Below are 72089 nucleotides of genomic sequence, written 5' to 3' on the forward strand. Positions count from 1 at the left end.
TAGGCCACCAGGACCGAGGATGGCCTGGGACGAATGTGTGTGGGACCAGAAGTCCCCTCCCCACCAGCTTCAGAAAAGGAACAGTCGCAGGATCTTGCCCAAACTTCCTGGGTCTTGCTGCCTTGGGGCTGCTCTCTCTCAGACCCTCCAGGAGCAGGGACTGCAGAGGGACCCCAACAGATGTTCAGAAGTCACCATTCCCACTCCCATAGGTCCCTGGTCAGTTGTACATGCAGTACAAGCAACGGTCTCATCTGGGCCCCAGCTGGGCGATAGAAGGGGAGAAACAGCCTCGGGAACATGCACATACCCATCCCTGACATTCATCCAAACACAGGTGAGTTGCTGCTGGAAAGGGTTTTGCAGACAGGATTCCAGTCCCAAGCTCGTTGACTTAAAGATGATGAAAAGGGAGATTCTCCTGGATGGGCCTCACTCCATCATCTGGAAGCCCTTTCAAAGGGGCTAAATCATTCCTGAGCCAGACTCTAACAGCCACTGGGTCTTTTTTCCTGACCAACTGCCCTGTGGACTTCTCACTTGCTCAGCCAGTCCCCCAACTGTGTGAGCTGTGCAATAAATCCACATACACGCACATGCACATGATCACCTACTGGCTCTGATGCTCTGGTCAAGCCCTAACTGACACACCTGTACCATCTTCTAAAGCCAGAAAGTCTGCCTCTCCCATCTAACCCTAAATCCACAGCGTTGTTTCCCGCTGCTATGGCTCAGTGGCTGAGCGGCGACCCATGCACCCAGAGGTCACCGGTTCAATTTCTAGTCAGGGCACATGCCCAGGTTGTGGACCTCATCCCCAGTGGGGGGGGCATGCACGAGGCAGCCAATTGATGTTCTCTCTCCTTCTCTTTTCCTCTCTCTCTAAAATCAATAAAGAAAAAAATTGTTTTTAATAAATCTACAGAGGGGTGTGTGTGGGGGGGGTGTGTGTGGTGTGACATGGGGTCTGCTTGTTCTTTCTGTCTAGACACTCAGTAACCCCAGCACTGTTTGTTTAAAAGCCCTCTCCTTCCCACAATGCTGCCAGTTTGGTCGGCATCAGGAATGCCTCTATTCTGGGTCTGAGTTTTCTAAGCTCTGCTTCGGCCACCAAGAAATCAGGTTTCGAAACTTGTTGCCCACTTGCAATAATTGTGCCGGACTTTATGACATGATTTCCGCTACCAGCTGAGCACAGCTTTACCTATAAATCCAGCCCTTAGTGGCCTCCCCGCCCCCCACCAGGCACACAGTGAAGTCAGGCCTGCCATGCCACGCAGCTGCCCAGGTGTCTTCCGCCCAGCCACTGCAAGGTTGGGGGCTGGGGCGTGGTTCAAATCAGGAAGAATCTCTACTTCTGCTCTGTCCCTCTCTGGGCCCTGCTGCAGCCAGGAAGGAGCAGGCTCCGGGAGAGCGCACAGCTGCCTGGTGAGTACCTGTGGAGCTGGCTGAGAGCCAAGGGTGGGCTCAAGAAACAGAGCCTCGTGGAGTGTGGGTCGGGCCTGGGGAGTCCGAGAGTGGGCATGTGCATGGGTGAGTGTGTGTGTCTGGGCACACGTGAATGTGTACAGCAGGCCGGTGCACGTCAGTGGGGTGTCCGCCTGCAGGGCCAGCCCCAGGGCTTGCAGGGTGGGAGGGGCCAGAGGCAGCGGTGACCCACCCTGACTGCAATTCCTGCGTTACCATTTGCGGGCTGGATCTCAGAGAGATGCGTCAGCCCTTTAGCTTTGCTTGCTTGATCAACAACGAAGGCAGCAGTGGAGACCCAGGAAATAAGGTGTGAAGGGCCCTTTACGCTTTGTCAACGCAGGTACTCAACAAACGCAACCTTGTCCCTGGCACCCCTGCCAAGGGCTGCTGTTGTCAGCCCCAGACCCCACTTCATCAAAGAGCTGGGGGGGGGGTGCTCCTGGGGACCCTACTCTGACAAGGAAGGGGACCTTGACATGGGGTCAAGGGCAATCCAAATACATGGCAGGTTCATGTCAAGATATTCTTGGGAGAAACAAAGACAGAAAATGCCAAGACAAGAGGCAGTCACTCCATGGCCACAGCTCCTAGGGTAGGGGCTTCTTGTTTCCAGCTGTGACTCTGGACTCGAGTGTGCAGCTTTCTCCACAGGCCCGCGGAGACCAGCACTGTGGCCCAGGGCCCAGGGCAGGCCTGGCAGGGAGCAGCACTGGGGTAGAGGACAGTGGTCCTGCTGACTGCCTCTGGATTTCCCAGACCCCTGCCCATTATTGGGCATCTGTGCTGAGCCCAGGGAAGCCCAACCCTTTGAGAGGGGTCCCTCCCAACCCCAGCAATCCGGAGACCTGCCCCTCATCTTCCTGGCAGTCTCTGGAGCAGGTCCGACCCCTGGCCAGATTCACTGCTCCAACTCTCTCTCCTCCCAGCCTCGGATATGGAAATGCAGAAACCTCCCAGCATGCAGGCCCTGCTCTGAGAAACAGCAGCTCTATGGGAGAAAAGGCCCCGTGGGCACTGAGTGCAGAGCCCTGCCCCTCAGGGCACCAGTGTGCCAGCCTTTCTGTCTGGGCCTCCTGATCACCCTGCTCCACGCAACAGACCAGCAGGGGATGGGAGGGTAGTACATGTCCCTTGCCCTGTCACCTTCCGCCCCTTCCCTGCTGGACCATTGCACCTCAGCAGCACCCTGGGTGCCCCTCCCCAGATGCCCTGTGATCTTCTATGACTGCTCACCAAGTTTGAAGTTGCCCAGAGGACTCCGACCAGCGCAGCAGACCTCGCCCCTGACCGCCCACCTGCCTGCCCACCTGCCCGCCCACCTGTCTGCCCACCTGTCCATTGTGCCATCTGAGCATGAGGCTCTGTCACCGCTGTAAGCCGGGACTGGTATCTGGAAGTCAGTGTCAGAGGTTAGATGCGTCTGCATTTGCCTCCACTCTGTCCCTCACCCAGCAGAGTTCCCAGATCTGACCACATCCCACCCCGCACCACCAGCACCCTCCCATTTTCCATCAGGGACACAGCAGACCAGCCACAGCTTCTTCCTGGTCACCCTTCCTCCCCCGTCTAATCTCCACACATAGCCAGAGAGACCGTTTTCATTTTTAAAAATATATATTCTAATTGATTTTTTTAGAGAGAGAGAAAAACATCAATGAAAGAGAAACATCGATCAGCTGCATCCTGCATGACCCCCACGGGGGATCGAGCCTGAAACCCAGGTATGTGCACTGACCAGGAATCAAACCAGGACCTCTCAGTCCATGGGACTGAGCTCAGTTCGCTGAGCCACACCAGCTGGGCCAGAAGGACCTTCTTCAAAGAGAAAGAAAAAAGGACAAAATTAAAGAGAGGAGAGAGGAGGGGGGAAGGAAAAGGGGAGTGGAGCGGAGGAGTCGTTCCTTTGTTTAAACTCTCTCATGGTTTCCCCTCACTTGGAATAAACCCAAACTACTTAAATGGTCCCCAAGGAAGTCAGAGGCATCTTCGACTCCTCCGGTGAAGAGCCTGGCTCTGCTGCGCACCCTGCTCAGCCCCAGCAGCCTCCTCTTGTGGGGCAGATGGTGCTCTCATGGATGGACGCCAGTGTCCAGGACAAGGACCGGTACTCCCGCAGCTGGAGCCTGGGCACTGCCCCAGGGAGAATGCAGTGTGGGCTTCATCCAGACCAGACCCCACGGGTCTCAGCACATGCTGACCCCACAGCACAACAGCTTTCATCATGTGGCCCTCGGTCGAGAAGTCACCACTGTAATCCTCTTTCTCACCTAAAGAACACATGGATGGAGACTTCCGGTCAGGATGGTGGCATAGATAAACCCAGTATCGCGTCCTCCCACAACCACATCAAAGTTACAACTAAACTACAGACCAACCATCATTCAGAACCACCTGAAATCGAGCTGAATGGAAGGCCTACAACTATGGAATTAAAGCAGCAGCCACATCCAGACTGGTGTAGGAGGGATGGAGGCGGACGGGCTGGTCCCACACCCACGTGTGGCGGATAAAAATCAGGAGGACACCTCGGCTGGGAAGGTCCTCCCTAAGGACTGAGGGGTCCCCGTCCCACACCAGACGCCTTGCTCAGGGTTCCAGTGCCAGGAAGAGAATCCCCATAACTTCGGCTGGAAAAACCAGCGGGAACTGAGGCTGAGGGAGGCTGAGGTGGCTGGAGCCCCAGGCAGCTCCTCTTAAAGGGCCCGCACACGGACTTATCAGACTCACTCCCTCTAAGCTTGGAGGGGAGCAGCTCGAGGCGCACCAGAGACACACAGGGAAGAACTGAGCTGCTTGGCACTGGAGCGAGGGCTGGAGAGGGGGCTTTCTCCGGGACAGACGTGCTGTCAGAGGCCTTTGTTCCTTTGGTGAGCCCTTCCCTGGGGCAGCAGACAGCCACCCACTCCAGCAACCTGGCTCACACTGGTAGCCCCACCCTGGTGATTCCCTGAGGCCCCGCCCACCCAACTTTCAGGCCCACCCAAGCTGTTGCCACTTGCTTAACCATAGGATTGGCCTGTCTTGGATCCTGCTTCAGGTTTTCCTAAATTCTTTAAAACAAGCAGCATCTGGTCTCAGCTGGCCCCATACCTCTCGTTAAGTAATACACAGAAACAAACACAGGGAGGCAGCCAAAATGAGGAGACAAAGAAACAGGTCTTAAATGAAAAGACAGAACAAGACCCCAGAAAAAGAAATAAGTGAAATGAAGATAAGCAACCTAACAGAAGCTGAGTTCAAAACACTGCTTATAAGGATGCTCAATAGACTTAGTGAGAACCTCAGCGAACTTAGTGAGGGCCTCAAGAGCATAAAAAAGAATCAGTCAGAAATGAAGGAGGCACTAACTGAAATAAAGCATAATTTACACAGATTTAATAGTAGAGTAGGTAAAGCCAAGAAGCAAACCATTGATTTGGAATATAAGGAAGCAAAACACACCCAATCAGAACAGGAAGAAAAAGAGGAAGCCAAAAAAATGAGGATAGTGTAAGGAGCCTCTGGGACAACTTCAAGCGTGCCAACATTCGCATCTTGGGGGTGCCAGAAGGAGAAGAGCGAGAACAAGAAATCGAAAACCTATTTGAAACAATAATGGCAGAAAACTGTCCTAACTTGGTGAAGGAAACAGACATACAAGTCCAGGAAGCACAGAGAGTCCCAAACAAGATGAACCCCAAGAGGCCCACAACAAGACACATCATCATCAAAATGCAAAAGGTTCAAGACAAAGAGAGAATCTTAAAAGAAGCAAGAGAAAAGCAGTTAGTTACCTACAAGGGAGTTCCCTTAAGGCTGTCAGCTGATTTCTCAAAAGAAACTTTGCAGGCCAGAAGGGAGTGGCAAGAAATATTCAGAGTGATGAAAAGCAAGAACCTACAACCAAGGTTACTCTATCCTGCAAAGCTGTCATTTAGAATCGATGGCCATATAAAGAGTTTCCCAGACAAGGAAAAGCTAAAGGAGTTCATCACCACCAAACCATTATTATATGAAATGTTGAAGGGTCTTCTTGAAGAAAAAGATAAAAATATGAACAAACAAAATGGCAATGAATACATATCTATCGACAATGGAATCTACAAACGAAATGAACAAGTAGAACAGAAACATTCTCATAGATACAGAGAACATTTTGTTGGTTGCTAGATGGGAGGGGGTTGGGGGAATGGGTGAAAAAGGTAAAGGGATTAAAAGGAACAAATTGGTTGCTAGACTGACAAACCTCAAAGGGAAGAGGGGTTGGGGGGTGAGAACCAAAGAACTTATATGCATAACCAATGGACACAGACAAGTGTGGGGGATGGCAGGAGGGGGGCAGGAGTGGGGAGGAGGGTGTCAATGGGGGAAAAATGAGGAACATCTGTAATACAGTCAACAATAAATATAAAAAATAAAATAGCAATTTGGAACTTTAAAAAAAAAAAAAAAAGAATACATGGATGGCTGCCAAGTAGGGTAGCACTGGCTTCTCTGGAAGGAGCCCCTCCTCACTGTTGATTCCCAGCTGACTCCAGGTCCCCAAGCCACCATTGTCCCAGCCAAAGCCAGCCACTGAGCCTGTGTACAAACACTTACAGGCTGAAGACTGAAGGGGGCCTGGAGCAGGGTGGGGCCAGGCCCAGGAGGAAAACAAGGTGGAGGGGCCGTCCTGGTGCCCTGGAGGAGGAGAAATGACCTGCACATGTCACACACCTTGCTACTGAGAGAACTCATCTGGCAACCAAGTGGTCACAGGCAAGGACCCCAGCACCCACAGGTTTCCTTCTGGAGCGAGCAAAGTGAAGCCAAGGAACACTGCCCCCAATCCACTGGCCATGCTACCCACTCCCACCACTCTGCTCTTCTCACGTGACACTCAAGTGGGCCGAACAGCCCTCCATTCGGGACAGCTAGGGCTTCCTTTGTCCTCCTCGAGGACTTGCCAGACTCGGAACAGAGCCGTGATTATTCCTGGAAAGGTAAGCCCTGGGTCCAGTTGGCAAGCTCCTTCCTGCCCTGGAGTGGGCGAGACTGTCTCCCACTGAATTTTGTACCAATGCTGAAAGTATCGGCTGAAGTTGGAGCTCTGTTTCTTAAAAGCGTTAGACTCACTGATTAAGATACATCTTCTAAAAGATCAACCTCGCCCTGGCCAGTTTGGCTCAGCGGTTAGAGCGTCGGCCTGCGGTCCGGAGAGACCCGGGTTCGGTTCCCGCTGAGGGCACGTACTTCGGTTGCAGTTTGTCCCCGGCCCTGGTTGGTTGTGCGAGTGGCAGCCACTCGATGTGTCCCTTCACGTCGATGTTTCTCACTCTCTCTCCCTTCCTCTCTCTCCCTCCCACTCTATCTGTACAAAAAATGGAAAAATATCCCCGGGTGAGGATAAAATAAATAAATAAATAAAAATAAAAATAAAATAATAATAAATAATAAAATAAAAGATCAACCTGTTAGATGCATCATGAGCACTTTTTTTTTTTTATCCTCACCCAAGGACATTTTTCCATTTTTTGTTCAGGTAGAGTGGGAGGGAGAGAGAGAGAGAGAGAAACATCGACATGAAAAGGACACATCGAGCCCTGGCTGGTTTGGCTCAGCGGTTAGAGCGTCGGCCTGCGGTCCAGAGAGACCCGGATTCGGTTCCCGCTAAGGGCACATACCTCAGTTGCAGTTTGTCCCTGGCCCTGGCTGGTTGTGCGGGTGGCAGCCACTTGATGTGTCCCTTTCACATCGATGTTTCTCTCTCTCTTCCTCTTTCTCCCTTCCACTCTATCTTAACAAAAAGTGGGAAAATGTCCTTGGGTGAGGATAAAAAAAAAAAGAAAGAAAAGGATACATCAAGTGGCTGCCACCCGCGTGACCAACCAGAGCCGGGGACAAATTGCAACCGAGTTACGTGCCCTTAGCAGGAACCGAACCTGGGTCTCTCTGGACCGCAGGCCAACACTCTAACCACTGAGCCAAACCAGCCAGGGCATGAGCACTTTTTTTTAACAATTTACATTTTCTAGAGTGCTTTTAGCTTTTAAAATACTTTCACACTTAGATTACATTAATACCACTGCCCAATTAATAATTCCATAATACAAATGAGAAAACCAAAGATACACAAGTAAATAACTGGTGTGAGTGAGCAAAGAGAATATAGTTATTTGTTTAGTGACCACACATGCCAGGCACCAGTGACCTTGTCTGACTTTGTCCTCACAGAACCCCTGGGGATGGAAATGGCCGTGATGGCACATTTCAAAACTGAGGAAAATGAGACCTAGACAAGGTGTTTGCTCAGCTCACAGAGACTTGGGGTTTAAACCCCCAGCTTCTCAGAGGGAACCAAACTGAACCACAGTTTGGTCTGTGGCATAACTGAGCCCTTTATTCCCCTTTTGACTGTGAAAGGTCTCAATCTTTCTCCTGGGGAAATTTTGGCCCCTGTGGTAAGAACAACGAGGACCTCATTTTCAGAGTGAATGGAAACCACTATAAGAAGGAAGGAACAAGATGGAGGGCCCTTCTCACGATGAATGATTCACTAAGACAGTCTAAACTCGGGGACCCTAGAACTTGGGCATTGGTCCCATGACACACCACCTTTCTGCCCAGGTTCCTTTAGAAAGTCTACTAACCATTCTAACCTATAATGGAATAAACACCATCATGTGTTATGAGGGTTAGTGTAGATGACCATGGTAGTTATTAGCAACTTTGCCTGAATAGCCTAGTTTTCCTTTCCAGGCATTTGGTAGAAAGCCATACCCTGGCCTCTTGGAGTTAGGTATGGCCATGTGACTTACTTGGCCACTGAGCAGAAGTGACCTGTGCCACCACCAGGAGGAAGTTTTAAAAGCCAGCCCATAATGGTCTCAGAGTCCCTTTTATTTTGCCTTGGCAGTAAAAGAGACAAAGAAATGCAGCCTAGGTCCTTAAGCAAAGAACATCAGTCCCCAGTGGATCCATGATGGCCATGTGCTGTTTTAGTTTCTGAGATTGGGGGATGTTTGTTATAGCAGCAAATTCTACCCTATCCTAATTGATACACTAATACATTAGAAAACAGCATACTTTCTAGATAGATGCTTTATTATAATATATATTTGCCTTGCTCTTTTTATCTATAAAATTAGGATGTTATAAGGTTATGAGGACTAAGGACTAAATTAATAATAGATATAAATGAATATATGTGTGTGTGTGTGTATGTATATATGCTTGGCATAGAGTATGCATTATATATGTTAACTATTATTATTAATGCTGCTGTTCTTACTCATTTCTCTTTTAATCATTTCTCCATAAGCCCTTATTCCTAAGCAGAACCAGCCAGCTGTAACCAGAGGTGCTGGAACTCATCACAGGCCATCCACTTTGGAGACGATCCAGTCCCAGCAGTCTCTACTTGATGGCAACTGCCCTATCCGCCACCTTTAAAACAAATTCTATAACAGCATATTCTCTAATTGCAAAACTTAGGAAACATATAAATGTGTGAACAAAAAAATACCTATGATCCCATTCCAAAATAACCTCCTCCCCGTCTCCTTCCCATGGCTCCTGTCACCATTTCCTTTTTACAAAGAGCACACACACCACACAGCAGGCAGTCTCTTGTTGCCTTTCTTGTTTTATTTTGTTTTGTTACTAAAAATATTTCAAAAACATTTTTTCACTTTACTCCACAAAATAATTTTAGTGCACTTTAATGAGGTACATTTGAACGACCAATTCCTAATTAAAAATTCAAGACAAGCCCTGGCCGGTTTGGCTCAGCAGTTAGAATGTTATAAGGTTATGTCGGCCTGTGGTCCAGAGAGACCCAGGTTTGGTTCCCGCTAAGGGCACATACCTTGGATGCAGTTTGTCCCTGGCCCTGGTTGGGTCGTGCAGGTGGCAACCACTCAATGTGTCCCTTTCACATCAGTGCTTCTCTCTCTCCCTCTCTCCCTCTCACTCTATCTGAACAAAAAATGGAAAAATGTCCTCAGGTGAGGATAAAAAATAAAATGAAATGAAATAAAATAAAATAAAACATAATATTATATTATATAATAAAAATTTGAGCCAAAAATAATTGAGCATTTACTATGTGTCATGCATGAAGCTGGTACCAGTGAAAGATCAGTTTCTAAAAAAAAATCACACCAAGGATCTAAAAAATGGCAATGGAGTGAATGGAAGCTACACAGACTATCTCTGAGAACAAAGCTGGAATTACAATATAGAAAGAATGGCGGCGGAGTGAACGGAAACTACAGAGACCGTCTCCCAGGACCAAACTGGAATTACAACTAAAACACAAACAAATCGAGGGGGAAAAGCAACAGAAAAGCAGCTTGCGAGGGTCATATAACCAAGGACACTGGCTCAATCCTGGTAGGATTGCAGAGGTGTGAGAGGGTGGCTGGAGCCCTGGCCAGTTTGGCTCAGCGGTTAGAGCGTTGGCCTACGGTCCGGAGAGGGTGGCTGGGAGCCCACAGACAGCAGCAGCCTTAGCTGTGAACAGCACCTGCAGGTTAAACTCCCAAGCAGCTCCACAGCGCAGATCTGGGACAGAAGCTAAAATAGCCACAGCCACTCACCTTGGGCTTCGGCAGAGGGAGGGCAGACTGGACTGGAACTGTGTGGGGACACTCAGGATTTGGAGGGGGCTCAGAGCTTTTCCTGAGTTGCAGCCACGCGGGACAGTGGCCATCTTGCTCCTTCCCAGGGCTCTGGAGAGAGACAGTGGCCCTTCCCTCAGAGATTCAACCCTACTCAGATGGACCATTGAAATGCAAATTAAGGCTCATTAACAACCAGCACCTGCCCCACCCTCAGAAAATCCCCTTACCTGAGCACCTGAGAGAGTTTCTCATTCAATTGACAACACAAAACTCTTCAAGTGACCACTACTGATAGCCTCCTGGCAAAAAGATAGAGGATAACTGTACCATTCCTGGTATAGAAACTCTAACCAAGAAAGTAAGACATGACAGTGGTGTGTAATGTGGGACCTCCCTGGCTCATCCACCCAGAAGAGGGAGCAACAAACAGCAGAACACCAACACCCACAGGAAAATTTGGCAGGCTCCAAAGCCCACTGTGATAGCCAAAATGGTGAAACACAGAAACAAAAGCCAAATGAAAGAACAAGACACGTCTACCGAACATGAGATAAACGAGGTGCAGTTAACCAAGTTAACAGAACTGGAATTCAGAGCCATGATCTTGAGAAAGCTCAACAGCATGTGTAAGGACATGAGCACCATGAGTAAAGACATAGAAATGTTGAAAATCAACCAGTTGGAAATGAAAAACCACCAAGAAGAAATAAAGAATGACATATCAGAAATGAAAAACACATTGGAAAGTCTAATGAGCAGAGTAGAGGAAGCTGAGGACTGGATCAGTGAATCAGAAGACTGGGTAGAAAAAAACCAACCAATCAGAAAACCAAAAGTAAAAAATTATTTAAAAACAGAAAAACAAATGGCCGCCATCAACAAATCATCAAACAACAAGTGTTGGCGAGGGTGTGGAGAAAAGGGTACTCTAATACACTGCTGGTGGGAATGCAGACTGGTGCAGCCGCTATGGAAAACGATATGGTGCTACCTCAAAAAATTAAAAATTGAACTTCCATTTGACCCAGTGATCCCACTGCTGGGAATATACCCTAAGAAGCCTGAAACACCAATCAGGAAGAATATATGTACCCCCATGTTCATAGCAACACTATTTACAATAGCTAAGATCTGGAAACAGCCCAAGTGTCCACCAGTAGACGAATGGATAAAAAAGCTGTGGTACATATACACAATGGAGTACTATGCAGCGGTAAGAAAGAAAGATCTCTTATCCTTTGAGACGACATGGAGGGACCTGGAAAGTATTATCCTAAGTGAAAGAAGCCAAGCAGAAAAAGACAAATACCACATGATCTCACTTATATACGGAATATAATGAACATAACAGTCTGAGGAATACAGTAGACCCAGACACATGGAAGTAGGGCACAGACTGACATCCCTCAGAAGAGGGGATGGGGGTGGGGGGGCGGGAAGAGACAAACCACAGAACTTATATGCATGTATGCATGACCAATGGACATGGACAACTAAGCTGGGGACAGGGTGGAGGGGAGGTGGGGTGGGGGGTGCCAATGGGGTAAAAAGGTAAAATATCTCTAACAAAAAAATAAATAAAAATTCATATAAAAAAAACAAACAGAAAAACAGCTTAAGAGAACTGTGGGACAACTGGAAACATACATTCGCATCATAGGAGTCTCCAAAGAAGAAGAAAATGAGCAAGGGTTAGAGAATATATTCAAAGAAATAGTGACAGAAAACTTTCTTAATTTGGTGAAGGAAGAAGGCATTCAAGTTCAAGAAGCACAGAGAGCCCCAAGTAAGAAGAACCCAAACAGGCCCACACCAAGACACATAGTAATCAAAGTGCCAAAAATTAAAGACAAAGAGAGAATCCTAAGGGCAGCAAGAGAGAAGCAACAGGTTACCTACTAAGGAAACCCCATAAGGCTCTCAGCTGACTTCTCACAATAAACACTACAGGCCAGAAGGGAATGGCATGAGGTATTTCAGAAGGTCATGAAAAATAAGGATCTGAATCCAAGACTACTCTACCCAGAAAAGCTATCATTCAAAATAGAAGGTCAAATAAAAAGCTTCGCAGACGAAAAAAAAAGACTAAGGGAATACATTAGCACCAAACCAGCCCTGCAAGAAATGTTAAAAGAACTGCTGTAATTAGCAGGAGAAATAGAAAGAAAAATAGAACCACACTAAACAAAAATGGCAATAAATAGGTACATATCAATAATCACCTTAAATGTAAATGGACTGAATGCTCCCATAAAAAGACACAGAGTAGCGGATTGGATAAGTAAGCATGACTAATCTATATGTTTTTTACAAGAGACACATCTCACAACAAAAGACTCACATAGGTTGAAAGTGAAGGAACGGAAAAAAATCTTCCAGGCAAACAGAAAAAAAAAAAAAAAGCTGGGGTAGCAATACTCATATCTGATAAAATAGATTTCAAAATGAAGGCCATAACTAGAGACAAAGAAGGCCACTACATTATATTGAAAGAATATATCCAACAAAAAGATACAACCTTGGTAAACATATATGCACCCAATATAGGAGCACCAAAATATATTAAAAATCTTCTGGAGGAATGCCAAGGAGAAATCGACAGCAATACAATCATAGCAGGGGACTTCAAAACCCCGCTGATATCACTGGATAGATCCTCTAGACAAAAAATTAGCAAGGAAACAGAGACTCTAAATGAGCACGAGACCAAATGGATTTAATAGATATCTACAGAGAATTACACCCCAGAACTACAGAATTCACATTCTTCTGAAGTGTGCATAGGACATTCTCAAAGATAGACGACATGTTAGTGCACAAACTAAGTCTCTACAAATTCAAGACTGAAATCATATCAAGCATCTTCTCAGATCACAGTGGCATGAAACTAGAAAACAACTGCAACAAGAACATGCAAAGACATTTGAACACATGGAAACTAAATAGCATGTTATTAAACAATGAATGGGTTAATGAGGAGATCAAGGAAAAAAAATTTAAAACTTCCTGGATACCAATGGAAATGAAGACACAACAACTCAAAATCTATGGGATGCAGCAAAAGCAGTTCTGAGAGGGAAGTTCATAGCACTACAGGCCGACCTCAAAAAACAAGAAAAATCTCTAATAGACTATCTATCCTCACAACTTAAAGAACTAGAGAGCAAACAAAAAGAAAACCACAGACCAAGTAGAAGGAACGAAATAGATAAGTTCAGAGCAGAAATAAACGACATAGAGTACAAAAAAACAACTCAAAGAATCAATGAAACAAAGAGCTGGTTTTTCAAAAAGATAAACAAGATTGATGGACCCTTAGCTAGATTCACCAAGAAACAAAGAGAGAGAACCCATATACACAAAATCAGTAATGAAAGAGGAGAAGTAACAACTGACACCACAGAAATACAAAACATTGTTAACTACTATGAACAATTATATGACAACAAATTAGACAATCTAAGCAAAATGGACAAATTTCGAGAAACACATAGTCTCCCAAAACTGAACCAGGAAGAGATAGAACACTTGAACAGACCAATAACAACAGACGAAATTGAAGATGTAATCAAGACTCTCCCAGCAAACAAAAACACAAGCCCGGATGGCTTCACAAGGTAGTTTTACCAAATATTCAAAAAACTAACACCCATTGTCCTCAAACTATTTCAAAAAATTCAAGAAGAAGGAAGACTTCCAAACTCGTTTTATGAAGCCAGCATAATTCTAATTCCAAAACCAGGAAAAGACACTACAAAGAAAGAAAACTACAGGCCAATATCCCTGATGAACATAGATGCCAAAATCCTGAACAAAATACTAGCAAATCGAATCCAGCAATACACCAGAAAAATTATCCACCATGACCAAGTGGGATTCATCCCAGGGATGCAAGGCTGGTACAATATTCACAAATCAATAAACGTGATAGACCACATAAATAAAATGAAGACTAAAAACCACATGATCATATCAATAGATGCCGAAAAAGCCTTCGACAAAATCCAGCATCCATTTCTGATAAAAAACGCTCAGTAATGTGGGAATAGAGGGATCATATCTAGACATAATAAAGGCCATATATGAAAGACCTACAGCCAACATCATACTCAATGGGCAAAAACTAAAAGCATTTCCCTTAAGAACAGAAAAAAGGCAATAATGCCCACTTTCGCCACTCTTATTTAACATAGTACTGGAAGTTTTAGCCACAGCAATCACACAGGAAGAAAAAATAAAAGGGATCCAAATTGGCAAGGAGGAAGTGAAACTGTCATTATTTGCAGATGACATGATACTATAGGTAGTAAACCCCAAAGACTCCATCAAAAATTTACTAGACTTAATAAATAAATTTGGCAAAGTAGCAGCATACAAAATTAACGTCAAGAAATTGATGGCATTCTTATACACCAATGATGAAATCACAGAAAGAGAAACTAAGAAAACAATCCCATTTACCATTGTGGAAAAAAAATTAAGATACCTAGGAATAAACTTAACCAAAGAAATAAAGGACCTATTCAGAGAAAACTACAGGTCATTAAAAAAAGAAATAGAGGAAGATATAAAAAAAGTGGAAGCACATACCCTGTTCATGGATTGGGAGAATTAACATCATTAAAATGTCCATACTACCCAAAGCAATCTATAGATTCAATGCAATCCCCATCAAAATACCAATGACATACTTCACAGAATTAGAACAAGTACTTCAAAAGTTTATATGGAACCAAAAAAGACCTCGAATAGCCACAGCAATCTTGAAAAAGAAGAAAAAAGTTGGAGGGATCACATTACCAGATTTCAGGTTATACCACAAAGCCACTGTAATCAAAACAGCCTGGTACTGGCACAAGAACAGGCATATAGACCAGTGGAACAGAACAGAGAACCCAGAAATGGACCCAAGGCAAGATGCTCAATTAATAGTTGACAAAGGTGACAAGAGCATACAGTGGAGTAAGAATAGCCTCTTTAATAAATGGTGTTGGGAAAATTGGACAACTACATGCAGAAAAATGAAACTAGACCATCAACTTACACCCTACACAAGAATAAACTCAAAATGGATAAAAGATTTAAATGTGACTCATGAATCCATAAAAATCCTAGAAGAAACTGTAGGCAACAAAATTTCAGACATCATACGCAGCAGAATTTTCACTGATACATCACCTAAGGCAATAGAAACAAAGGAGAAAATGAACACATGGGACTACATCAAACTCAAAAGCTTCTGCATAGCGAAAGATACAATCATCAGAATGGAAAGGCTACCCACTGTATGGGAGAGCATAATTGCCAATGATATATCAGATAAGGGGTTATTTTCCAATATATAGAGAGTGCTCATACAACTCCACAAAAGGAAGACAAAGAACCCAATTAAAAAATGGGCAGAGGAACTAAAAGACACCTCTCCCAACAGGACATACAAATGGCTAACAGACATATGAGGAAATGCTCAACATCACTAATCCTCAGAGAGATGCAAATTAAAACAACAATGAGGTATCACCTCACACCTGTCAGAACGGCCACCATCAACAAATCATCAAACAACAAGTATTGGCGAGGGTGTGGAGAAAAGGGGACTCTAGTACACTGCTGGTGGGAATGCAGACTGGTGCAGCCACAATGGAAATCAATATGGTGCTACCTCAAAAATTAAAAATTGAACTTCCATTTGACCCAGTGATCCCACTTCTAGGAATATACCCTAAGAAACCTGAAACACCAATCAGAAAGAATATATGTACCCTCATGTTTGTAGCAGCACTATTTACAATAGCTATCTGGAAACAGCCCAAGTGTCCATCAGAAGACGAATAAAAACGCTGTGGTACATATACACAATGGAGTACTATGCAGCTGTAAGAAAGAAAGATCTTTTATCCTTTGACACAACATGAAGGGACCTGGAAAGCATTATCCTAAGCGAAACAAGCCAAACAGAGAAAGATAAGAATCATATGATCTCACTTATTTGTGGGATATAATGAACATAACAGTTTGAGGAATGGGGTCATCCCAGAGACGTGGAAGTGGGGTACAGACTGACAATCCCTAGAAGAGGGGGTGGGTGGGGGAGAGATAAACCACAGAACTTATGTGCATGTGTGCATGAACAATGGACATGGACAACAAAGCTGGGGACAAGGTGGGGAAGGAGGGGAAGGAGGAATCAGTGGGGGGGGGAGGAGAAACATCTGGAACAAAATAAATTAATTAATTTTTAAAAAATCATTAAACAACAAGTGTTGGCAAGGGTGTGGAGAATAGGGGACTCTAGTACACTGCTGGTGGGAATGCAGACTGGTGCAGCCACTATGGAAATCAATATGGTGTTACCTCAAAAAAATAGAAATTGAACTTCCATTTGACCCACTGATCCCACTTTTAGGTATATATCCTAAGAAGCCTGAAACACCAATCAGAAAAAATATATGTATCCCCATGTTCATAGCAGCCCTATTTACAATAGCCTAGAACTGGAAACAGCCCAAGGGTACATCAGTAGACGAATGGATAAAAAAGCTGTGGTACATGTACACAATGGCGTACTACATAGCTGTAAGAAAGAAAGATTTCTTATCCTTTGAGAAGACATGGAGGGATCTGGAAAGTATTATCCTAAGCGAAACAGGTCAAGCAGAGAAAAACAAATATCACATGATCTCACTTATTTGTGGAATATAAGAAACATAACAGTCTGAGGAATTGGGTCGACCCAGAGACGTGGAAGTAGGGTACAGCCTGACAACCCTCAGAAGAGGGGGTGGTGGCGGGAGGGAAGAAATAAACTATAGAACTTATATGCATGTACGCATAACTGATGGACACGGACAACTAAGCCGGAAATGGGGTTTGGGGGATAGGGTGGAGGGTGTCAATGGGCAAAAAAAATGAGAAACATCTATAACAAAAATAAATTTAAAAATTTTTTAAATTAAAAATGGAACTGCCATTCCACCTAGTTATTCCACTTCTTGGAATGTATCTTAAGAAACCTGGAATACCGCCCTGGCCGGTTTGGCTCAGCGGTTAGAGCGTCCGCCTGCGGTCCGGAGAGACCCGGGTTCGGTTCCCGATAAGGGCATGTACCTCGGTTGCAGTTTGTCCCCGGTCCTCGTTGGTCGTGCGGGTGGCAGCCACTCGATGTGTCCCTTCACATCGATGTTTCCCTCACTCTCCCTCCCACTCTGTCTGTACAAAAAATGTCCTTGGATGAGGATTAAAAATAAATAAAGAAACCTGGAACACCAATCAGGAAGAATACATACATCCTTATGTTCAATGCAGTGCTATTAACAATAGCTAGGATCTGTAAACAGCCCAAGTACTCATCAGTAGATGAGTGGATAAAAAGCTGTGGTACATTTATACAATGGAATACTATGCACCTGTAAGAAAAAGAGATCTCGAATCCTTTGAGACAACATTGAGGGACCTGCAAAGTATTATGCTAAGCAAAATAAGCCAGTCAGAGACAGACAAGTAGCGCATGATCTCATTTATTTGTGGAACTAATGAACAAAATAAACTATTGAGCAAAATAGATCCAGAATCATGGAAGTAGGGAACAGACTGACAAACCTTAGAGGGATGGGGATGGGGGAAGGTGTGGGTGGGAAGAGATAAACCAACAAACTTATATGCATATATTAACAACCAATCCACAAGGACACTAGGCTGGGGAAGGCTGGGGAAGGGTGGGAGCCAGAAGGAGGGGTCAATGGGGATAAACAGGAACGTCTGTGATACATTCAACAATTTAAAAAAGGATAAATAAATAAATGTTCAGACCCAGTCCAGTACTCAGGAAGCTAACTTTTTATTATCTTTGATGGGAGACTTGGGTTCTTGCCCTTCAGGGAGGGGCCTGGAGAATATTCTTAAACCTAATTCTTTGTGCCCACCCTGCCTAAATTGTGATTCTGTTAGATGCAGGCTAAAATATAGTAAACATCTTATAAATGTATAGCTGATTCAAAAACAAATGGCATTAAATAGTAAGCACCCCAAATGGAAAAGACATGGAAACAAGAGGCATAAGCAGGCACTGTATTTCAGGCACCTGGCAGATTCAGGACGGGCAGTAGGGTCTGTTTATGATCCTGGGGCATGGATGCAGAGTTGTACATGTGCAGAAGAGAGGTCATGGTCCTGCACAGGGTGAGGGGCTGGGGCTGAGATTCCAGCACAAGGTGGCCCCTCAGGACTCTCTGTGTTTGGCCAAAGGCAGACCGTACCTTGTGAAGAGGGAACATAAGGATGCTTTTCTGTTTTATCTCCAAAGAGAGTATGGGGTGGGGGCTTGGATGGCCCTGAGATTTTATAAGCTCAACCTACACCTCGCATAGGTTTAGTGTTCAAATTTATTGTACCATATGGCCTGGGTACCACACAAACCAAGAAATTAACCTGAAAAGTATTCCTGAGGAATACCTGGCAGAAGTCAGTGCCAATCCTTTCAATTCAGGCAATAAAAAAGTCCCGCAGAAAAAGCCCTATTCTCTTGCCAAAATTACAAAGCAGTCAAGGAAGTTAGCCATAAGGAGCAAGAGTCTGAAGAAATAATAAATAGAGAATCAGGCCTCCAAATACTTTATATAACTGGAATAGCTGTAAGTATTATAAAATGTTTAATATTGTTAAACATGTGAAGGAAGAAATGGAAATTATAAGAAAAAATAGTGTTGGTAAGAAGAGGGCAGGTGCTCAGGTGAAGTGCCGAGTGCTTCCTGTGATGGCATCAGGCTCTTCCCCTCCCCCCAGGAGACCCCTCTGTCAGCAGCATTGTGTTTGACTGCAAGTGACAGAAAACCCAACTGAGCAGCAGTGACTGAAACAAACCAAAATGAGTTTTTTTTATGTAACCACAAATCACAGGAGGCCTTCTCTCGGCACTGGTTCAGTTGTTCAACTGTGCGTCTAGAGCCCAGGCTTCCGTCTCTCCAGCTGACCTCCTTGTAGTAAACCATTTTTATCCTCATCCTTTCTGCTTCATGGTTACAAGGTGACTGCTGCCACTCCAGAGATCATGTGACTAAAGAAGAAAGGGGAAAAAATAAAGATAAAGAGTTAAGAACCAGCTGCTTTGGCACTTTTTCTCTAGAGCCACCACCATTACCACCATCACATCCACCTCCACCATTGCCACCATCATTTCTGTCACTACCACCATCATCACTTCTATCACCACCACCTTCACCTCCACCACCATCATCTCCATCATTATACCATCACCACCATCACCACCACCATCATCATCACTACCATCACAGCATTGTCACCATCACCACCATCACAACCACTTCTGTCACCTCCACCACCACCACCATCATCACCACCATTACACCATCCCTACCACCATGATCACTTCTGGTCACCTCCACCACCACCACCATCATCACCACCATTACACCATCCCTACCACCATGATCACTTCTGGTCACCTCCACCACCACCACCATCACTTCTGGTCACCTCCACCACCACCACCATCATCACCACCATTACACCATCCCTACCACCACGATCACTTCTGGTCACCTCCACCACCACCACCATCACTTCTGGTCACCTCCACCAACACCACCATCATCACCACCATTACACCATCCCTACCACCACGATCACTTCTGGTCACCTCCACCACCACCACCATCACTTCTGGTCACCTCCACCACCACCACCATCATCACCACCATTACACCATCCCTACCACCACGATCACTTCTGGTCACCTCCACCACCACCACCATCATCACCACCATTACACCATCCCTACCACCATGATCACTTCTGGTCACCTCCACCACCACCACCATCATCACCACCATTACACCATCCCTACCACCACGATCACTTCTGGTCACCTCCACCACTACCACCCTCACTTCTGGTCACCTCCACCACCACTACCATCACTTCTGGTCACCTTCACCACCACCACCATTATCACCACCACAATCACTTCTGTCACCTACACCATCACACCATCACCACCACCACCCTCATCACACACACTACCACCACCACTTCTACAGAAGACTTAGTTTGTATCTCACTGGTGGGAACTATGACATGTTCACCACTAACCCCTAGAAAAGCTGGGAAAGAGAATGTGTCACCTGAAACTTGGCACATCACTGACCCAAACAAAATTCAGATACTTCTATCAAAGAAAAATGAAATGGAAGGATACTATTGAGTAGACAATTTACAGTGTCCCATAGGTCCCCAGTTCTGACCCCTAACACACAAATCTTAGCTTCTTCTGGTGATTTGGATGGAGGAGGAGGCATAGAGGCCATAACAGGCTTTCAGAAGGAATTTTTCAAACTAGTCTCCCCACCCCTGCACACCCAAGATTCCACCATGCACCCTAGGGTGTGTCTTCCAAGTCCAGTATCCTGAATGTTAAATCACTGTGATAGAGAATGTGTGGTTCCCTCTGATGTGTCAGAGCTGGCATAAAGTTCAAAGCTATACACTGGGACAACCATCACAGGAGGCCAAGGTCCAGTTCCCCTGGCTACCCATGCCATTCTCGGAAATCTCCCCACATGCTTCATTCTCTCTCACAGATACCCTTCTCCTCCCTCAGGGACATTTCCTTCTGGAAGACTCCAGTGTGGCAACAGGGGTTGGACAGAAAGTTTCTTGACTAAAAGTGAATTTAGGGGCCTGCTAAAGAAATTAAAAGCAAAATGGTGCTTCCCTGGTTGGTTTGGCTTAGTAGTTAGAGCATTGGCCTGAGGACAAAAGGATCACAGGTTCAATTTCCCAGTCAAGGGCATGTATCTGGGTAGCAGGTTTAATCCCCAGTCCTGGTCAGGGTCATGCAGGAGGCAGCCACCAGTCAATGTGTTTCTCTCACATCAATGTTTATCTCTCTCTCTCCCTCCCTCCCTCCCTTTCACTTTATCTAAAGGTCAATAGAAGAACATCCTCAGGTGAGGATTAACAACAACAAAAAAAGTACAACAGTGGGACGTAATGTTTAACCCACACAAGAAAGCATACTCTTCCATTCTGTCCACAATCACTATTAAAACACAAATCATATGTGACATCTCTTCACTTACCATAGAAAGGAGAACTTAAGATAACATTTCTAGTCAGAATTACACTGTTGGCTATTATTTGAAAGTAATAAAACATTTTAAATAGTTAATACTTTGGGCTTATCATAAATTCCACTAGAACTCGCTCCAAGTCACAATAGTACAAAGCCCCATGAGACGGTCCCAGAAGCTGGCCCACAAGTACCATGGGAGGTAAGAACGGCTTTCCACACTACCCCTGTATCCAGGCCATGGCCCTTGGTGAAATTTGACTATAAAGTCAAAGGCTGTTTTGAGATGTGTGGGAGCACAGAATTTAAAATGAACCATGGATCGTTAAATAGCAGTTTTTTTAACTTATTGTTGAAGTCCCTCATTTTCCCCAGTTTTATACCCCTCTACCCAGCCCCCACCCCAGGCCTTCCCCACACTTGTCTGTGTCCATGGGTTATGTATATATGAGTACATGTTTTTGATTAATCTCTGCCGGTTCCTCCACCACCCACCCTCTGAGGTCTGTCAGTCTGTTCCATGCACTCCTGCCTCTGGGTCTATTTTGTTCATCAGTTTACTTTATTCATTAGATTCCACATATAAGTAAGATCATGTGATATTTGCCTTTAACGGGTTTATTTCGCTTTTATAATAATCTCCAGATCCATCCATTTTGTCACAAAGGGTAAGAAATCCATCATTTTTATAGCTGCATAATATTCCATTGTGTAAATGTATCACTGCATTTTTATCCACTCATCTACTTATGGGCACAGACTGTTTCCAGATCTCAGCTATTGTAAATAGCCCTACTATGAACATGGGTGGGAGTGTATTTATTTTTTCTAACTGGTGTTTCAAGGTTCTTAACATATATTACCCAAAGTGGAATCACAGGGTCAAAGGCAGCTCCATTTTTAATTTTTTGAGAAAACTCTACACTGTTTTTCACAGTGGTTGCACCAGTCTGCATTTCCACCACCAGTATACTAGGGTTCCCTTTTCTCCACATCGTCACCAGCACTTGCTGTTTGATTTAATGATGGAAGCCATTCTGGCAGCAGTGAGGTGATACCTCGTTATAGTTTAAATTTACATCTCTCTGATTATTTGTGATATTGATTATTTTTTCATGTCTGTTGGCCATCTGGGTGTCCTCTTTGGAGAAGTGTCTATTCAGGTCCTTTGCCCATTTTTTTTTTAATTCTTCCACTTATTTTCAGATAGAGTAGGAGGGAGGGAGAAAGAGAGAGAGAGAAGGAGAGAGAGAGAGAGACATTGATATGCTTACACTTGTTTGTATCTTTCTCTATTTCTTTTTTCAATGTCCTATAGTTCCCCAAGTATAGGTCTTTTACCTACTTGGTTAAGTTTATTCCTAGATATCTGACTTTTTTAGTTGCAATGATAAATAGGATTGTTTTTTAGCTTCTCTTTTTTTTTTTTTTTTCCATTTTTTGTTCAGATAGAGTGGGAGGGAGAGAGAGGCAGAGAGAGAGAGAGAGAGAGAGAGAGAGAGAGAGAGAGAGAGAAACATCGATGTGAAAGGGACACATTGAGTGGCTGCCACCCGCACGACCAACCAGGGCCAGGGACAAACTGCAACCGAGGTACGTGCCCTTAGCGGGAACCGAACCCGGGTCTCTCTGGACCGCAGGCCGGCTTTTTTTTTTTTTTTTTATCCTCACCCGAGGATATTTTTCCATTTTTTGTACAGATAGAGTGGGAGGGAGAGAGAGGAAGGGAGAGCGAGAGAGAAACATCGACATGAAGGGACACATGGAGTGGCTGCCACCCGCACGACCAACCAGGGCCGGGGACAAACTGCAACCGAAGTACGTGCCCTTAGCGGGAACCGAACCCGGGTCTCTCCGGACCGCAGGCTGACGCTTTAACCGCTGAGCCAAACTGGCCAGGGCTTTTTAGCTTCTCTTTCTGAGAATTTATTATGGGTGTATAAAAATGCCATCACCCTGGCCAGTGTGGCTCGGTAATTGAGCATGAACTCATGCACCAAGAGGCCACTGGTTTGGTTCCTGGTCAGGACACATGCCTGGGTCACAGGCACAATCCCCAGCAGGGGACATGTAGGCAGCAGTTGATCAATACTGATGTTTCTCTTTCAACAATGTTTCTCTCTCTCTCTCCCTCTCTATTCTTCTTTCTCTACAATCAATTTTTTTTAAAATATTTTAAAAATACCATCAATTCAAATAGGAAAAATGGCGGCGGAGTGAATGGAGCTACACAGACCATCTCCCAGGATGAAACTGGATTTACAATGAAAATAAAAGGGAAATCTTCAGGAAGGGGCAACCGAAAGACACCTTGGAGGACCACATAACCAGGGACACGGACACAATCCTGGTAGGCTTGCAAGGACACGAGAGGGGGCTGGGAGCCCACGGTCCACAGCGGCCTGGGCGGAGAGCAGGGGACTCGGCAGGAAGTTGCTGCTACCACCTCCGCTGCGACACCGCCTGAGTCCTGCCAACTCTGCTGCTTGCTAAGCCCGCGGCTGGTGCCGCAGGGACTGGCACGGACTGGCTGGGACCAGGGGACTCGGCGGGACGCTGCTACCAAGGCTGAGTCCTGTGAACTCTGCGTGCTAAACCCTTGGCTGGTGCCGCATGGACTCCCTAGGACCAGGGGACTCTGCTGGAAGCTGCTGCCACCTCCTCAGTGTCCCGCTACTGCAGCTTAGTCCTGGGGCTTCTGCTGAGTGCAACGCCCTCGGCTGGTGCCACAGCCGCGGCCGCCCTTGGTTGGAAGCAGCGCCCTTGGGTTAAAAGTCCCAGGTGGCTCCACAATGCAGAGTCCGAACAGAGGCTAAATTGGCAGCAGCCACTCACTTTGGGCTCTGGCAGAGGGAAGGCAGACTGGACTGGAACTGTGTGGGGACACTCGGATTTTGGAGGGTGATAGGAGTTTTCACTGAGTACAACCATGCAGGACTGTGGTCATTTTACTCCTTCCCAGGGCCCTGGGGAGAGGCAGAGGCCCCTCCCTCAGAGATTCAACCCCACCTGGTGGCCATTGAAATGCTAATTGAGGCTCATTAACAACGAGCAGCTGCCCCACCCTCGGGAAATCCACTTACACTGAGCACCTGAGGGAGTTTTTCAGGCAACTCAGAAACCAAGGGTCTTCAGGTGACCTCTACTAATAGCCTCCAGGCAAAAAAAGCTAGAGGATAACTACCATTCCGTGGGCTAGCAACACTAACCAGAAAAGCTAAGACTTGAAGTGGTGTTTAAAGTGGGTCCTCCCTGCCCCATCCAAACCCAGGAGAGGGAACCACAAACAGCAGAACACCAACACCCACAGGAAAATTTGGCAGACTCCAAAGCCCACTGAGATAACCAAAATGGTGAAAAACAGAAACAAAAGCCAAATGAAAGAACAAGCAACCTCTACAGAAGAAGAGATAAATGAGGTGCAGTTAAGCAAGTTAACAGAATTAGAATTCAGAGCCATGATGTTGAGGAAGCTCAACAGCATGTGTAAGGACATGAGCACCATGAGTAAAGACACAGAAATGTTGAAAATCAACCAGTGGGAAATGAAAAACCACCAAGAAGAAATGAAGAATGACATATCAGAAATGAAAAACACATTGGAAGGTCTAAAAAAGCAGAGTAGGGGAAGCTGAGGACCAGATCAGTGAATTAGACGACAGGGTAGAAAAAAATCAACCAATCAGAAAACCAAAAGGAAAAAACTATTAAAAAACAGAACGACAGCTTAAGAGAACTGTGGGACAACTGGAAACGGAATAATATTCGAATCATAGGAGTCCCCAAAGAAGAGGAAAATGAGCAAGGGTTAGAGAATATATTCAAAGAAATAGTGACAGAAAACTTCCCCAATTTGGTGAAGGAAGAAGGCATTCAAGTTCAAGAAGCACAGAGAGCCCCAAGTAAAAAGAACCCAAACAGGCCCACACCAAGACACATAGTAATCAAAGTGCCAAAAATTAAAGACAAAGAGAGAATCCTAAAAGCAGCAAGGGATAAGCAACAGGTTACCTAAAAAGGAAACCCCATAAGGCTCTCAGCTGACTTCTCACAAGAAACACTACAGACCAGAAGGGAATGGCATGAAGTAATCAAGGTCCAAAGCCCATTGAAAAACAAGGATCTGAATCCAAGACTACTCTACCCAGAAAGGCTATCATTCAAAATAGAAGGTCAAATAAAGAGCTTCCCAGACAAAAAAAAAGGCTAAGGGAATACACTAGCACCAAACCAGCACTGCAAGAAATGTTAAAAAGACTACTGTAATTACCAGGAGAAATAGGAAGAAAAATAGAACCACACTAAACAAAAATGGCAATAAATAAGTACATATGAATAATCACCTTAAACGTAAATGGACTGAATGCTCCCATAAAAAGACACAGAGTTGCTGATTGAATAAGAAAGCATGACTCGTCTATATGTTGTTTACAAGAGGCCCACCTCACAACACAAGACTCACATAGATTGAAAGTGAAGGGATGGAAAAAAATCTTCCAAGCAAACGGAAAAGAAAAAACTGGGGTAGCAATACTCATATCTGATAAAAATAGATTTCAGAATGAAGGCCATAATTAGAGACAAAGAACGCCACTACATAATATTGAAAGGACCTATCCAACAGGAAGATATAACCTTGATAAAAATATATGCACCCAATATAGGAGCACCAAAATATATTTAAAAACTTCTGGAGGACTTCAAAGAAGAGATCGATAGCAATACAATCATACCAGGGGACGTCAACACCCCACTGACATCACTGGATAGATCCTCTAGACAAAAAATTAGCAAGGAAACAGAGACTCAAAATGAAGCACTAGACCAAATGGATTTAATAGATATCTACAGAAAATTACACCCCAAAACTACAGAATTCACATTCTTCTCAAGTGCACATGAGACATTCTCAAAGATAGACCACATGTTAGGGCACACACTAAGTCTCTGCAAGTTCAAGAACATTGAAATCATATCAAGCATCTTCTCAGATCACAATGGCATGAAACTAGAAGTCAACTGCAAGAAGAACATACAAAGACATTTCAACACATGGAAGCTAAAGAGTATGTTATTAAACAATGAATGGGTCACCGAGGAGATCAAGGAAGAAATCAAAAACTTCCTGGAAACCAATGAAAATGAAGACACAACAACACAAAATCTATTGGATGCAGCGAAAGCAGTTCTGAGAGGGAAGTTCATAGCACTACAGGCCTACCTCAAAAAAGAAGAAAAACCTCTAATAGATTATCTAACCTCACAACTTAAAGAACTAGAGAACAAACAAAAAGAAAACCACAAAGCAAGTAGAAGGAAGGAAATAGTAAAGACCAAAGCAGATATAAACAACATAGAAACCAAAATATAAAAAAACAATTCAAAGGATCAATGAAACAAAGAGCTGGTTTTTCGAAAAGATAAACAAGATTGATGGACCCTTAGCTAGACTCACCAAGAAACAAAGAGAGAGAACCCAAATACACAAAATCAGTAATGAAAGAGGAGAGGTAACAACTGACACCACAGAAATACAAAAGAATGTTAACAGCTACTATGAACAATTATATGGCAACAAATTCGACAATCTAAGCGAAATGGACAAATTTCTAGAAACACATAGTCTCCCAAAACTGGATCAGGAAGAGATAGTAAACTTGAACAGACCAATAACAACAGAAGAAATTGAAGATGTAATCAAGACTCTCCCAGCAAACAAAAGCCCAGGCCCTGATGGCTTCACGGGGGAGTTTTACAGAACATTCAATGAAGAACTAATACCCATTGTCCTCAAGCTATTTCAAAAAATTCAAGAAGAAGGAAGACTTCCAAACTCGTTTTATGAAGCCAGCATAATTCTAATTCCAAAACCAGAAAAAGACACAACAAAGAAAGCAAAATACAGGCCAATATCCCTGAACAAAATACTGACAAATCAGATCCAGCAATACACACAAAAAATTATCCACCATGACCAAGTGGGATTAATCCCAGGGATGCAAGGCTGGTACAATATTCGCAAATCCATAAATGTGATACACCACATAAATAAAATGAAGAATAAAAACCACATGATCATATCAGTAGATGCCTAAAAAGCCTTCAACAAATCCAGCATCCATTTCTGATAAAAACGCTCAGCAGTGTGGGAATAGAGGGATCATATCTAGACATAATAAAGGCCATATATGAAAGACCTACAGCCAACATCATACTCAATGGACAAAAACTAAAAGCATTTCCCTTAAGAACAGGAACAAGGCAAGGATGCCCACTTTTGCCACTCCTATTTAACATAGTACTGGAAGTCTTAGCCACAGCAAGTAGACAGGAAGAAAAAAATAAAAGGGATTCAAATTGGAAAGGTGGAAGTGAAATTGTCGTTATTTGCAGATGACATGATACTATACATAGAAAACCCCAAAGACTCCATCAAAAGTTTACTAGACTTAATAAATGAATTTGGCAAAGTAGCAGCATACAAAATTAACGTCACAAAATCTATGGCATTCTTATACACCAATGATGAACTCACAGAAAGAGAAACTAAGAAAACAATCCCATTTACCATTGCGACAAATAAATTAAGATACCTAGAAATAAACTTAACCAAAGAAATAAAGGACCTATTCACAGAAAACTACAGGTCATTGAAAAAAGAAATAGAGGAAGATATAAAAAAGTGGAAGCACATACCCTGTTCATGAACTGGGAGAATTAACATCATTAAACTGTCCATCCAAAGTAATCTATAGATTCAATGCAATCCCCATCAAAATACCAGCGGCATACTTCACAGAATTAGAACAAGTACTTCAAAAGTTCATATGGAACCAAAAAAGGCCTCAAATAGCCACAGCAATCTTGAAAAGGAAGAACAAAGTTGGAGGGATCACAATACCAGGTTTCAGGTTATACTATAAAGCGACTGAAATCAAAACAGCCTGGTACTGGCACAGGAACAGGCATACAGACCAGTGGAACAGAACAGAGAACCCAGAAATGGACCCAAGGCAAGATGCTCAGTTAATATTTGACAAAGGTGGCAAGAGCATACGGTGGAGTAAGGACAGCCTCTTTAATAAGTGGTGCTTGGAAAATTGGACAGCTACTTGCAAAAAAATGAAACTAGACCATCAACTTACACCCTACACAAGAATAAACTCAAAATGGATAAAAGACTTAAATGTGACTCATGAGTTCATAAAAATCCTAGAAGAGACTGTAGGCAACAAAATTTCAGACATCATACGCAGCAGAATTTTCACTGGTACATCGCCTAAGGCAATAGAAACAAAGAAGAAAATGAACACATGAGACTACATCAAACTCAAAAGCTTCTGCACAGCGAAAGATACAATCATCAAAACGGAAAGGCTACCCTCTGTATGGGAGAGCATAATTGCCAATGATATATCAGATAAGGGGTTAATTTCCAATACATATAGAGTGCTCATGCAACTCCACAAAAGGAAGACAAAGAATCCAATTAAAAAATGGGCAGAGGAACTAGACACCTCTCCAAACAGGACATACAAATGGCTAAGAAACATATGAAGAAATGCTCATCATCACTAATCATCAGAGAGATGCAAATTAAAACAACAATGAGGTGTCACCTCACACCTGTCAGAATGGCCACCATCTACAAATCATCAAACAATAATGTTGGCGAGGGTGTGGAGAAAAGGGGACTCTAGTACACTGCTGGTGGGAATGCAGACTGGTGCAGCCGCTATGGAAAACAATATGGTGCTACCTCAAAAAATTAAAAATTGAACTTCCATTTGACCCATTGATCCCACTTCTAGGAATATATCCTAAGAAGCCTAAAACACCAATCAGAAAGAATATATGTACCCCCATGTTTGTAGCAGCACTATTTACAATAGCTAAGATCTGGAAACAGCCCAAGTGTCCATCAGTAGACGAATGGATAAAACAGCAGTGGTACATATACACAATGGAGTACTATGCAGCTGTAAGAAAGAAAGATCTCTTATCCTTTGAGACTACATGGAGGGACCTGGAAAGTATCATCCTAAGTGAAACAAGCCAAACAGAGAAAGACAAGTTTCATATGATCTCACTTATTTGTGGAATATAATGAACATAACAGTCTGAGGAATGGGGTAGTTCCAGAGACATGGAAGTGGGGTACAGACTGACAAGCCCCTAAAGAGGGGTGTGGTGGGGGAAAGATAAACCACAGAACTTATATGCACGTATGCATGAACAGTGGACATGGACAACAAACTAGGGAAAGGGCAGGGAGGGAGGGGGAGGGGGGAATCAGTGGGGAGAAAAGGAGAAACATCTGTAACAAAAATTAATTAATAAAAAGAAAAAAATTTAAACACACACACAAAAAAAATACCATCAATTCCTGGATGCTTATTTTGTATCCTGCTACTTTGTAGAATTCATTTATCAAATCTAGTAGTTTTTTGGTGGAGTCTTTAGGGTTTTCTATGTACAGTGTCATGTCATCTGTGATTAATGACAGTTTTACTTCCTCCTTTTCATTTTGGATACCTTTTTTAAAAGATATGTTTTTATTGATTTTTTATAGAGAGTAAGGGAGAGATAGAAACATTGATGTGAGCGAAATACATAAATCGGCTACCTCCTGTACACCCCCTACTGGGGACGGAGCCCAAAACCCAGGTATGTGCCCTGACCAGGAATCCAACTTGGACCTCTCAGTCCATGGGACGACACTCAGTCCATGAAGCCACACCACCCAGACTTGTATGCCTTTTATTTTTTATTCTTGTCTGATTGCTGTGGCTAGGACTTCTGGTGCTATATTGAGTGAAAGTGGACATCCCTGTGTTGTTCCTGATCTTAAGGGAAATGCTTTTAGTTTTTGCCCATTGAGTATGATGTCTTCTGTGAGCTCCCTTTGGATCCTACTCTTAAGTTGACTGAGGCCCTTTTGTCTGCTATTTCTGCACCTCCTTGGAGGTGCTTTGGTGCTAGCCTCTGTCAGAAGCTGTCCACATGTGGCTCTCAACAACCTATTTGAAGATCAAGTGGTCCGTTCTTTGTGGCCTCCTCAGGGCTTGGCTACATACAGGAGGGGCCAACCTGTGCTCTAGGGCCACCTTGTTAGCAGCACGGCCCAGGAACCTCAGGCTTTGTCCCTGCCTGCCTCTACCTGCTGGCCAGCTGTCAGATTTAATCACTGAAAAGGCCATTTCTGTAAGGGCTGTTGGTGGAATCAGGAGTGTGAGACCTATGGGTCTCCTGTGAGGGGCAGGTGCCATTCAGATTTCATCGAAAATGGTGAGTGTGTTTCCCCATCCCAGAGCCACTCATCTGAGTCTGTCTCAGAATATTCACCTGACCTTGGCAGAGCAGAGTCCCTCATATGCAATCTTGTGTGGTCTGTTGGAAGCTGGGAGTTTCTATCAGCTCTCCCATGAAAGGTACCACCAGTCAGGTTCCTGGGACAGTGCAGGGATGTGTCCCACCCCAAAGCCAGTTGAGACTTTTCCTGGACTCAGCAGAGGTTGAGGTGCAGGGTGAGCTGTATCCCCGAGGGCAGGGTATCTGCCTTTCCCCAGGGTATCTGCCTTTCCCCAAGCTGCTGCTACTGGAAGGGACTTGTGCCTCTCAGGAAAAATGGCTGCTACAGATGGTGGGGAGATGACCAATCACATGTCTCCCAGATGCTAGTTTTTCATGTCATCCCCCCAATGCTTCCCACCCCAGACTTTTTAGGCAACTCTGGTCCACACCACTCTCCCTCTACTGAAGCCTGAGGTGAGTGGCTGCAAACGAAAATCCTGTGCTCTGGGTCTTTTTAAGTGGCTTTATCTCTAACAGGCTCCAGCTCTCCCTGGCAGCTAGAAGTCCCCCCACCCCACCCCTCCCCATCTTTCATGGCTGGACTATTCTCAGCTCTGGTGTTCTGGGCTGGGTCCTGGGGTCCAGACGTCACTCCTTTCAGGAAACCCCACCCCGTGTTGAGATATCCCCTTCTCACCCCACCACCTGCCACCCATGGGGGCTAGTCCAACCCCTATCACGACTCCACCCTTCCTACCAGTCTTAAGGGGAGGAAGGAGATCTGTAACACTTTCAACAATAAAGATAATATTATTTTGACTGCAATCGAGGCATGCACCCTTAGCGGGAACCAAACCCAGGTCTGTCTGGACCACAGGCCGGCACTCTAACCAAACCAGCCAGGGCTGTAGTTTTCTTTTTTAAGTGTTATCCTTGCCAGGTTTGGGACAAAGTTATGTTGGCCTCATAAAATGTGTTAGGAAGTATTTCTTCAATTTTTTGGAAGAATTTGAGGATAGGTACCAAATCTTCTTTGATTATTTGGTAGAATTCACTAGCAAAGCCATCTGGTCCTGAACTTTTATTTTTTGGACTGTGTTTGATGGTTGATTCCATTTGCTCACTGTTGACTGATCTAGTTAGATTTTTCAATTCTTCATAATTCTGTCTGAGAAGTAAATATATTTCTAGGAACTCAACCATTACTTCTAGGTTATTGAATTTGATTGCATATCGTCTTGCATAGTATTCTAGTGTGATTCTAGTATATCTGTGATGTCTGTGGTAACTTCTCTTTCATTTCTGATTTTGTTTGTATGAGTCTTTTCTCTTTTTTCCCTTAGTGAATCTAGCCAGGGGGTTGTCAATTTTGTTAATTTTTTTCAAGAACCAGCTCATTGTTGTAGTGATCTTTTGTATAGTCTTTCTGTTCTCTACTTTATTTAATTCTTCTCTAATTTTTATTACTTCCTTTATTCTGCTGACTTTGGTTTTCATTTGTTCTTCTTTTTCTTTAAGATGTAATGTTAGGTTATTAACTTGGAGTTTCTCTTGTTGTTGTTGTTGTTGTTGTTATTGTTGTTGTTGTTGTTTTTGAGGTAGGCCTCTAATGACATAAACTTCCTACTTATTACTACTTTTGCTAAATTTGTTGAGGTCTTTTGTGACCCAAAATATGGCCTATCCTTGGGAATGTTTCATGTGCACTGGAGAAGAATGTATAATCTGATGTTCTGGGATAAAAGGCTCTGTAAATGTAAATTATGTCCATTTGGTCTAGAGTGTCATTTAAGGCTGATATTTCTTTATTGATTTTCTGTTTGGATGATCTATCTAGAGCTGTCAGTGGAGTATCAACTTCCCCAACTGATTGTGTTTTTGTCTGTTTCTCCCTTTAGTTCTCTTAGTAGATGCTTTATATATTTTGGTGCTCCCTGATTGAGTGTCTATACATTAAGAAGTAATTTGTCTTCTTGATGTAGTGTCCCCTTTATCATTACAAAATATCTATTTTTGTCTTTGTTATCTTAAACTCTATTTTGTCAGGTATATGTATGGCTACACCTGCTTTTCTGCAGATGTTATTTGCTTAAAGAATTATTTCCATGCCCTGGCCAGTTTTGCTCAGTGGTTAGAGCGTCAGCCTGTGGTCTAGAGAGACCTGGGTTCAGTTCCCACTAAGGGCAAGTACCTTGGTTGCATTTTGTCCCCGGTCCTGGTTGGGTCATGCAGGTGGCAGCCACTCGATGTGTCCCTTTCACATCGATGTTTCTCTCTCTCTCTTTTCCTCTTTCTCCCTCCCACTCTATCTGAACAAAAAATGGAAAAGTGTCCTCAGGTGAGGAAAAAAAAAAAAGAATCATTTCCACCCTTTCACTTTGAGTCTAACTTTGTTTTTCGGCTTAGATGTGTCTCCTGAAGGCAGCATATGGTTGGGTTTTGATTTTGTTATCCAGTCTGCTACTCTGTACTTCTTTATTGGTGAGTTCAATCAATTTACATTTAGGGTAATTATTAATATATGAGGATTTCCTATAGCCATTTTACCTTTTGTTTTCTCATACCTCTATGCTTCCATTGTTCTCTTCCCTTGTGTCTCTGTCTGTTGTTTCTCTTTGGTGGTATTTGATGCTTCTTTTCTCTGTTTCCTCTTTATTTTATCATTATTGCTGAAAATGTTATAGATGTTCCTATTCTTTCAAAACCCCCAGTGACCCCTCAACCCTGCGCCCGTCCTTAATACCCAAGCCTTCACCACACTGTTGTCTGTTTCCACTTGTTATGCATATATGCATATAAGTTATTTGCTTTATCACTTTCTACCACCCCACCTCACCCCACCTTCATTTCTCTGAGAGTCTTATCTGTTCCCAGATTCCATGACTCTGGATCTCTTTTTTATTTTAATTTATTAATTTGTTTTGGTTACAGATGTCTCATTTTCTCCCCATTGACACCCTCCTCCCCTTCCCCCCACCCCCCGCCCCATCCCCAGCTTTGCTGTCTATGTTCATTGGTCATGCATACATGCATGTAAGTTCTGTGGTTTATCTCTTCTCCCCCCCAAACCCCTTCCTCTGAGGCTTGTCAATCTGTACCACACTTCTATGTCTCTAGGTTAATTTGTTCAGCAGTTTGTTTAGTTCATCATATTCCACAAATAAGTGAGATCATGTGATATTTGTCTTTCTCTGCTTGGCTTGTTTTGCTTAACATAATACTCCAGGTCCTTTCACATTCTAAGAATAAAAAGAGATCTTTCTTTCTTACAGCCGCATAGTATTCAATTGTGTCGAAGTACCACAGCTTTTTTATCCACTCATCTACTGATAAACACTTCGTTGTTTCCAGATCTTAGCTACTGTAAATAGTGCTGCTATGAACATAGGGGTACATATATTCTTTCTGATTGGTGTTTCAGGTTTCTTTGGGTATATTCCTAGAAGTGGGATCACTGGGTCAAATGGAAGTTCAATTTTTATCTTTTTGAATTCACACCATAGTGTTTTCCACAGTGGCTGCACCAGTCTGCATTCCCTCCAGCAGTGTACTAGAGTCCCCTTTTCTCTACACCCTCACCAACACTTGTTGTTTGATGATTTGTTGATGGTGGCCATTCTGACAGGTGTCAGGTGATACATCATAGTTGTTTTAATTTCCATCTCTCTGATGATTAGTGATGTTGAGCATTTCTTCATATGTTTCTTGGCCTTTTGTTTGTATGTCCTTTTTGGAGAGGTGTCTATTAGGTCCTCTGCCCATTTTTTAATTGGGTTCTTTGTCTTCCTTTTGTTGAGTTCTATGAGCACTCTATATATTTTAAAAATTAACCCCTCATCTGATGCATCATTGGCGATTATGGCCTTTCATACAGTGGGGACTTTTTCCGTTTTGATGGTTCTTTTTTTTGCTGTGCAGAAGCTTTTGAGTTTGATGTAGTCTCATGTGTTCATTTTTTTCTTTGTTTCTCTTGCCTTAGGTGTTGTATCAGTGACAATTCTGCTGTGTATGATGTCTGAAATTTTGTTGCCTGAATTTACTTCATGAACTTTTATGGATTTGCGAGTTACAATTTAGTCTTTTATCTATTTTGAGTTTATTCTCGTGTATGGTGTAAGTTGGTGTTCTAGCTTCATTTTTTTGCAGGTAGCTGTCCAATTTTCCCAGCACCACTTTTTTTTTTTTTTATGAATTTTTATTTATTTTTTGTTACAGATATTTTACCTTTTTACCCCATTGGCACCCCCCACCCCACCCCCCCTCCACCCTGTCCCCGGCTTAGTTGTCCATGTCCATTGGTCATGCATACATGCATATAAGTTCTGTGGTTTATCTCTTCCCACCCCCCCACCCCCCATCCCCTCTTCTGAGGGATGTCAGTCTGTGCCCTACTTCCATGTGTCTGGGTCTACTGTATTCCTCAGACTGTTATGTTCATTATATTCCGTATATAAGTGAGATCATGTGGTATTTGTCTTTTTCTGCTTGGCTTCTTTCACTTAGGATAATACTTTCCAGGTCCCTCCATGTTGTCTCAAAGGATAAGAGATCTTTCTTTCTTACCGCTGCATAGTACTCCATTGTGTATATGTACCACAGCTTTTTTATCCATTCGTCTACTGGCCAGCACCACTTATTAAAGAGACTGTCCTTACTCCACTGTATGCTCTTGCCACCTTTGTCAAATATTAATTGACCATATTGCCTTGGGTCCATTTCTGGGCTCTCTATTCTGTTCCACTGGTCTATATGCCTGTTCTTGTGCCAGTACCAGGCTGTTTTGATTATAGTAGCTTTGTAGTATAACCTAAAATCTGGTAATTTGATCCCTCTAACTTTGTTCTTCTTTTTCAAGATTGCTGTGGCTATTCAGGGTCTTTTTTGGTTCCATATAAACTTTTGGAGTGTTTGTTCTAGTTCTGTGAAGTATGCCGTTGGTATTTTGATGGGGATTGCATTGAATCTATAGATTGCTTTGGGTAGTATGAACAATTTAATCATGTTAATACTCCAATCCATGAACAAGGTATATGTTTTTACTTTTTTATATCTTCCTCTATTTCTTTTTTCAATTACCTGTAGTTTTCTGTGAAGAGGTCCTTTACTTCTTTGGTTAAGTTTATTCCTAGGTATCTTAAATTTTTTTTTGCTGTGATGGTAAATGGGATTTGTTTTTAGTTTCTCTTTCTGTGAGTTCATCATTGGTGTATAAGAATGCCATCAATTTCTCAATGTTAATTTTGTATCTTGCTACTTTGCCAAATTAATTTATTAAGTCTAGTAGATTTTTGATGATGTCTATAGGGTTTTCTATGTACAATATCATGTCATCTGCAAATAATGACAGTTTCACTTCCTCCTTTCCAATTTGTATCCCCTTTATTTTTTTCTTCCTGTCTAATTGCTGTGGCTAAGACTTCCAGTACTATGTTAAATAAGAGTGGTGAAAGTGGGCATCCCTATCCTGTTCCCATTCTTAAGGGAAATGCTTTTAGTTTTTGCCCATTGAGTATGATGTTGGCTCTAGGTTCTTCATATATGGCCTTTATTATGTTGATATATCATCCCGCTATTCCCAGATTTCTGAGCGTTTTTTTCAGAAATGGGTGCTGGATTTTGTTGAATGCTTTTTCAGCATCTATTGATATGATCATATGGTTTTTATGTTTTCTTTTGTTTATGTGGTGTATCACATTTATTGATTTGCAAATATTGTACCATACTTGCATGCCTGAGATGAAACCCACTTGGTTATGATGAATAATTTTTTTTGATAAATTGCTGAATCTGATTTGTTAATATTTTGTTAAGGATTTTGGCATCTATGTTCATCAGGGATATTGGCCTGTAGTTTTCTTTCTGTGTAGTGTCTTTATCCGGTTTTGGAATTGTTTCAAACAGGTTTTCGATTTCTTGCTCTCACTCTTCTCCTTCTGGCACCCCCAAGATGTGAATGTTGGCACACTTGAAGTTGTCCCAGAGGCTCCTTACACTATCCTCGTTTTTTTGGATTCTTTTTTTCCAAATCAATGGTTTGCTTCTTGGATTTATGCACTCTACTACTGAATCTGTGTAAATTATTCTTTATTTCAGTTAATGCCTTCTTCATTTCTGATTGTGTATCCATCATTTCTGACTGGTCCTTTTTTATGTTCTTGAGGCCCTCACTAAGTTCACTGAGGTTCTCACTAAGTTCACTGAGCATCCTTATAAGCAGTATTTTGAACTCAGCATCTGTTAGGTTGCTTCTCTTCATTTTGCTTAGTTCTTTTCTTGGGGTTTTGTTTTGTTCTTTCATTTGGGACCTGTTTCTTTGTCTCCTCATTTTGGCTGCCTCCCTGTGTTTGTTTCAGTGTACTACTTAATGGGAGGTATGGGGCTAGCTGAGACCAGATGCTGCTCCTTTGAAAGAATTTAGGAAAAACCTGAAGCAGGATCCAAGACAGGCCAATCCTATGGTTAAGCAAGTGCCAACAGCTTGGGTGGGCCTGAAAGTTGGGTGGGGCTGGGCCTCAGGGAATCACCAGGGTGGGGCTACCAGTGTAAGCCAGGTTGCTGGAGTCCCAGATATGGTGGCTGTCTGCCACCCCAGGGAAGGGCTCACCAAAGGAACAAAGGCCTCTGACAGCAAGCCTGTCCCGGAGAAAGCCCCCTCTCCAGCCCTCGCTCCAGTGCCAAACAGATCAGTTCTTCCCTGCATGCCTCTGGTACCCCTCGAGCTGCCTCCCCTCCAAGCTTAGAGGGAGAGAGTCCAATAAGTCCGTGCGTGGGCCCTTTAAGAGGAGCTATCTTGGGCTCCAGCCACCTCAGCCTCAGTTCCCGCTGGTTTTTCCAGCCAGAAGTTATGGGACTTCTCTTCCTGGCACTGGAACCCTGAGCGGGGCACCTGGTATGGGACAGGGACCCCTCAGTCCTCAGGGAGGACCTTCCCAGCCGAGGTGTCCTCCTGATTTTTATCCGCCACACGTGGGTGTGGGACCAGCCCGTCACCCCTCAGCCCCTCGCGCCTCCGCCCCTCCTACCAGTCTGGATGCTGCTTTAATTCCATAGTTGTAGGACTTCCATTCAGGATGATTTCAGGTGGTTTTGATTGATGGTTGTTCTGTAGTTTAGTTGTAACTTTGATGTGGTCGTGGGAGGATCCAATACCGCGTTTACCTATGCCGCCATCTCGACCGGAAGTCTGCTTTGAATTCTTTATCTGACAAGTTGCTGTCTTCCATTTCCTGTAGCTCCTTTTCTGGTGATTCCTCTTTTTCTTTCCTTTGGGTGTTGTTTCTTTGTCTCCCCATTTTAGCCATCTGGTAGCTCTAGACCTGCTGAGGGATGTTTGGATGTGTATTTAGCTCACTGTATATCAAATAAGGCTACTGTGCCTCCCAGACTGTTTTGATGTGTGTCGTCTCTTGCCTGCTGTGGATCCTGGAGAATTGACTACTGGGGGCTGGTATTGGTGTGTCCTGGTAGGTGCTGCTGCTGGATCACATGGGCCCCTCTGGAGCTGTGTTCCCAGCTGGTCACTAGTGCCACCGGTAGCTGTATAGCTCAGGCCCTGTTGGAGCCATGCTCCCTGCCCGTACTGTGGGCAGCTGGATCGCACAGTTCCTTTGGAGACCCAACTCCACACCTATCTTGTGGGTATCTGGGCTGCACAGGCCTCTCTGGTGCCCCAGCACTCCGCAGGTCCCATGAGCAGCTGGATCACACAGTCCCTTTGGAGACCCGGATCTATGCCTATTTTGTGGGCAGCTGGGTCTCACAGGCCTCTCTTGGATCTCTTTTGATCGTCCACTTATTTTATTACATTCCACATATAAGTGAGATCATGTGCTATTTGTCTTTCTCTAACTGGCTTATTTTGCTTAGCATAATATGCTCCAGGTCCCTCCATGCTGTCTGAAAGAGTTAGAGATCCTTCTTTTGTACAGTTGAATAGTATTCACTGGATAATTATATCATAGCATTTTTATCCACTCATCTACTGGTAGACACTTGGGCTGTTTCCAGATCTTAACTATTGTAAATAGTGCTGCTATGAACACAGGGGTGCATATATTCTTTCTGATTATATCCTTAGGATATATTCCTAGAAATGGGATCAGTGAGTCAAATGGCAGTTTCATTTTTAATTTTTTGAGAAAACTCCATACTGTTTTCCATAGTGGCTGCACCAGTCTGCACTCTCACCAGCAATGAACTAGGGTTGTTCTCTTTCCTCCACATCCTCACCAGCCCTTGTTGTTTGTTGATTTGTTGATGGCAGCGAATTTGGCAGACATGATACCTCACAGTAGCTTTAATTTGCATTTCTTTGATGATTAGTGACATTGTGCAATTTTTTCATATGCCTCTTGGCCATTTGGATATCCTGTTTGGAGAGGTGTCTATTCAGGTCCTCTGCGCATTTTTTAATTGGCTTGTTTGTCTTCCTTTTGTTAAGATGTATGAGTACTTTATATATTTTGAATATTAACCCCTTTTTGGATATGCAAATATATTCTCCTTTTTCATTTTAATGCTGGTTTCTTTTACTGTAATGTAGCTTTTTAGTTTGATATAGTATCATTTGTTTATTTTTTCTTTGTTTCTTTTACCCTAGGCAATGTATCAGTGAAAATTCTGCTACACAAAATGTCTGCGATTTTGCTGCCTAAATTTTCTACTAGGATTTTTATGGTTTCATGACTTACATTTATGTCTTTTATCCATTTTGAGTTTATTCTTGTGTATGTTGTAAGTTGGTGGTTTGGTTTCATTTGTTGCATGTACCTGTCTAGTTTTCCCAACACCATTTATTGTTTCTGCTTTTTTTAAGCTATGTGTGTCAGTTTTGTGTTTTCTGTGTGTGGTTACCATTAGGTTTATGAAAAAAGAAAATTTCATATATACAGTAGTTCTTTTTCTTTTGACTACATCAGAATTCCATCCTTCTTTGCAAATTCAGACCTTTACCCCCAACCCTTTATATTTTTGTTGTCACAATTACCCATTTATATTGTAAGTTTGTTGGTGACCTTACTTGTAGTTTTGTGACCTTTTGTTCTTTGTTTCAGGTAGAATTATCCCCTTGAATATTTCCTGCAGTGGGGGTCTTCTGGTGATCAATTCCTTCAGCTCTGTTTGTCTAGAAAAGTCTTTATTTATACTTCATATCTGAGGAATAATTTTTCTGGCTATATTATTCTTGGCTGATAATTTCTTTCTTTCAGTAGTTTGAATATTTGGTCCCACTCTCTTTTAGCTTATAACATTTCTGCTGAGAAGGTTGATGATAACTTAATGGGTTTTCCTTTATAGGTTACTTTCTTCTTTTCCCTGGCTGCCTTGAGAATTCTTCATTATTAATTTTTGACAGTTTTAGAACAATTTGCTGTGGAGAAGGCTTTTTATGGTTGAGGTAATTAGGTGTTCTGATTGCTTCTTGGATTCAAGAATCTAGCTCTTTCCATAGGTTTTGAAAGTTCTCATTAACTATTTGTTTAAATAGGCTCTCCAGGCAAACAAAAAGAAAACCCCAGAGCAAGTATAAGGAAGGAAATAGTAAAGACCAAAGCAGATATAAACAACATAGAGACCAAAATATAAAAAAACAATTCAAAGGATCAATGAAACAAAGAGCTGGTTTTTTGAAAAGATAAACAAGATTGATGGACCCTTAGCTAGACTCACCAAGAAACAAAGAGAGAGAACCCAAATACACAAAATCAGTAATGAAAGAGGAGAAGTAACAACTGACACCACAGAAATACAAAAGATTATTAACAACTACTATGAACAATTATATGACAACAAATTTGACAATCGAAGTGAAATGGACAAATTTCCAGAAACACATAGTCTCCCAAAACTGAACCAGGAAGAGATAGAACATTTGAACAGACCAATAACAACAGACGAAATTGAAGATGTAATCAAGACTCTCCCAGCGAACAAAAGCCCAGGCCCGGATGGCTTCACAGGCGAGGTTTACCGAACATTCAAAGAAGAACTAATACCCATTCTCCTCAAACTATTTCAAAAAATTCAAGAAGAAGGAAGATTTCCAAACTCGTTTTATGAAGCCAGCATAATTCTAATTCCAAAAACAGAAAAAAACACTACAAAGAAGAAAACTAAGGCCAATATCCCTGATGAACATAGATGCCAAAATCCTAAACAAAATACTAGCAAATCGGCTCCAGCAATACACCAAAAAATTATCCACCATGACCAAGTGGGATTCATACCAGGGATTCAAGGCTGGTACAATATTCACAAGTCAATAAACGTGATACACCAAATTAATAAAATGAAGACTAAAAACCACATGATCATATCAATAGATGCCGAAAAAGCCTTCGACAAAATCCAGCATCCATTTCTGATAAAAATGCTCAGCAATGTGGGAATAGAGGGATCATATCTAGACATAACAAAGGCCATATATTAAAGACCTACAGCCAACATCATACTCCATGGGCAAAAACTAAAAGCATTTCTCTTAAGAACAGGAACAAGGCAAGGATGCCCGCTTTCGCCACTCTTATTTAACATAGTACTGGAAGTCTTAGCCACAGCAATCAGACAGGAAGATAAAACAAAAGGGATCCAAATTGGAAAGGTGGAAGTGAAATTGTCGTTATTTGCAGATGACATGATATTATACATAGAAAACCCCAAAGACTCCATCAAAAGTTTACTAGACTTAATAAATCAATTTGGCAAAGTAGCAGGATACAAAATTAACGTCAAGAAATCGATGGCATTCTTATACACCAATGATGAACTCACAGAAAGAGAAACTAAGAAAACAATCCCATTTATCATTCTGGCAAAAAAAAATCAAGATACCTAGGAATAAACTTAACCAAAGAAATAAAGGACCTATTAGCAGAAAACTACAGGTCATTGAAAAAAGAAATAGAGGAAGATATTTAAAAAGTGGAAGCACATACCCTGTTCATGGATTGGGAGAATTAACATCATACTCAATGAGCAAAATGTCCATATTACCCAAAGCGATCTATAGATTCAATGCAATCCCCATCAAAATACCAACGGCATACTTCACAGAATTAGAACAAGTACTTCAAAAGTTCATATGGAACCAAAAAAGACCTCGAATAGCCACAGCAATCTTGAAAAGGAAGAACAAACTTGGAGGGATCACATTACCAGATTTCACGTTATACTACAAAGCCACTGTAATCAAAACAGCCTGGTACTGGCACAGGAACAGGCATATAGACCAGTGGAACAGAACAGAGAACCCAGAAATGGACTCAAGGCAATATGCTCAATTAATATTTGACAAAGGTGGCAAGAGCATACAGTGGAGTAAGGACAGCCTCTTTAATAAATGGTGCTGGGAAAATTGGACAGCTACTTGCAGAAAAATGAAACTAGACCATCAACTTACACCCTACACAAGAATAAACTCAAAATGGATAAAAGACCTAAATGTGACTCATCAATCCATAAAAATCCTAGAAGAAACTGTAGGCAACAAAATTTCAGACATCATACGCAGCAGAATTTTCACTGGTACATCACCTAAGGCAATAGAAACAAAGGAGAAAATGAACACATGGGACTACATCAAACTCAAAAGCTTCTGCACAGCAAAAGATACAATCATCAAAACGGAGAGGCTGCCCACTGTATGGAAGAACATCACTGCCAATGATATATCAGATAAGGGGTTAATTTCCAATATATAGAGAGTGCTCATACAATTCCACAAGAGGAAGACAAAGAACCCAATTAAAAAATGGGCAGAGCAACTAAATAGACACCTCTCCAATCAGGACATACAAATGGCTAAGAAACATATGAAGAAATGCTCATCATCACTAATCATCAGAGAGATGCAAATTAAAACAACAATGAGGTATCACCTCACACCTGTCAGAATGGCCACCATCTACAAATCATCAAACAACAAGTGTTGGCGAGGGTGTGGAGAAAAGAGGACTCTAGTACAGACTGGTACAGCCACTATGGAAAACAATATGGTGTTACCTCAAAAAATTAAAAATTGAACTTCCATTTGACCCAGTGATTCCACTTCTAGGAATATACCCTAAGAAGCCTGAAACACCAATCAGAATGAATATATGTACCCCCATGTTTGTAGCAGCACTATTTACAATAGCTAAGATCTGGAAACAGCCCAAGTGTCCATCAGTAGACGAATGGATAAAAAAGCAGTGGTACATATACACAATGGAGTAGTATGCAGCTGTAAGACGGAAAGATCTTTTATCCTTTGAGATGACATGGAGGGACCTGGAAAATATCATCCTAAGTGAAACAAGCCAAACAGAGAAAGACAAGTATCATATGATCTCACTTATTTGTGGAATATAATGAACATAACAGTCTGAGGAATGGGGTAGTCCCAGAGACGTGGAAGTGGGGTACAGACTGACAATCCCCAGAAGAGGGGGTGGTGAGGGAGAGATAAACCACAGAACTTATATGCATGTATGCATGAACAGTGGACATGGACAACAAACTGGGGACAGGGCAGGGAGGGCGAGGGAGGGGGGAATCAGTGGGGGGGGGAGGAGAAACATCTGTAACAAAAATTAATAAAAAAATAAATTAATTAAAAAAATAAAAATAAATAGGCTCTCCAATTCTTTATGCCTCTCTTCTTGTAGTATATTTTTTTTCTTTAAGATTTTTTTTTATTTTTATTTTTTTAAAGAAGGGAAAAGAAAGAGAAACATTGATTTGAGAGCACAACATTGATCACCTGCCTCCTGCCCTCTCCCTACTGGGGATCGAGCCCACAACCCAGGCATGTGCTTTGCCCCAAAATCACACTGGCAACCTTTTGGTGCATGGGACAACTCCCAACCAACTTAGCCACCCCAGCCAGGGCCTTATTGTTTTATATTGCACTTTCTAATAGAGTCAGATAGTTCTTGTAGAGTACTTTCTTTTCTTTTTTATGCTACAGTCTCTTCTTCCTCTACATCATTTCTAGATTTCTATCTTCGATATCACTAATTTTTTTCTCTATCTGGTTTACTCTATTTTCTATGCTTGCTAGTTCATTCTTGATCTCTTTTATTGAGTTCTTCATCTCCAGAATTTCTGTTTGGTTCTTTTTTTAAAGTTTCAATCTCTTAGGTAAAGTACTCTTGTTCCTTGATTTGTTTTACTGAGCTCATTAAACTGCCTGGCTCTATTTTCTTTCACTTCATTGAGATATTTTTCAGAACTACAATCTTGAATTCTCTGTGATTAACATCATATATTTTAATGTCTTTAAGTTTGTTTTCTGGAGATTTTTCTCTTTTTTTCCAAGCTGTCTTTCTACCTTGGTTATTCATGTTATTTGACAGATATTTTCTCTAAGCATCTATGTATGAGTGGCACTTTTCTAGCAGATAGTATGAAGAGGTCTTTCTATTATTTTCCCAAATGTAATGCTGCATCACCAGTGTTTTGTTTTGATTTGTTTTTAGCTCTCTTAAACTTCTCTGGTGTTTCAGATCTCTGCAAAGTGGTGTTCCCTGGGTAGGTGATTTCTTCCCCTGTGATCTGGTCACCCCGATCCAAGGGGACCAACCCCACAGGAAAATGAAGTAGGTAATGGGAACCCTAACCTATGAAATCCCAGTGCTGTGCCCCACAACCAGATGCTGCAGTCAATGTAGCAACAATGCATGGAAATGGGGTTTGCTGGGGGAACCCAGCTTGCTTCTTTGTTGTTCGACTTTCCCAGCAATGGCAACCTCAGACCTCTGTGGATTGCCCCTGCAGCACAACCCCAGGACCAGACACCGAGTGTACACTTTGCTGAGGGTGGGAAAATGTAATTCTGTAATACCAACTTTCAGGCTTACAGATAATGTGGTCCACAACCTGACACCAAATGTGAAGGGAGGCAAGCTCTGGAAGGTTATGAAGTGGCCAGGTTCTGTGGCTTTGTCTCTCTCTCTCTCTCTCTCTCTCTCTCTCTCTCTCTCTGGAATGCCAGCCACCCAACAACCATGGCTGCACTTCTATGCTGTGTCTTTGCCCAGGTCCTTGGGCTCAGCTACAGCTCATACTGCCCACTCTTGCAGGAATGCCCACCACATCTCTGATCCTCCAAGATGAAGGGAGTGCCAGCCACACCTGATTTCTCCCCTCTCAAGTCAGAGACCTGCCTTGAGCTCCAATCTGTAGGGCTGTGTCCCTGGTTCATCTTAGCCTTTCTCCCTTTTAGCCTCCCAGGTCACTTCCACTTGCCCACCTTTAGATGTTTCAATAAGCGGATCTTTCAGGCATGTTTGTGCAGTAAGCAAGAGCTCCTTTGTTGACTTATAGCTGTTCAAATTACTGAAACTCTAGGGGATCTCTCACACCACCATTCCCTTGATATCACGACCTGTACACGTTTTTTATTGTTCTTCTGTATATACTGTCTTTTTTCCTGTGGCTGCTTTAAAAATTTATTTTTGAGTTTCAGTGGTTTGATTTTGATGTGCCAAGGTATAGTTTTGTGTTGATACTGCTTGAGTTTCACTAAGTTTCTTGCATCAGTGGCTTGATGTCTTTTATCAATCTTGTTGAATTCTCTGTTATCTCTGCTAAATATTTCTTCTTCCTCAATCTTTCTTGCCTCTCTTTCTGATGTTCCACTTACACATATATTGGACCATTTGATACCATCCTACATATCTTGGATGTTTTCTTTCTTTCTTTCTTTCTTTTTACTTTTCTCTTTGTATTTAGTTTGGAGATTTTCTCTTAACCTATCTTCAAGTTCAGCAAATAAGTTTTGTATTTCTGTAAGATATTTTTCATTTCTAGAACTTTCATTTGGTTCTTCAAATTTTTAATATCTGTTGAATTTTACCATGTGTGTACACAAATTATCTGTCTTTTCTGGTGGATTTTCTAACATATGTGTCATAGCTATATTAAAATCCCTTTCTGAAAATCCCAACATCTGGGCCACTTTGGGTCTGCATCTATTACTATTTCCTCTCTTGACCTTGAATTATATTGTTCCTTTGTATGACTCATTCCTTTTTAAATTTTGTTTGGGGAGGTTTCTTGGTTTATTAGATTTTGTCTGTAAAACAAGAGTTGAGACAGAAGTTAATGATATTTACCCCCTAGTAAATGACATGCTCCTTCTTCTGTCAGGCCACTATTGTGGAGAGTTGAGCTAGATTTGGGCTTTGGTGAAGCTTTAGTTGACAAGTGGGTGCAGACTTGCTCTGTAAGAGGGATTTTCAAGATTCTTATTCTCTCTACCAAACCAGATGGTCTTTTTCTTCTACCCCACTTGGCTGTTTTCTATTTTTTATTCAGTTCTGTTTATTGTTCTATTCTATGTTTATTTACTTGGATGTTAGCTTCTTACCCCCATTTATTGAGGTCTCCCCCAACTTCACACTGCATCAGAAATAAAAACACTCATAGGCTTTTCCGCTTTCTGTTATTTGATACATTTAAGTTCCTTTATAACTTTAGTTCTCTGGTAGGTTTTAAAAACTATGATTTTTGGCCCTGCTAGTGTGGTGATATTAAAAGTGATATAAGGTACTAAAAAATTATAAAATGACTTTTATATAAGCTAGTGGTATAGAGAGAGAGTCTAAACACAACACCAAGATAAGAAAACAAAAAGCAAAATGGATGAATTTAATTAAACAAAAAGTTAGATGGCAAAAAATATAAAATAAAAAAATATATAAACATCTGTAAGAAATTATTTCTAAAATCTATGGTAAATGGGGAGTTAATATGATTATTATTTAAAGAGCTATTAAAAACAAAAAGTTAAAAAAAACTCAATATAAGTACAAATTGAAGAAATGGGTAGTTTGTAAAGGAAGAAAAATAATGGGTAAAAAATCTTTTATTTTAATTAGTAACTAAATAAATACAAAATGAAACATTGAGATGCCACTTTCACCTATCAATCTACTAAAGTTTAAAAGTAGATTTAAAAGTTTTGATCATAGCCCTGGCCAGTTTGGCTCAGCGGTTAGAGCGTCGGCCTGCGGTCCGGAGAGACCCGGGTTCGGTTCCCACTAAGGGCACGTACTTCGGTTGCAATTTGTCCCCGGCCCTGGTTGGTCGTGCGGGTGGCAGCCACTCGATGTGTCCCTTCACGTCGATGTTTCTCACTCTCTCTCCCTTCCTCTCTCTCCCTCCCATTCTATCTGTACAAAAAATGGAAAAATATCCTCGGGTGAGGATTAAAAAAAAAAAAAAAAAAAAAAAAAGTTTTGATCATAGTGGCAGGCAGAACCAAAGTGACAGTTGAGAGTGTGAGTGGGTGAGCGTGTATGAGCAAGTGTGCATGGAAGTGAGTGTGGGTGGGCATGATTGTCAGTGGGGAGACCCAGACTGGGCCATTAGGGTGCTCTGATGCCATCTCTCAGCCTGCCAGGATCGGTGCAATGCAATGAACTACAACCACAAGCTGGTTGGAGTGAGAGGGAGCTTTGCAAGGGAGCAAATGCTCCAGATCTTTGGACGCAGTCCCATTTATTTGCAGATTGGTTCCCTCAGGTTACAAGTGGATTTATGTAAATTATTTCCTTGAGATGGCATCTCTGCAAACCATATAGCCTTGCCTTTCTCTCACTTTTATGGCAGAAAGACACTTTGAAGCTAAAAAATAACAAACCCAGACGTTCTTGAGTCCTACAACTCATTTGTCCACTAGAAGCGGTGTTCCAGCCATTGTTATGCAAACCTTATCTTAGACACATGCAAATGAAGCATTCATATGCACTTAAGGCAGTCTTCCTGCCTGTCAGTCAAACCTGTCTGTCCACACACACTTTGATACTAGGCTGGCCAGATTGTGAGAATGCATATCACAAGGTTACAAATCACCCATCCACCAACTCCCCATCCCCACACTCCAGGCAGAGGGAGCAGCCAGCAGCAGAAGCACACTCCCACCTGGGTGTTTCTCCCTGCATCAGATCACAGTGCCCCATTGTGGAAGATCCATAGGGTCCTCCTAGGGAGGAGTCTGCAGGGAACTGCAGAGACCTAGCATCCTAGGCCACAGATAGACACTTCCAGCCCCACCACCTCTCCCCTGGCAGCAGCAGAGGGGCCCACCACCTCTGTGGGAACCCCTAGCAGCAAAGGAGCAGCAGTCCCATGGGTCCTGCCAGCACCATAGGAGCCTGCAGTCTTCACAGGCCCAGCCTACAGCAGAGGGCCCTGCAGCCCCCACCAGACTGCCAACAGCAGAGAGCCACTGTCCTACTGGCTCCACTGCACCAAAAGCTGCCAGCCCTATTGCCACAGCTGAGAGTCACTACACTGGAATGAATCCCAGATCTGGGGCACATGACCTGACCTGACCTGAAATCCCTGGGCACACAACTGCTCCCATGACTGGGCCTATCCCACCTGGTCCAGGAACACCAGACCAATACAATGGTAACACAAAGAAACAACACCCAAATGAAAGAAAAGGAGGAATCACCAGAGAAGGAACTAAATAAAAAGGATGCAAGCAATTTATCAGATAAAGATTTTAAAGTAATAGTTATAAGGGCACTCAAACAACTTTGTGAGAATTAAAAGCCACTTATTGAGAATTATAAAGATATCAGTGAAAACTACATCAGCATAAAGAAAGAAGTAGAGGCTTTGAATAGAAGTCAAGTACAAATGAGGAATGACATAGTTGAAATAAAAAATAACCTTGGGAGTATTCAACAGTAGATTAGAAGAAACAGAATATGTTACAAGACAAGATTTAAAAAAAAAAAAAATCACCCAAATAGAGCAGCTAATGGGGAAAAAAATTTTAAAGCAGAAGTAGAGTTTAAGAGAGCTTTGCAACAATATGAAATGCCACAACATTTGCATCATAGGAGTTTCAGAAGAAGAATCAGAGAAAGGCATAGAGAGATTGTTTGAAGAAATAATGATTTAAAAAAATTTCCTATCCTGGTGAAGGAAAAAGTCACACAAGTCCAGGAAACACAGAGTCCCAAAACATATAAACCCCAAAAGACCCACACCTAGATACATCATAATTAAAATGGCAAACATTAAAGGCAAAGAAAGAATCTTAAAGGCAGCAAGAGAGAGACAGAAATTTACCTACAAGGCAGCTCTCATTAGACTATCAGCTGATTTCTCAGTAGAAACACTACAGGCCAGAAGGAACTGGCATGAAGTGTACAAAATAATGCAAGGCAAGGGACTGAATCCAGCAAGGCTACCATTCAAAATTGAAGGGGAAATAAAGAGCTTCACAGACCAAAAAAAAATGCTGAGTGTTTACTACCACCAAACCAGTACTGCAAGAAATGCTAAGGGATTGTTGTAAGAAGAAGAAACATAGAGAGAGGAACACAGGCATAAAGAATGAAAATAACAACAAATAATTACCTATCAATATTAACCTTACATGTAAATGGCTTAAATGCTCAAGATTCACACAGGATGAAGGAGAGGGAGTGAAAACAAAATTTTCCATGCAAATGGAAATGAAAAAAAGCAGGGGTAGCAATATTTACATCTGATAAAATAGACTTCAAAATGCACAGATGAGGTCATGATCCATTGTTGGCAGGAAGCAATCACTTTGAAGAGCTGTCCTAACACTCATGGGCCTTCAGAAAATAGGACATTGGACTGGTTCAATTTGACCAGCAATAGGAGTTAAGACTGAAACCAGAGAGAGAGAAAAGTGGTGGTGGAGTAAATTGAAGTTACACAGACTGTCTGTCTCCCAGGACCAAGCTGGAATTACAATTAAAATAAAGACAAACCATTGGAGAAAAAAACAACTAAAAAGCAGCTGGAGAGAACCCTTATAACCAGGGACAGAAAGAGGACAACAAATAAAGCCTGGTAGAAACTGCAGAGGTATGAGATGGTGGGCTGGGAGCCCACAGACAGCAGCTGAGGGCTGTTTTACCTGTCCACCCTTGGTTCCCTGAAGAGCCAGAGCACTAAATAAGTTACAGCCACTTAACATGGCCTTCCACAGGGAATTGTGTGGACTGGAATTGTGTGAAGAGAGACTGGGGCACCTGGCTCAGGGGAGAGCTGGAAAGGACACTGCAAGTTTTATGCTGAATAATTCCCTCATAGGACAATAACTGTCGTACTCAAAGAGCCCCTTCCCAGAGCCCCAGTGAGAAGCAATAGCCCTCCCTCAAGAATTTAACATCACCAGGTCAAGCCAGAGAAATGAAAATTGAGGCTCATTAACACCTAGAGACTGCCAGAAAGCAATTGCCCCACCTACTGGCAATCCTTTTACCCTGTACAACCGAGGAATTTTTCATTCAGCTAAGGGCTACAATCCAAGGCTCATCAAGTAACTGAGAATAATAGCCTGCAGGTAAAAACTAGAGGATAACTGAACTTTTGTTTTGCCTGGAAATCTACCCAGGGAAGTAAGACTTGACAGTCGTATTTAATGTGAGTCCTTCCACACTCATCCAAATCCAGTAGAGGGAGCCACAATCAGGGGAACACTAACACCCACTGGGAAAATTTAGCAGGCTACAAAACCCACTGAGACAGCCAAAATGGTGGAAAAAGAAACAAATCCCAAATGAAAGAACATGAGAATTCTACAGATGATGAGATAAGTGAAATGGAATTAAGCAAGATATCAAGTGCAGAGTTCAGAGTAGTGATTATGAGGAAGCTCAACAGCATAAGTAAAAATATAGAAACATTGAAAATCAACCAATTAGAAATAAAGAACCACCAAGTGGAAATAAAGAATGACATAAAAAAAAAAAAAAAATTGAGAAGAATATCCAACAGAGTTTAGGAAGCCAAGGATTAGATCAGTGAATTAGAAGACAGTAGAAAAAATCACCAAATCAGAAAACCAAAAGGGAAAAACAGGAAGACAGCTTAAGAGAACTGTGGGACAACATGGAATGTAACAACATCCACAACATAGGCATTCCAGAAGAAGAAGAAGAAAATGAGCAAAAGTTAGAGAAAATATTTGAAGAAATAATGACAGGAAAATTCCCTAACTTGGTAAAGAAAAAAAGGCATACAAGTTTAAGAAGCACAGAGAGCTCCAAGTAAGAATAACCCAAAGAGACACACACTAAGATGTATAATAATTAAAATGGAAAAAATTAAAGACAAAAAAAGAATCCTAAAGGCAGCAAAGATAAGCAACAGATTACCTACAAAGGAATCACCATATGGCTATCAGCTGATTTCTCAACAGAAACATTATAGGCCAGAAGGGAATAGCATGAAGTAATCAAGGTAATGAAAAAGAAGAATCTTAATCAAGACTACTCTACCAAGCAAGGCTATCACTTACAATAGAAGAAGAAATAAAGGGCTTCTGACATATACACACACACAAAAAAAAGGCCGGAGCAGACATCCATCCCCAGGCAACAGAAACACAGACCAGCAGCAGAGGTCCACCACCCCCAGTGAACCCACCAACAGCAGAGGAGCACAGAGCCTCCATGGGACCCACCAGCAGCTGCCAGCTGAGACCCATCCCCAAAAACTACAGCAAAAGCTGAGCAGGAGTTGAGCCCCATGGGCAGCAGCACACCCCAGCTGCCAGTGGCGGGATCTGGGCCTCAACAGAGGCCGGTGTGGTCCAGTAGCCCACAAGAGCAGTGGGAAGCCAGAGCCCCAGTGAGACTGGTGCAATCCAGCTGCCTGCCCGCAGGAACTGCAAGGTTCAGGGGCAACAGAGAGGCCTGTGCAACCCAGCAGGATCTGTGCAATCCAGTTACGTAGGGGACATGCAGAGTGCTGAAGCATTAGAGAGGCCTGTGCCACCCAGCAGGGACTGTGCGATCTAGTTATCCTTGGGACCTAAGGGGTGCTGAAGCACCAGAGAGGTCTGTGCAACATAGCAGCCCATAACATAGGCATAGAACCTGGTCCCCAAAAGGACTGTCCAATCCAGTTACCCATGGGACCTGCAGGGTGTGGTGGCAACAGAAAGAACTGTGTGACCAGCTACACATAAGATAGTCATAGAAGATGTGAAAATAGGGGCAAAGTGAATAAAAGCTACACAAATGATCTCCCAGGACCAAATAGGGATTACAACTAAAATGACAAATCCTCAGAAAAAAAGCAAGAGAAAAGTAGCAGGACAGGATCATATAACCAGGGACACTGGTAGGATCGGCGGAGGCATGAGAGGGTGGCGAGCTGGAGGCCACAAACAGCAGCAGTCTTAGCTGTGAGCAGCGCCCTTGGGGAATAAAGACCAAGCCCGCTCCACAGCTCAGAGAGCCAGGACAGAGCGCTAAAATAGCCATAGCCACTCACCTGGGAGTCACAGCAGAGGGAGGGCAAACTGGGCTGCAACTCTGTGAAAACATACAAGATTTGGAGGGCACTCAGAGTTTTTGCTGAGTTGCACCCTAAAAGGACGGTGGCCGGTATGCTCCTTCCCAGAGCTGTGGGGGAAAGCAGCAGCCCCCCCACCTCAGGAGATTCAGCCTTTCCCTGGTGAGGCAAAGAAATACAAATTAAGGCTCATTAACAACCAGCATCTATCCCACCCTCTGGAAATTCTCTTATGCAGAACACCAGGGCTACATTCCAAGGCACTGAGTAACTAAGACTACTAGTCACCAGGAAAAAGCTAGAGGATAACTGAAGCTTTCCTGAGCTTGCAAATCTACCCAGGAAAGTAAGATTTGACAGTAGTGTTTAACGTGGGCCCACCCAGGCTCATCCAAACCCAGTAGAGGGAGCCACTAAGAGCAGAACACCAACACCCATAGGGAAAATTTGGCAGGCTCCAAAACCCATGGATATATCCAAAATAGTGAAACAAAAAAAACAAATCCCAAATGAAAGAACAAGAGAACTCTATCAAAGATGAGATAAATGAAATGCAGATAAGCAAACTATCAGAGGTAGAGTTTAGAGCCATGATTTTGAGGAAGCTCAACAGCATGAGTAAGGACATCAGCACCATGAGTAGACATATACAAACATTGAAAATCAACCAAGTGGAAATGAAGAATGATATAGCAGAAATTAAGAACACATTGGAAGGACTATCCAGCAGAGTAGAGGAAGCTGAAGACCAGATCAGTGAATTAGAAGACAGAGTAAAAAAAAAAAAAAAAATCAACCAATCAGAAAACCAAAAGGAAAAAACAATTTAAAAACAGGAAGACAGCTTAGGAGAACTGTGGGACAACTGGAAACGTAATTACATTTGCATCATAGGAGTCCCTAAAGAGGAAGAAAATGGGCAAGAGTTAAAGAATATATTTGAAAAAATAGTGACAGAAAACTTTCCTAACTTGGTGAAGGAAGAAGGCATTCAAGTTAAAGAAGCACAGAGAGCCCAAAGTAAGAAGAACCCAAACACACCAAGACACATAGTGATTACAATGCCAAAAATTAAAGACAAGGAGAGAATCCTAAAGGCAGCAAGAGATAAGCAACAGGTTTCCTACAAAGGAACCCCCATAAGGCTCTCAGCTGACTTCTCAACTGAAATACTACAGGCCAGAAAGAGGTGGCAGGAAGTAATCAAGGTCATGAAAAACAAGGATCTGACTCCAAGACTACTCTATCCAGCAAAGCTATCGTTCAAAATAGAAGGTCAAATTAGAGCTTTCCAGACAAAAAAAAAAAAAAAAAAAAAGGCTAAGTTAATATATTAACACCAAACCAGCACTGGAAGATATGCTAAAAGGACTGCTATAATTAGTAGAAGAAATAGGAAGAAAAATATAACCACACTAAACAAAACTGGCAAGAAATAAGTACATATCAATTATGACCGTAAAACGTGAATAGTTTGAAAGTTCCAATAAAAAGACACAGAGTAGCTGACTGGATAAGAAAGCATGACTCACATATATGTTGTTTACAAGAGACCCACCTCACAACAAAAGACTCACATAGGTTGGAAGTGAAGGAATAGAAAAAAAGTCTTTCAAGCAAATAAAAAGCTGGGGTACCAATACTCATATCTGATAAAGTAGATTTCAAAATGAAGGCCATAATTAGAGACAAAGAAGGCCACTACATAATATTGAAAGAATATATCCAACAGGAAGATATAACCTTGGTAAACATATATGCACCCAATATAGGAGCACCAACATATATTAAAAGTCTTATGGGGGACTTCAAGGAAGAAATCAACAGCAATACAATCATAGCAGGGGACTTCAATACCTTGCTAACATCACTAGATAGATCTTCTAGACAAAAAATTAACAAGAAAACACAGACTCTAAATAAAGGGCTATATCAAATGGATTTAATAGCTATCTACAGAGAATTACACCCCAAAACTACAGAATTCACATTCTTCTCAAGTGCACATGGGAAATTCTCAAAGATAGACCAATGTTAGGGCACAAACTAAGTCTCTACAAGTTCAAGAAGATTGAAATCATATCAAGCATCTTCTCAGATCTTAATGGCATGAAACTAGAAATCAATTGCAGCATGAACATGCAAAGACATTTGAACACATGGAAGCTAAATAGCATGTTATTGAACAATAAATGGGTTACCATGGAGATCAAGGAAGAAATTAAAAACTTCCTGGAAACCAATGAAAATGAACACACAACAACACAAAATCTATGGGATGCAGCAAAAGCAGTTCTGAGATGGAAATTCATAGCACTACAGGCCTACCTCAAAAAACAAGAAAAATTTCTAATAGACTATCTAGCCTCACAATTTAAATAACTAGAAAGCAAACAAAAAGAAAACCCCAGAGCAAGTAGAAGGAAGGAAATAGTAACGATCCAGGGAGAAATAAATGACATGGAGACCAAAAAAACAATTCAAAGGATCAAAGAAACAAAGAGCTGGTTCTTTGAAAAGATAAACAAGATTGATAGACCCTTTGCTAGCCTCACCAAGAAACAAAGAGAGAGAACCCAAATACACAAAATCAAAAATGAAAGAGAAAAAATAATAACTGACACCATAGAAATACAAAGGATTGTGAACAAATATTATGAATAATTATACGGCAACAAATTCAACAATCTAAGTGAAATGGACAATTTCTAGAAACACATAGTCTCCCAAAACTGAACCAGGAAGAGATATAAAACTTGAACAGACCAGTAACAACAGAAGAAATTGAAGATGTAATCAAGACTCTCCCAGCAAACAAAAGCCCAGGCCTGGATGGCTTCATGGGGGAATTTTACCGAACATTCGAAGAAGAACTAATACCCATTCTCCTCAAACTATTTCAAAAAATTCAAGAGGAAGGAAGACTTCCAAATTCATTTTATGAGGCCAGAATAATCCTAATTCCAAAACCAGAAAAAGACACTACAAAGAAAAAAAACTACAGGCCAATATCCCTGATGAACATAGATGCCAAAATCCTGTGCAAAATACTAGAAAATCGAATCCAACAACACATCAAAAAAATTATTCACCATGACGAAGTGAGATTCATCCCCAGGGATGCAAGGCTGGTACAATATTTGCAAATCAATATGTGTGATACACCACATAAACAAAATGAAAGATGAAAATAATATGATCATATCAATAGGTGCTGAAAAAGCATTCAACAAAAGCCAGCACCCATTTCTGATAAAAATGCTCAGCAATGTGGGAATAGAGCGATATCTCGACATAATAAAGGTCATATATGAAAAACCTACAGCCAACATCATACTCAATGGGCAAAAATTAAAAGCATTTCCTTTAATAACAGGAACAAGACAAGGGTGCCCACTTTCACCACTCTTATTTAACACAGTACTGGAAGTTTTAGCCACAGCAATCAGACATGAAGAAAAAATAGAAGGGATCCAAATTAAAAAGGAGGAAGTGAAAGTGACATTATTAGCAGATGACATGATACTATACGTAGAAAACCCCAAAGACTCTATCAAAAATCTACTAGACTTAAAAATGAATTTGGCAAAGTAGCAGGACACAAAATTAATGTCAAGAAATCGATGGCATTCTTATGCACCAATGATGAACTCACAAAGAGAGAAACTAAAAAACAATCCCATTTACCATTGCAGCAAAAAATTAAGATACCTAGGAATAAACTTATCCAAGGAAATAAAGGGTCTATTTGCATAAAACAACAGGTAATTGAAAAAAGAAATAGAGGAAGATATAAAAAAAAAGTGAAAGCACATACCGTGTTCATGGATTGGAAGAATTAACATCATTAAAATGTCCATATTACCCAAAGCAATCTATAGATTCAATGCAATCCCCATCAAAATAACCACAACATACTTCACAGAACTACAACAAATACTTGAAAAGTTTATATGAAACCAAAAATGACCTCAAATAGCCAAAGCAATATTGAAAAAGCAGAACAAAGTTGGAGAGATCACATTACCAGATTTCAGGTTATACTACAAAGCCACTGTAATCAAAACAGCCTGGTACTGGCACAAGAACAGGCATATAGACCAGTAGAACAAAACAGAGAACCCAGAAATAGACCCAAGACAATATGCTCAATTAATATTTGACAAAGGTGGCAAGAGCATACAGTGGAGTAAGGACAGCCTCTTTAATAAATGGTGCTGGGAAAATTGGACAGCTACATGCAGAAAAATAAAACTAGACCATCAACTTACATGCTACACAAGAATAAACTCAAAATGGATAAAAGACTTAAATGTGACTCATGAATCCATAAAAATCCTAGAAGAAAATGTAGGCAACAAAATTTCAGACATCATACGCAGCAGAATTTTCACTGATACATCACCTAAGGCAATAGAAATAAAGGAGAAAATGAACACATGGGACTACATCAAACTCAAACGCTTCTGCACAGCAAAAGAAACAACCACCAAAATGGAAAGGCAACCCACTGTATGGCAGAGCATAATTGCCAATGATATATCAGATAAGGGGTTAATATCCAATATATGTACAGTGCTCATGCAACTCAACAAAAAGAAGACAAAGGACCCAATTACAAAATGGGCAGAGGAACTAAATAGACACCTCTCCAAACAGGACATACAAATGACTGAGAGGCATATGAAGAAATGCCCAACATCACTAATCATCAGAGAGATGCAAATTAAAACAACAATGAAGTATCACCTTACACCTGTCAGAATGGCCACCATCAACAAATCATCAAACAACAAGTGTTGGCGAGGGTGTGGAGAAAAGGGGACTCTAGTACACTGCTGGTGGGAATGCAGACTGGTGCAGCCACTATGGAAAACAATATGGTGTTACCTCAAAAAATTAAAAATTTAACTGCCATTTGACCCAGTGATCCCCCTTCTAGGAATATACCCTAAGAAGTCTGAAATACCAATCAGAAAGAATATATGTACCCCCATGTTTATAGCAGCACTATTTACAATAGCTAAGATCTGGAAACAGCCCAAATGTCCATCAGTAGACAAATGGATAAAAAAAACAACAACTGTGGTACATATACACAATGGAGTACTATGCAGCTGTAAGAAAGAAAGATCTCTTGTCCTTTGAGATGACATGGAGAAACCTGGACAGTATTATCCTAAACGAAACAAGCCAAACAGAGAAAGACAAGTTTCATATGATCTCACTTATTTGTGGAATATAATGAACATAACAGTCTGAGGAATGGGGTAGTTCCAGAGACATGGAAGTGGGGTACAGACTGACAATCCTTAGAAGAGGGGGTGGTGGGGGAGAGATAAACCACAGAACTTATATGCATGTGTTAATGAACAATGGACATGGACAACAAAACTGGGGACAGGGCAGGGAGGGATGGGGATGAGGGAATCAGAGGGAGAAACAGGAGAAACATCTGTAACAAAAACAAGTTAATTAATTTATTTTTTAAAAAGAACAGGAAACTCTCAGCAAAGCCTGGGCTCAGATAGCTTCATGGAGAATTTTACCCAACATTCAAAGAAGAACTAACACCCATTGTCCTCAAACTATTCCAAAATACCTAAGAAGACATAAGACTTCCAAACTCATTTTATAAGGCAAGCATGTTTCTAATTCCAAAACCAGATAAAGACACTACAAAGAAAGAAAACTCCAGGCCAATATCCCTGATGAGCATAGATGCCAAAATCCTTAACAAAATATTAACTAATCATATCCAGCAATCATTTAAAAAATTATTTATCATAATCAAGTGGGATTCATCCCAGGGATGCAAGGATGGTACAATATCCACAAATCAATAAATGTGATACACACAAACTCAATAAACGTTAAAAATCATATGATCAGTCCTGGCCACTTTGGTTCAGCACTTAGATCACTAGCCTATAGACCAATGAGTCGCAGGTTCTATTCCAGTCAAGAGCACATACCTCGGTTGTGGTTAGTCACTGACCCTGGTTGGGGTCATGCAGGAGGCAACCAGTCGATGTGTCCCTCTCATGTCAATGTTTCTCTCTCTCTCCTTCTCTTTCTATCTTTCTCTCTCCCTCCCTCCCACTCTCTCTGAAGATAAACAGAAAAAAATATCCTTGGATGAGGATTTTTTTTAAAAAAGGAAAGAAAAACATATGATCATATCAATAGATGCTGAAAAGGCATTCGACAAAATCCAGCACCTATTTTTTATAAAAATGCTCAGCAATGTGGGAATAGAGGGATCATATCTCAACATAATAAAGGCCGGCCATATATGAAAAACCTACAGCCAACATCATACTCAATGGGCAAAAACTAAAAGCATTTCCCTTAAGGACAGGAACAAGACTAGGAGGCCCACTTTCACCACTCTTATTTAACATAGTGCTGGAAGGCTTAGCCACAGCTATTAGACAATAAGGACAAATGAAAGGCATCCACATTGGTAAGGAGGAAGTAAAACTGTCATTATTTGCAAGTGACATGATATTGTACATAGAAAACCCTAAAGACACCGTCAAAAATCTACCAGATTTAATAAATAAATTTGGCAAAGTAGCAGGATATAAAATTACCAGGAAGAAATTGACAGCCCTTTTTGGTTCTCTGAGCAGCACCAGTGCTATTGGTAAGAACAAGCACCTTACCAAAGGCAGCAAAAAGGGAGCCAAGAAGAAAGTAGTTGATCCATTTTCTAAGAAAGACTAGTATGGTGTGAAAGCACTAGCTATTTTGAATATAAAAAATATTGGGAAAACACTAGTCATAAGAATTCAGGGAACCAAAATCATATCTTAATGGTTTCAAGGGTCGTGTTTTTGAAGTGATTGAGCCTAGCTGATCTGCAGAATGATGAAGTTGCATTTAGAAAATTCAAGCTAATTACTGAGGATGTTCAGGGTAAAAACTGCCTAATTTCTATGGCATGGATCTTATCCATGACAAGATGTGCTCCATGATCCAAAAATGGCAGGTGGTGATCGAAATCATGTTGATGTCAAAACTACTGATGGTTATGTGCTTCATCTATTCTGTGTTGGCTTTAGTAAAAAATGCAACAATCAGATTCGGAAGACCTCTAATCAGCATCAACAGGTCCTTTAAATCCGGAAGAAGATGATGGAAATCATGACCTGAGAGGTACAGAAAAATGACTGGAAAGAATTGGTCAATAAATTGATCCCAGATGTCATTGGAAAAGACATAGAAAAGGCTTCCCAATCAACATATCCACTCCATGATGTCTTTGTTAGAAAAGTCAAAATGCTGAAGAAGCCCAAGTTTGAATTGGGAAAATTCATGGAGTTTTATGGTGAACATAGTGGTTCTGGAAAAGCTACTGGGGATGAGACAGGTGCTAAAGTGGAACGAGCTGATGGATATGAGCCCCCAGTCCAAGAATCGTTTTAAAATTAAGACATTTAATGGTAACAAAGGAAAAATGTCCAATTTGTGATTTTTAAAAAAAAGAAATTGACAGCATTCTCATACACCAATAATGAACTCACAGAAACAGAACCTAAAAAGACAATCCCATTTACCATTGCAGAAAAAAAAAAAAAAAAAAACATAATATATCTAAAAATAAACTTAACCAAAGAAGGAACCTGTTCACAGAAAACTACAGGACATTGAAAAAAGATATAGAAGAAGATATTAAAAAGTAGAAGCATATACCTTGTTCATGGATTGAAAAAATTAATATCATTAAAATGTCCATAATACCCAAAGGAATCTATAGATTCAATGCAATCCCCATTAAAATACCAATGGCATCTTTCACAGAGCTAGAACAAATACTCCAAAAGTTTATATGGAACCAGAAAAAAACCCGAATAGTCACAGCATCTTGAGAAAGAAGATCAAAGCAAGAAGGATTAAATACTGGTTATCAGGTTATACTACAAAGCCACTGTACTCAAAACAGCCTGGTACTGGCACAAGAACAGGCATATAGATCAATGGAACAGAACAGAGAACCCAGAAATTGACCCAAGACATTATGCTCTATTAATATTTGACAAAGGTGGCAAGAGCATACAGTGGAGTAAAGACAGCCTCTTTAATAAATGGTGCTGGGAAAATTGTACAGCTACATGCAAAAAATAAAATAAAACTAGACCATCAACTTACACCATACATAAGAATAAACTCAAAATGGATAAAAAACTTAAATGTGACATGTGAGTCCATCAAAATCCTGCAAGAAAATGTAAGCAACAAAATTTCAGACATTACACGCAGCAGAATTTTCACTGATACAACACCTAAAGCCAGAGAAACAAAAGAAAAATTAATAATGGGACTATATCAAACTAACAAGCTCAGCACAGCAAAAGAAACAAGCATCAAAATGGAAAGAGAACCCACTGTATGGGAGAGCATAATTGCCTATGATGTATCAGATAAGGGGTTAATTTCCAAAATATATAGAATACTCATACAACTCAACAAAAGAAAGATAAAAAATCCAATTTAAAAATGAGCAGAGGACCTAAATAGACACCTCTCCAAACAGGACATACAAAAGGCCAAGAAACATGAAAAAAGGTTCATCATCTCTAATCAGAGAGATGCAAATTAAAACAATTATGAGGTAATCACCTCACACCTGCCAGAATGGCTGCCACTAACAAATCATCAAACAGCAAGTGCTGGTGAGGGTGTGGAGAAAGGGGGACTCTAGCACACTGTTGGTGGGAATGTAGACTGGTTTAGCCACTATTAAAAACAATATGGTATTTCCTTTAAAAATTAAAAATTTAACTGCCATTTGACCCAGTGATTCCACTTCTTGGAATATATCCTAAGAATCCTGAAACACCAATGAGAAAGAATATATGTACCCCTATGTTCATAGCAGCACTATTTACAATTGCTAAGCTCTGGAAACATGTGTCCATGAATAGAAGAGTGGATAAAAAAGCTGTGGTACATATACACAATGGAATACTATGCAGCTGTAAGAAAGAGAGATCTCTTATCCTTTGAGACGAACATGGAGGGACCTGGAAAATATTATGCAAAGTGAAATGAGCCAATCAGAGAAAAACAAATATCACATGATCTCCTTTATTTGTGGAATAAAATGAACAATATAGGTGGATGTACAAAATAGACCCAGAGACATAGAAGTTGGGTTCAGACTGACAAACCTCAGAGGAGGTGGGCAGTGAGGAGGGAAGGGATAAACCATAGAACTTATATGCATGTATGCATAACCAATGGACATGAACAACAATGCTATACGGGGTGGTAATTGGGAGGAGGCTGTCAATGGAGGGGGGGAACATCTGTAACAAAAATAAATTAACTAATTTAAAAAATGGAGGACATAATAAGAGACAAAGAATGACATTACATAATATTAATGAGATTGATCCAACAAAAGAATATAATCCTGGAAAACATATATGCATCCTATATAGGAGCACCAAAATATATTTTATAAAAAACTTCTGGAGGACTTCAATGGAAAGATACACAGCAATACAATCATAGTAGGGAACTTTAACACTCACTGACATCACTAGAGAGATTTTCTAGACAAAAAATTAACAAGAAAACAGAGACCCTAAATGACACACTAGATCATGTGGATTTAATTGACATTTACAAAACACTTCATCTAAAAGCTGAAGAATATACATTCTTCTCAAGTGCATACAGGACATTCTCAAAAATAGACCACATGTTAGAACACAAACCAAGTTTCTATAAGTTCAAGAATATTGAAATCATATCAAGCATCTTCTTGGATCACAATGGCATGAAATTAAAAATCAATTACAGCAAACACTAAAAAAATTCAAACACTTGGAGATTAAATAGCATGTTATTAAACAATGTATAGGTTATCAATGAGATCAAGAAAGAAATCAAAAATTTCCAGAAAACTACTGAAAATGAGCACAGAACAACACAAATTCTATGAGCCCATGAAAGCAGTCCTGAGAGGAACTATAGGCTTACAGTTCATAGCACCAATGGCCTACCTCAAGAAACAAACTAAAAAATTCTAAAAAATTATCTAACCCTACAATTTAAAGATTTAGAAAAAGAACAATAACTAAAACCCAGAGTAAATAGAAGAAAAGAAATAATAAAGATCAGAGTGGAAATAAATGACATAGAGACCAAAAAGATAATACAAAGATCAATGAAACTAAAAGCTGGTTGTTTGTAAAAATAAACAAGATTGATCAACCTTTAGCCAGACTCACCAAGAAGCAAAGAGGGAGGACCCAAATAAATAAAATCGGAACTGAAAGAGGAGAAGTATCAACTGACACCATAGAAATACAAAAGATTGTAAGAAAATACCATGAACAGTTATATGACAAAATTTGGACAACCTAGGCGAAATGGAGAAATTCCTAGAATCATGCAGTCTTCCAAAACTCAAAGAGGAAGAGTCAGAAAACCAAAACAGACCAATAACAACTAAGGAAATTGAAGCTGTAATCAATAAACTCCCAGCAAACAAAAGACCAGGTCCAGATGGCTTCACACAGAAGTTCTACCAAACATTCAAAGAACTAACAACTATTCTCCTCAAACTGTTTCAGAAAATTCAAGAGGAAGGAAGCTCTCTTTATGAGGCCAGCATAATCCTAATTCCAAAACCAGATAAAGACACTACAAAGAAAGAAAATTACAGGCCAATATTCCTGATGAACATAGATGCCAAAATCCTCAACAAAATGTTAGCAAATTGCATTTAACAATATATTTTAAAAATTATTCATCATGACCAAGTGAAATTTATCCCAGGGATGCAAGGATGGTACAATATTCACAAATAAAAAAATATGATATATTACATAAACAAAATGAAAGATAAAAATATGATGATTATATCAATAGATTCTGAAAAAGCATTTAACTAACTCCAACACCCTTTTTTTTTTTTTTTTAATATGAATTTTTATTTATTTTTTTTGTTACAGATATTTTACCTTTTTACCCCATTGGCACCCCCCCACCCTACCCCCCCTCCACCCTGTCCCCGGCTTAGTTGTCCATGTCCATTGATCATGCATACATGCATATAAGTTCTGCCAACACCCATTTTTAATTAAGACTCTCAGAAAAGTGAGAATGAATGAATCATACTTCGGCATAATAAAGGCCACATATAAAAAACCTATAGCCGCCCTGGCCAGTTTGGCTCAGCGGTTAGAGCGTCGGCCTGCGGTCCGGAGAGACCCGGGTTCGGTTCCCGCTAAGGGCATGTACTTCGGTTGCAGTTTGTCCCCGGCCCTGGTTGGTCGTGCGGGTGGCAGCCACTCGATGTGTCCCTTCACGTCGATGTTTCTCTCTCTCTCCCTTCCTCTCTCTCCCTCCCACTCTATCTGTACAAAAAATGGAAAAATATCCTCGGGTGAGGATAAAAAATAAAAATAAAAATAAAATAAAAACCTATAGCCAACATCACACTAAATGGGCAAAAACTAAAAGCATTTTACTTAAGTGGAGGAACAAGGCACGGATGTCTGCTTTTACCATTTATTCAACATAGCACTGGAAGTTTTAGCTACAGCACTAAGACAAGAAGAAAAAATAAAAGGCATCAAAATTGAAAAGGAGGAAATGAAACTGTCATTATTCATAGATAACATGATACTGTACGTAGAAAATTCTAACGACTCCACCAAAAAACTACTAGACTTAATAAATGAATTTGGAAAAGTAGCAGGATATAAAATTAACATCCAGAAATTGATGGCATTGTTATACACCAATAGTGAACAACCAGAAAACATCCGATTTACCATTGCAATTAAAAAATTAAGATACCTAGGAATAAACTTAACCAAGGAGGTAAAAGACCTGTTCTCAGAAAACTACAGGACATTGAAACAAGAAATAGAGGATGATTAAAAAAGAAGAAGAAGAAGTGGAAGCATGTTCGTGGATTAGGAGAATCAACATTATTAAAATGATCCAAGGCAATCTGTAGATTCAATGCAATCCCAATTAAAATATCAACAGCATACTTCACAGATCTAGAACAAATACTCCAAAAGGTTATATGAAACAAAAAGAGACCCCAAATAGCCACAGCAGTCTTGAAAAAGAAAAACAAAGTTTGAGGGATCACATTACCAGATTTCAGGTTATACTACAAAGCCACTGTAATGAAAACAGCCTGGTACTAGCACAAGAACAGATATATAGATCGATGGAACAGAACAGAGAACCCAGAAATCAACCCAAGACATTACGCTCAATTGATATTTGATGAAGGTGGCAATGGCATACAATGGAGCAAAAACAGTCTTTTAAATAAAAGGTGGTGTGCAGGCGCTGTGCCCAGCTGCACAGGGACTCTGAAGGCCATGTCTAGTCTGCAACTTTGCTGGGGAGCTGCAGCCTGTTCATAATAAAGCTGGGGGGTTTGCAACAGTTGGAAAAAAAATAAATAAATAAATAAATAAATAAATAAAAGGTGTTGTGAAAATTGGATGGGTAGATGCAAAAAATAAAACTAGACCACCAACTTACTCCATACACAAGAACAAACTCAAAATGGATAAAAACTTAAATGTAACCCACGAAACCATAAAAATTCTAGAAGAAAATGTAGGCAGCAAAATAGATATCACAAGTAGCAGATGTTTCACCAATACATCACCTAGGACAAGAGAAACAAAGAAAAAAATCAATAAGTTGCACTACATAAAACTAAAAAACTGCATAACAAAATTAACCAGCATCAAAATAAAAAGGGAACTGACTGGAAGAACATATTTGCCAATGATACATCGAAGAAGGGGATAATATCCAAAATAGGTTGAGTGCTCATGCAACTCATCAAAAGACAAATAATCCAATTTAAAAATGGGCAGAGGACCTGAATTGATACTTCTCTGAACAGTACATACAAATGGCCAAGAGACATATGAAAAAATGCTCAACAGCACTAATCATCAGAGATGCTAATTAAAACAACTATGACCTATCACCACACACCTGCCAGAATGGCTGCCATCAACAAATCATCAAACAACAAGTGCTGGTGGGGATATGGAGAAAAGGGGACTCTAGAACACTGCTGGTGGGAATGCAGACTGGTGCAGCCACTATGGAAAACAATATGGTGTTTCCCCAAAATATTAAAAATGGAACTGCCGTTTGACCCAGTGATTTCACTTCTTGGAATATATCCCAAGAAACCTGAAACACCAATGAGAAAGAATATATGTACCCCCATGTTCATAGCAGCACTGTTTACAGTAGCTAAGATCTGGAAACAACTCAAGGGTCCATCAGTAGATGAGTGGATTAAAAAGCTGTGGTATATTTACATAATGGAATACTATGCAGCTGTAAGATAGAAAGATCTCTTACCCTTTATGACAGCATGGACGGACCTGGAAAGTATTAGGCTGAGTGAAATAAGCCAGTCAGAGAAAGACAAGTACCACATGATCTCCCTTATTTAGGGAATATCGTAAACAAAATAAGCTGTCAATTAAAACAGCTGTCAGAGACATGGAAGTAGAAAAAACCTTATAGGAAAGGGGGCTGGGAGGGGTTGAGAAGAAATAAATCAAAGAACTTATATGCTTATATGCATAACCAATGGACACAGACAACAGTTTGGGGAAAGCAGAAGGGGGATGGGAGTGGAGTGGAGGGGGCCCAAGGGGGAAAAAGTGGTAACATCTGTAATACTTTCAACAATAAAGATGAAAATAATAATAAATAAATAAAAGTAATGACAGTCACCCTTGTTTTTTTGGCTTAGTGGTTAGAGCATAAGCCCATGGACCGGAGTCATGGGTTCGATTTCCAGTCAAGGGCATGTACCTGGGTAGTGGGTTCAATCCCCAGTCCCAGCCAAGGTTGTGTGGGAGGCAACCAATTGATGTATCTCTCACATTGATGTTTCTTTCTCTCACTCCCTCCTCCCCTCCCACTCTATCCAAAACACAAAATCCATGAAAAAATATCCTCAGGTGAGGATTAAAATAAATAAATAAATGCAATTACAGTCTTTCATTCATATCATAAATATCTGTTTAACATCTTCTGGATCTGGATATATACCAGGGACCTAAAATCCAGAAGTGAACTGATAGTCTCTGTTCTTACAGATAAGGAGTTGAGCTCAGAGAGGCTAGGTAACTTGCCCCGGTCACACAGATAGTGAGACAGAGCTGTGATGTGAATGCAGCACTCTTGCTCCGAACAGCCCCACCGGACTTTGTTTTTATATGGCTAAGGCTGAGATTGTTCTCTTTGAGACTCCAGTCCAGGTGAGCTTCAGTGAACCAGCCTGAGGATGGAAGAAGTATCCATCCCCAGTCACCCAACAGCCAAAATTAGGACTCAAATATCCATAAGAAGGCTGTCACCCATTAAGGAGAGTACTTTTGTATAGCACCAGCCATTAGAGCTAGTTCTTATCCCAGACATGGCATGAGGCTCTGAGCCTATTGCCAATTGCCATCCTTGCTGTTTTCAAAAGGAGCCCACGCTTGCTACTCTTTGCGCTATAACCATGCCTCCCGCCTGCCACCATTGTGGGTGCAGCCCCCACAAGGCCTTGCTGCCAGCCCAGGACTTCAGCTGAGTGGGTGCCCTGGTGCACCCCACATCTATGGTATGACCGTATCCCTTGGGAGCTTTGGAACCAAAGTACGGAGCCCAGAGATATTAATTTTTGTCCCACAGCTCCACAGTAAAACAAATATCACAATAAAGCAAGTCATACAAGTTTTCTGGTTTTCCAGGGCACAGACAAGTTATGTTACTCTATACTGTAGTCTCTTAAGTGTAGAATAGCATCATCTCTAACAAATTGCAAAAAATGCAAACCATCATTAAGCCTTCAGCAAGCCATAATCTTTTTCCTGGGTTGGGTTTGGGTCTTGCCTCAATGTTGATGGTGCTGACATACCATGATAGTGGTTGCTGAGGGTGGGGGTGACTGTGACTGTGCCGATTTCTTTTTTTTTTTTTTATCCTCACCAGAGGAATTTTTGTTTTCCATTTTTTGTTCAGATAGAGTGGGAGGGAGAGAGGGAGAGAGGGAGAGAGAGAGAGAGAGAGAAAGAGAGAGAGAGATCGAGTGGCTGCCACCTGCACGACCGACCAACCAGGTCTGGGGACAAACTACAACTGAGGTACGCGCCCTTAGCAGGAACTGAACCCGGGTCTCTCTGGACTGCAGGCCGACGCTCTAACCGCTGAGCCAAACCGGCCAGGGCTGTGCCAATTTCTTAAAATAAGACAATAAAGTCTGATGCACTGATTTACTCTTTTTTTCACAAGTGACTTCTATGTAGCATGTGATGCTGTTTGAGAGCATTTTACTCCCAGCAGAACTTCTTTCAAAACTTAAGTCAATCCTCTCAAACCTTACTCACTGCTTTATCAACTAAGTTGATGTACTATTCTAAATCCTTCATTATCATTTCAACAATCCTCCCAGCACCTTCACCAGGAGTCAATTCCAGCTCAAGAAATCACCTTCTTTGCTCATCAGTAAGAAACAACTTATCATCATTAAAATTGTGTCATGAGCCCTGGCCAGTTTGGCTCAGCGTTTAGAGTGTCGGTCTGCGGTCCAGAGAGACCCGGTTCGGTTCCCGCTAAAGGCGCGTACCTTGGTTGCAGTTTGTCCCCAGACCTGGTTGGTCGGTCGTGCAGGTGGCAGCCACTCGATGTCTCTCTCTCTCTCCCTCTCTCTCCCTCCCACTCTGTCTGAACAAAAAATGGGAAAATGTCCTCCAGTGAGGATAAAAAAATAAAAATAAAATTCTGTCATGAGATTGCAGCAATTCGGTCATATCTTCAGGCTCCACTTCTAATTTCCATTCTCTTGCTGTTTCCACCACACCTGTAGCTACTCCTCCACTGAAGTATTAGACCTCTCAAAGTTATCCATGAGGGTTGGAATCAACTTCTTCCAAACTGCATTGTTGATATTTTGACTTCTTCCAATAAATCACATATGGTCTTAATGACATCTAGAATGCAGAATCCTTTCCAGCAGGGTTTACTTTGCCCCTCAGAGGAATCACTATCTATGACAGCTATAACCTCATGAAATGTATTTCTTCAATAATAGGACTTAGTAGTTAAAATGACTCCTTGATCCATGGGCTTTAGAATGGCTGTTGTGTTAGCAGGCATGAAAATAATACTAATCTCACTGTACATCTCCATCAGAGCTCTTGGGTGACCAGGTGCATTGTCAATAAGTGGGAATATTTTGAAAGAAATCTTTTTTTCTGAGTAGTTCTCAACAGTGCACTTAAAATATTGAAAACACATTGTAAACAGATGTGCTGTCATCCTGGCTTTGTTGTTGCATTTATAAAGCAAGGTAGAGTAGATTTCTTTTGCTCCAAGTGGGAATGTTCTTACCATTTATTTCTCTCTCTTCCCCTCTTTAACCACTCTCTTTTAAAAAGGAGCCTTTTATGGTAATGGGACACAGCCTGGTCCAGGTATTCTGAGTAGCCAGCATAAGGGCAATAGCCCTCTCTGGGCACCATGAGATTGGTGGTGGGCATGCAGGGAGTCTGCATGGTCCTGGGAAGAACAAGTGCCTTCTCTCCTCCTACAAGTTAAAGAACCACACCCACTGCAGGTCTGTCCAAACCACCCCAGCCAGGCCCCGATATCCCACAAAAAGTAGTTCCGTGGAAGAGGGAGAGCAGGGACATTCAAAGTGCAAGAGCCAAGGATGAGCCAGCCTCTGGGCTATGGAGGCACTACATGCTGAACTCCTTGGGCTCCACCCTGTGTGCTTCAGCCAGGCTGCTGAGGGCCATAAAGAGACAGCAACTGACAGTAGATTGCACCAGAGGACCTCCTGGGAAGCACAGGACAGGCACTCCAAGTGGCCAGATTTGGACAACATTGGAGCAAAACGCAGCAAACTCCACAAATAGCAGATCCAAAGGGTGACAGCAGCAGGAACGAAATCTGCAGAGGTGAACTCTTCTTTTAAAATATTTTCTTAATTTTTTCTTTTATATTTCATTTTTTAGTTTGTTTTCTTTCTTTTGTCTCTCTTAATTTTCACTTTTCTTTTTTTATTCTATTTTTTCTCTTTCTCTTTGGCTTTAATTTTTCTGTGGTTTTTTTTCCTAGACGATATATTTTATTTTATTACCTTTTGAAATTATTATTTTATGTATTAGTTTTTCTTTTTTTCTTTTATTCTTATTGTTGTTGATTTTTGTCTTCATTTCCTTTCATGTCCTTTTTCTTTACATTTTTTCTTCTCCAATTCATTTGGTCTCTTGAATTTTAGTATTCTTTTTATTTTTTATTATTCTTTATGTTGGTGGTAGTGGTAGTGGTGATTTTTGCAATATTGTTTTCAGTTTGGTCTTATTTTGTCTTGTTTTGCCCTGGCAGCGCCTGTGTAACAGCTGACATGATGTGGTCAGAGTTGAGCCTCACAGTGGCCAAACCAAAGGCTGAGCACACCTGCAAATGGGATAACAGCAATCAGGACCCAATTACAAAAGGAGGACCACATAATCCGAACAAGGGAAAAAGGGATATTCCTAGAGCACCCAGCTCAGGAGATCAAGTAGACTACATCACTGGGTCCCTCACAACACCCACTACAGAAGGCCACCCCACCAAGACTGAGGGTTATAGCTGCCCTATCCAATTCACAGAAACAAACACAAAGAAGCAGCAAAAATGGGGAGGCAAAGGAACAGTCCCCAAATTAAAGAACAGGAGAAATCTCCAGATAAAGAGCTAAATGAAATGAAGGCGAGCAACTTATAAGATAAGAGTTCAGAGTAATAGTTACAAAGGTGTTCAAGGAACTTCAAATTACAAGGAATTAGTGGAATTAATGCATCATTAAAAGGGAAATTAGAGAGAAAAGGGAAATAAAAACCATGATCCAGAACCAGTCTGAAATGAAGAATACCATATCTGACATCAAGAATACACTTGAAGGAATAAACAGTAGGTTAGAGGAAGGAGAGGACTGAATCAGCAAAATAGAAGACAAGGTAAAAAAAAAAAATCACTCAATCAGAGTAACAAAAAGCAAAAAATAATTCAAAAGCATGAGGATAGTTTAAGGGAACTTTGGGACAATATGAAACATAACAACATCCACATCATAAGGATACCAAAGGGAAAAGATAGTGAGTAAGGGATAGAGAACCTGTTTGAAGAAATAATGACAGAAACTTCCCTAACCTAGTAAAGAAAAAAGTCACACAAGTTCAGGAAGCACATACAGTCTCAATCAAGATAAACACAAAGAGACCCACACCAAGACACATCATAATTAAAATGGCAAAGATTAAAGACAAGGAGAGAATCTTAAGGGCAGCAAGAGCAAGACAATCAGTTACTTACTAGGAAGTTCCCATAAGACTGTCAGCTGATTTCTCAGCAGAAACACTACAGGCCAGAAGGGAATGGCATGAAGTAGTCAAAGTAATGAAAAGCAATGACCTGAAACCAAGACTACTCTATCCAGCAAGGCTATCTCTCAAAATTCATGGTGAAATAAAGTCCTTCCCAGACCAAAAAGAAAAGGTAAAAGAATTTTCTTACCACCGAACTAGCATTGCAAGAAATGTTAGAGGGACTGTTTCAAGATGGAGAAACAGAGAAAGAGAAGGAACATAGGCATAAAGAATAAAAATGGCAATAAATAAGTACCTAACAATAACTTTAAATGTCAATGGAATAAATGCTCCAATCAAAAGACATAGGGTAGCTAAATGGATACGAAAATACAATCCATATATATGCTGTCTACAAGAGAACCACATCAGAACAAAAGATTCACACATGATGAAAGTGAAGAGATGAAAAAAATATTCCATGCAAACACAAACTAAAAGAAAGCTGGGGTAACAATGCTTATATCTGACAAAATAGACTTTAAAATAAAGGCTGTAAAAAGAGACAAAGAAAGTCACCACATAATACTTCAAGGATCAATCCACATGAGAATATAACCCTGGTAAATATATATGCACCAATATGGGAGCACCTAAATATAAAGAAAAACTCTTGGAAACTCTAAAGGAAAGATTGACAGCAATATAGTCATAGTAGGAGACTTTAAGATGTCACTGACATCACTGGATAAATATTCCAGATAACAAATCAACAAGGAAACATAAACTTAAATGACACACTCGATCAGATGGATTTAACTGATATATACAAAATATTTCATCCCAAAGTAGTGACATACACATTCTTCTCAAGTACACCTAGAACATTCTCAAGGATAAACCACATGTTTGGACACCAATTAAGTCAACAAATGCAAAAATACTGAAATTATATGAAACATCTTCTGAGATCACAATGGCATGAAACTAGAAATCAACTACAATAAAAACATGGAGGCTAAATAGCATGTTCTTAAATAATGAATGGGTTAGTCCAGCCAGTGTGGCTCAGTGGTTGAGCGTCAACTCATGCACCAGGAGATCTCCAGTTTGATCCCTGGTCACAGCACATGCTCAGGTTGTGGGCCCAATCCTCAGCAGGGGCATGCAGAAGGCAGCCTATCAATGTTCTCTCTCATCGATGTTTCTATCCCTCTCTCCCTCTCTCTTCCTCTCTAAAATCAATAAAGAAAAAAATTTTTTTAATAATGAATGGGTTACTCATGAGAGGAAGAAATCAAAAAATTTCTGAAAACATGAAATGAACACACACAATCTTAAATCAATAGGGCCCAATGAAAGCAGTCCTGAGAGGAAAGTCATTACAGGACTACCTCAAGAAATAAGAAAAAAGCTCAAACAATCTAACACTATAACTAAAAGAACTAGAAAAAGAACAACAAGAAAAGCCCAGAGTAAGTAGAAGGAAGGAAATAATAAAAATCAGAATAGAAATAAATGACATAGAGACACAAAAATAAAAAGATCAATGAAAACAAGAGCTGGTTCTTTAAAAAGATAAGCAAGATTGATGAATCTTTAGCCAGGAACAAAGAGAGAGGACCCAAATAATGTCAGAAATAAAAGAGCTGAAGTAACAACTCACATCATGCACACACACAAAACAGAACAACTATATTGCCGACAAATTGGAAAACCTGAGTGAAATAGACAAATTCCTAAAAATATACAGTCTTTCAAAACTCAATCAGGAAGAATCAGAAAACCTGGACAGACCAATAATAACTAATGATATTGAAGCAGTAATAAAAATAAATAAAAAACTCCAGGCAAACAAAAGTCCTGGACCGGATGGCTTCACAGGCAAGTTTTACAAAACATTCAAAGAACTAACACCTATCCTCACCAAACTATTCCAAAAAAATTCAAGAGGAAGGAAGACTTCCAAGCTCTTTTTACAAGGCCAGCATTATCCTAATTTCAAAACCA

This window comes from Molossus molossus, unplaced genomic scaffold (assembly GCF_014108415.1).
Source record: "Molossus molossus isolate mMolMol1 unplaced genomic scaffold, mMolMol1.p scaffold_m16_p_11, whole genome shotgun sequence".
In the NCBI taxonomy this organism is placed as follows: domain Eukaryota; kingdom Metazoa; phylum Chordata; class Mammalia; order Chiroptera; family Molossidae; genus Molossus; species Molossus molossus.